The sequence below is a fragment of the Balaenoptera ricei genome, chromosome 9 (genome assembly GCF_028023285.1).
Source record: "Balaenoptera ricei isolate mBalRic1 chromosome 9, mBalRic1.hap2, whole genome shotgun sequence".
NCBI classification, from domain to species: domain Eukaryota; kingdom Metazoa; phylum Chordata; class Mammalia; order Artiodactyla; family Balaenopteridae; genus Balaenoptera; species Balaenoptera ricei.
In genome coordinates, this window is record NC_082647.1 from 102,678,538 (window position 1) to 102,750,626 (window position 72,089).

Genomic DNA, 72,089 nt, shown 5'->3' on the forward strand with positions numbered 1-72,089 from the left:
TTTTACTGTTTAATCTGTTTTTTGCATAACTTAAAATACGTGTCCCAGTATATCCAAACTCTTCCTCCCTGGCTATCAAAAATTTCAGGATACACGGATGCATTTTCTCAGTTCTGATCTCTTCCACTTTGCAGCATCACCTGAGTTCCAGGGAAGAGTTAGCAGGTACAAATAAGAGCTAAGAAAGTCAAGACGTGCCAGAAACTGTGCTTTTGCAAGACTAACATCTCCAGGTGTCCTGAGGGAGAGGTTCGCCATCCCTACTCAACCTTTCCTCTGTGCCAATTTTGTATCTGTACATGAACTACATTATTTATTGCCTTCTTCCATAGGTGTCACCTGTAATATCAGTCTCACAGTGATACATGTTTTTCTTTATTTGAACCAGACCCATCTTTCCAAATAGAATTCTAACCTGGACTTTCATCCACTCCTGTCCAGACCTCTAAAGAATGCTGCAAGGGAATTTCAAAGTTCGTGCATGTTGACCCAGACTTTGTAGAATCTCACTCCTGGATCTCTTATTTCTGAGTTCTGCCTGCTGTTGAGACACCCTTCAAGATAAGACATTTTCTTTCTCATCTGGATGAATATTTCTTATTAGGCAGGGCCACCCTTAGCCTCCTTTTCCAATTCCAACTAGTGTGAAATATTTATCTACCCCAAATGGAACTAATGGTCTCAGGAGAGAATGGATTCTCATCCTTAAACGTGTACAAGCATGGAATTATCTTCAGATATGTAAGATGGAACAAATGTATAAGCACATTCTGTATATTTCCAAAGAGATCCATTAATTTCCTCACTCACTTGTTCATTTGTTCATTCATCAACCAAATACTACTCTGCCAGAAATAAAAGAGGACATAATTTGGGGGAAAACTTACAGGAAGGAATATCGAGTTCAAAGGCAGTGACTGGCCAAATATGGGTGTTGAGGACAAAATGGAAGCCATGGGCTGAAGGGTAGATGTAATTTTTTTAGCTTCCTGCTCTTCTCTCTGTTTCTCTTGCATCTTTGATAGGGTTCGATTGCCCATAAAACAGAAAATCTGAAAACTTAAATCTTATTTTCCTTTTTGTTTTTTAAAGAACACAGCCCAAAAGGGATCATGACAATTAAAGTCCTAACATCATAGATTCTAAAAATTTAAAGGATCTTGAGGGTGATCTAGTCCATGCACAGTTATGGAATGCTCAGATTTTCAGCATGATGCCAATTTTTCTAGTATTCTTTTTGGGAGGTATTTAGAATGGGAGGCTGAAGTTTTGTGGTTATCTGTATCTTTCTCATTTTAAAAAATTAACGAATCCTGTTTTCTTTGAGTTTCTTATTTTCTTTTAACATGCAAAGATAGCTGAGTGGGAGGACGGACACTGTGTCTGAGGGCAGTGCTTCCTGTTGACTATATCAACCTCCCTCTTTTGAAAGGATCAAGGGAAGCTTTTCCTCTTAAAACACAGAATGATGTTGGATGTTCGGTCAGACGCAGCGGTGGCTGCCACCGGGGGTCTTCTCTGGGGACACGTGGTACCTGAGAGGCCAACACACAGGTGTGCCTGAAGGTTTGCAGAGGGGATGCCAACCCAGAGAGAGAGAGAGGGACCCATTGGTGGGGAAAAGAGAAGTGTCAAAGAAGAGCCAATCATCATCCAGCTGACAGAACCCATTCCCAGTCTTCAGTTAAATCGAAACCAGTTGTGCCTCGCTGAGAAAAATAACCAATTACCTGGTTCTTTATGAGGGCAGGCAGAAGAGGCTTCAGGTCACATTCTAATGTTCTTGTCTGAAGTGGGGGACCCTATGGAAATCATAAATCGACAGATTTCATGGGGAAAAGTATCTCATTTCATGCCTATTTACATTCATACAAATGTCATATTGAAACCAGGAAGTATGTGCTGCAGCTGGGACACCCAGAGGCTCCCCTTAAAATTCTTTGTGCTGTTGGCTTCGACGTGATTTCTCAGGCTGCTGAGTCACAGCCGTGGGAAAACACCGTTTAAACGTTCTTCTAGGTGTTTTCAACTTTCTGTTGCAGGTTTGGCTATTTTAAAATCAACGCCGATACTGCCCACGTTGTGACTCTGTGACAGGGGGACCAAATGGGCGCTGCTCAGTCTCTGCTGGACTTTCCCGGGCCCTGGAGTGCAGCACTAATGACCTGGTTAATGCAGCTCAGCGTCCTCCAGCAAAATTCCTTTAGGCCAAGGGCTCCGCGGGATTTCCTACACACCTTGATGGAGGTCCAGAATACTGCGGTCTATTTCTTCTACCCCTTGGTATCCACTCTTTTCTTCATTACCCTCCAGACACTGTCTCCCAGTAAAATGCACTGCTCCTGTCCCTTTGAGGTCTCAGGGTACTCCGGTGATGAACTTTCTTTCTTTTGTGTTGTTGGCACGGTGCTATTTCGTTCTGTTACAAATATTAAAATCGTGAACTCGGGGCTCACTTTACTTGCTAACACATACTCTAGTATGAGCACAAAAAGGTGGAGACTTTTGCCCCCTCCCATGTCCATTTCTTGCAGATACTTGATTTTTTTTTTTTTTTTTAACAAGGCAAAGCTAGAAGTCAGTCAGTTTCATGTGTCCTGTGACATCCAATTGTCCCTCCTCTCCAGTCATCAGTTGTTAAACCTCTCTCTCTTCAGGGTGAGAGTCTTCCCTTTTAGGAACTCTGCTGGGGAGATGAAGAGGCGGTAGTTTCCCCTAAGTCCTCTTAGAATAGGTTCTAGGGAGGAGCACATGGGCCTTTCCCAAGAGGCTGAATTATAGATCAGTATTGCAGATCAACTCCAGGCATAACCCAATCTTCCAGGTTCACCTGGATAGACCTGAATACAGAGGGTCAGAACTTGGAGAACTCTAATTGGCTCCCTGGTTGAGTTGTACCATCCCAACAAATCTTCTTAGGCATGGATGATGATTTTTGAATTAAACAAATTCAATTATATTTTAATAAGTTGGGGTATGTCTCACCAATTTGCCACAGTTCCCACTATTCCCTATTGTTTGTACCTTTTTGTTACCTGTCATGACTTGCCAACATTTTTCTGGTGCTTGAAGCCATTCCATTTCCAGCTCTGACTTAAGTCACTGCTCTGACCCCCTACTAATTCACCTAACAGATGTAGGCTAAGGAAAAAGCACAGTGTTTGGCACATACAAAGTATTTAATGCATATTAGTTGATTCACTGAATTCATGAATGAATAAGACTTTTCTTCTTTTGGGATATACATACAGATCATCAGAAAATAAAATGTCCTCATTTTCTATGCCTAGCAAGAGCCAGAAGAAAATATCATCAAATTCTCATGCAATTTCTGATGCTGCCTAATCCAGCAGAAAGAAGCCACACAACTACAGTATGGAAAGGATTCTGAATTAAAACAAAAACGAAAAGCATAGATTTCCTAATAGCAGAGAGCCAAAGACCTTTTCATAGATCACGAACACAAGGGCAGGGGCTGAGGAGCTGGGCAAACAGTGCCAAGGAGTGTGGCTGGGAGCTCCCCCACCCTTGTTGGCCCTGTGTTCTGCGGGTGCTACCCTTGGCAGTGTCCCCAGACCTGGACGCAGTAAGGTTCTGTGCTGTGTAAGAAACCAGTTCCCTGGGTTGGATGATGAATCTTCCCTGAGTCTAACACTTCGGTGGTGGTGATAGCAGTGACAGCTTCAGGACCACTATCTACACTTCTAAGTGTGCTACATGTTTGTTCTGACCCTCCAGTTAAGAACAGGGTGATGGGAGGGTGGGGCTGGCCAACAGAAAGAAGATCACAGGACAGGAACTGTTTTAGGAAAAGCCCTAGAATGATAGGAGAATTTCAAGGAAGATGGACATAATACTATGAAATAAGTTTAATTCTTTTGTACTTACTGATCAGATACTTATATAGTACTTAATACATGCCAGGCACTGTTCTAAGCCCTTAAAAATATCAGCCTTAATCATTACAACAACCCTGTGGGGTAGGTGTTATTATTATTATCCCCATTTTCCGGCTGAGGAGATTGAAGAACAGAGAGGTAAGGTAACTTGCCCAAGGTCACACAGCTCTGATTGATGGAGTCAGGAAAGGAATCAGTGCGGTCTCTGTGCTTAACCAATACTGTATGGCTTTTTCCCAGTGAAGTTCCAGGTCTGGATGGTAGGATGTGGGGTTCGGAGCAGCCATCCTTATACAATAGGACATTTTGACGTCTCATGTCACACCCTTGTCATGGTTCCCTACAAAAACAAGAGAAGAAAGTGAGAGAGGTATAGGGTTGCTCTCATCTTCTCCCCACTCTCCTTTACCTGACGCTTTACCCTGCCTCATTTCTTCCTCTTCCCTCCCTGGCTCGGGTGCGGCCGTTTCAGTACCAGTATTTACATTTATGCCAATATTACTAATGATATTTATACCAACATCAGAAGTATTTCAGGAGTTCTCTGGCAAAAAAAAAAAGACTGAATTAAGAATTATGAAAATTGGATTCTAGCATTTCCTCTGCCTCTAAGCAGCTGTGTGACCTTTGGAAAATGATAACCTCTCTGGACTTGTGGTTGGTTCTTCATCTGTGAAGAGAAGAGGCTGGGCTGAAATAATGCTAAGCTTCCATAGAGTTCAGATACTTCATGATTCCATGATATAAACAAACCAAATATTTTAGCAAATGTTCCTCAAATGTTGATAAAACAACTTAAATTGACTGTGTTCATTTCAACCCCATGCATTTCAAAACCATGCCCGTCCCTCGTTTTTGTTTTCAGCCTTGTTTTTTTGTTTATATCAATGTTCTCACTTGTTACCACAGGAGGTAAGGAGAGCTTCATTCTGCCTGATCAGGTTTTACTTTATTTTATTATTTTATATTATGTTACCTTATTCTCTTGCAGTTTGCATGTCATAATACAAATCAGAATAGTCCAAAATAGTGCAGAGCCTGTCAAGATTTTCTTGAGGAAATTCACAGGAACTTCCTGTATTTTCACAACCATTTAGCATATGCCAGATGGAGAAAATAATGCACTGCTTCCCGAGGAAGTGGGACATTTAGTAACGCGGGTTTTCACACATAAAAATACTATCTTTTATTTCTGAGCCGCCCATGGCTCTAGGAAGGGGAAATGGCCAGGGATCTGCAGGGCTTTGGGCAGGAGGAAGTCACTGTGTAAATTGGAGAAGACTCATTTCAGCTCTTTCATGTGTAAGTGCTTCTGTAGGTGCGGTGAAGACTTGAAGAAGAAACAGGCCCCCTGCCCGGCTTAAAGAGATTAGGCTTCTCGGAAAGGCAGAGCGAACGCTGCGGATGAAGCTCTGTGGTGACAGGCACGTGAGAGTGTCCAGGCCAGATCAGCAGCTTTGAGGACTCCTTCAGGGCCTGGGTCTGAAGCCACTGGCACCTTATAAAACTCGGGAACCAGACTGCTTGGCTCAGAGAATTCCTGTGGGGTCTGGCCACCATCTTCTGCTTTGGTTTCTGATTTTGTTATCACCCCAAGGCTTGGGGCCGGGATTCCACCTCCCTGCCCAGCCCTCTGCATGGGGCCGCTTGAAGGTTGCCAGGCCTCCATGTTGGACCCTGAGGTCCCCTGTGGAGATGCTCTGTCCTCAGCCCAATGCCAAGTGGTGCCTCCTGTCATCCTTAATTCCTCTTCCTCTTGCAGCCTCAGAAGATCCTCTGCCTCCAAGACACTGGGGGAATCCAACCACTTCTCCCCTCTCCACCGCTTCTGCTATGACCAAAGCCACCACCGTCCCCTGAACTGGTTTTCCTGCTGCTGCCCTTGCTGCCCGTTCCAGGGATCTGTGGCCCTGTAACAAGCCTCCCCGAAACTTCGTGGGTTACAACAACACCCATTTTATTATTGCTCGTGATTCTGAAGGGGTTGGCTGGGGTTCAGCTGGATGGTTTTCCTGTCGGTCCCCTTGCGGTCTGTCCCACATGGGCTCTCCAGCCTGGCAGCCCAACTCTTAACATGGAGTCTTAGGGCCCCTAAAGTTGCCGATGTAGAAGCTGCCAGCTTTTCATAAGCACATCAATACTTCGGTGAAAGTCAGTCACAAGGCCGGCCCACATTCAGTGTGGGAGGGGCTTACGAAAGGGTACGGTTGCTGGGGGCACGGTTCATGGGGGGCCACACCCCCCCGCAATCTGTTCTAGGCACAGCAGGAGAAAGACCTCGTTAAAAGTGTGTCAGAGAAGGATCTGGAGGGGCAAACCGAAAATACCCAGCTCACTGACCACCCCAACAAAGGAAAAGCTAGCTTCGGGAGTCTACCCTGCTGTGAATGTTCCAGAAGTAAACCAACTGATAAATGGACTCAAAAAGACAGATAATAACAAGTGTTGGCGAGAACGTAGGAAATCACAACACTCACACACTGCTGGTGGGAACTGCAGCGATTTTGGAAGACAGTCTGTCATTTCCTCTAAAGGTAAAACACAGAGGTACCGTTTGATCCAGCAATTTCACCCCTGGGTATATAGCCAAGAGGACTATAAACATATATCCACACAAAAAGTTGCATGCCAATGTTCATAGCAGCGTTATTTATACTAGCCAAAAAAAAGCAGAAATAGCTCAAATGTCCATCAATTTATGAATGGATAAATAAAATGTGGTAGATCTACACAGTGAAATATTATTTGGCGAGAAACAGGAATGAAGTACTGATGCATATTACAACATGGACAGGCCTGGAAGACCTTGTTAAATGGAAGCCAGACACCTAAGGATAAATATTACATGATGTCATTTATATGAAAAGTCCAGAACAGGCAGACGTATAGAGATGGAAAGTAGGTTAGTGGTGGCCTAGGGCTGGAGTGCAGGAGGACAGGAGGATTGGAGAGCCACTGCTTAAAGGGTTCAGTCTTTCTTTTGGGGATGATGAAACCGTTATAAAATCGGTTGTGGTGATGGTTGCACAACCCTGTGAATACACTAAAAACCACTGAACTGTACATTTTCAATGGGTGAATTGCAGGTTATATCAGTGGTAGCTCAATAAAGCTGTTACCAAAAAAAAAAAAAAAAAAAAAGTGTGTCAGACCACCCCTCTCTGCTCAGAATTCTCCAATGGCCTCTCGTATCTCTCAGAATGGAAGCCAAAATCTTGCCAGTGGCGTCCCAGGTGCACCCCCTCTACCCCTTTAGCTCTCTGACCTCGTGCCTTCCCGCTCAGCCCTCTTGCTCTGTTCCAGCCACCCTGGGCTCCTTGCCCTCTCCAGAATTTTCCAGGCTCTGCCTCAGGGAGTGCTTTTCCTCCATGTATCTCTGACTCCCTCCTTCCCATCCCTGAATCTTTACCCAGTCAACACCTTCTCCACGTTTTTCCTGGCTGCCCGTCTACAATTGCAGCTGCCACCCTTCCTGTTCCCTGCACCCTCTCCTACTTTTATTTTTCTCTCATGGACCCTAACCATTGAAGAAAATATATATTTTACTTTTTAATCTTATTCTTTTGTTGTTCTCCTCGTGGTAGCGTGGTAGGCAAAGAAAGTAATTCCATAACAGCAGGGGTTTTGCTGGTTTAATTCACTGCTGTATCCCAATGCCTAGAATAATGCCAGGCAAGCAGTAAGATTCCTCAAATACGTATTGAATGAATGAATGAATGAGTGAGTGAACAAATCCTGGCTCCCACCTCCATGTCAGACTTCTGCTTGGTGCCTCTTGAGATCCTTGGGCCCTGTTTGTCTAAGAGCGTATAGGTGGCCGCCCAGGCGAAACCTCCTGAAGTGGGCCTTGAAAGATGGGGGTGGGTTTCAGACAATGAGTTTGGAGGGTGGACGTCCCGGTGGGCTTTGGTGCTGTACTGTACAGCACATGAACAAAGGGCAGAGCACCATCTTGCAGTTTGGAGGGTGGACGTCCCGGTGGACTTTGGTGCTGTACTGTACAGCACATGAACAAAGGGCAGAGAACCATCTTGCAGTGGGGAGCCTCAGCGGTGGGAACCCGGGATTCAACGGGGAAAGCTGTAGAAAATCACACTGCCTACGTCAGGGATTTCCAGATTACAGAGGGCTATGAAAACCAGAGTCTCTCAAACAGGAAAAAAAAAAAGCACTAAAAGTGAGAGCATAAGGGATGGATTATCTATAGGAATGGGCCTCAATTTTTGGATGCCAATGAACTGGGCATCATGGTAGATGCTTTCTACAGAGTGTCACTGATCGTCACCACAAGGCTCCAGGAAGGTAGTATTCCTCCCACTTTCCGGATGGGGAAAATCTAAATCACATAACCAGGTCAAGATGCAGAGTAAAATAGAATTTAATTTATATCTGCCACTGTTCTGTATTTGACACAGTCTTCACCTCACTGCTTAGTGGTGAAGCATTGTACTCTTCAAAAGAGATACTCGATCCTAACTATTTGAGACTGAGGAAAGAGCATACAAGTGGTTTTTAGATGGAATAAAAAGAGAATCTATTATCCCTTAATTCATCTATGAGTGAGCTTCACAAAGTTATTAGTTGAAGGTAAATTAATAGTCTTAAGTTATCAGGAAAGTAGGATTTACTTTCTACAAAACACTTCACCCCCTTGCTGCTTTGCTGACTATGAAATTTTTTAGAGCTTTTAAAATCCTGACTTCCAGTTTGCAAATGTTGCATTTGGCAAGTAGGGAAATCAGTTCTTTCACACAATCGTGAGGCGCCAATATTTTATTCGCTTTGGTCTGCCTGCATTCTTGATCTTTACTAAGGTAGGCCCGCGGATTCCCTGAGAAGTGGTGGGCTTCATGTGACCAAACGTATTCACCAGCAAGCTGGGGGTGTTCATGGGGCCTGCCTTCCAATAGGCAGAGGAACTGACCTCCATGGTCATTTCCAGCTCGAAGATTCCACGTTGTTTACTAAGATCACGCTCAAGAGTGCAGGGCATGTAAAGGAAATTGTAAACAACTTAGTTTATTTAAGGCCTAAAATATATGAAGTGGGGCAGTGAAAGAAAAAGTTTAAAAAGTGAATGAAAGGCAGAGTAAAATGGTTTGTGTTATGTATTTAAGCAAGAAAAAGCTACTAAGGACTTTGAATAGGAAGCACAAGCAACAAATGAAAACAGCAAGGGGGACCACATCAAACTAAAAGCTTCTGCACAGCAAAAGAAACGATCGACAGAATCAAGAGGTAACCTGTGGAGTAGGAGAAAACATTTGCAAACCACATATCCAATAAAGGGTTATTATCTAAAATATATAAGGAATTCCGACAACTCAGTAGCAAAAATACCCTGAATAAACCAACTGAAAAGTGGGCAAAGGACCTAAATAAGTGTTTTTCCAAAGACACACAAATGGCCGACAGGTGTATGAAAAGGTGCTCAACATCACTAATCACCAGGAAAATGCAAATCAAAACTGCAATGAGATATCACCTCACATCTGTTAGAATGGCCGTTATCAAAAAGATAAGAACGCAGTAAGTGCTGGTGAGGGTGTGGAGGAAAGGGAACCCTTGTGCACTGTTGGGAATGGAAATTGGTGCAGCCGATGTGGGAAACAGTATGGAGGTGCCTCAAAAAATTCAAAATAGAACTTTACCATATGCTCCAGCAATTCCACTTCTTGGTATTTATCCAAAGAAAATGAAAACACTAACTCAAAAAGGTATATGCATCCCCACATTTCTTGCAGCATTTTTTTTTACAATAGTCAAGATATGGAAACAACCGAAGTGTCCATCAACGGATGAATGGTTAAAGAAAGTGTGGTATATATATTTATATACACAATGGAATATTATTCATGCATAAAAAAGAATGAAATCCTGTCGTTTGCAACAATGTGGATAGACCCTGAGGGTATTTTGCTAAGTGAAATAAGTCAGAGGAAGACAAATGCTGCATGATCTTACTTATATGTGGAATCTAAAAAGAACCAAACAAAAATCAGAATCCGTGTTTCCAGGGACTGGGGGGGTGGGCAAAATTGGGAGATGCTGGTCAAAGTCTACAAACTTCCAGTTATAAGATGAATAAGTTCCAGGGATCTAATATTCAGCATGGTGAGGACAGTTGACAATACTATATTAAACACTCGAAAGTTGCTAAGAGAATAGATCTTAAATGCTCTCACCACAAAAAAAAAAAAAAACCGACTTGTAATTATGTGAGGTGATGGAAGTGTTAACCAACCTTACTGTGGTAATCATTTCACAGTATATACATGTATCAAATCATCACGTTGTACACCTTAAACTTACACAGTTATAAGTCAATTATATCTCAATAAATTGGAAGAAATGTCCTGTTACACACCAAAATTGGAGTATTGCTATATATTTCATCAATTCCATTTTTTCAAAAGCTATATTGAGGTATAATTTATACAACATAAAACGCAACATAAAATTCACCCACATTAGATCTGCACTTCAATGGGTTTTAGTAAATTTGCATATATATGCAACTATTACCACATTCCAGTTTTAGAGTATTTCCATCAGCCCCCCCAAAATTCCCTCAGTTAATCCCAGCTCCAACCCACGGCCCCTGGCAACCACGCATCGGTTCTTAATATTATCACAAATGTACTCATAGAGAGCCTAGTAGTTCACAAACTATGAGATTTTTCTGTGTGTGTGTGAGAGAGTACGACTAAGAGATACACACACACACACTCAGCTGAAATATGAACCACCAAAATAATGCTGTATATTGAACTGTTTTCAGGATGTGTGTTTGCTAATAATTCAAAAAAGCTGAGATTTTTTTCAAAGGTAAAAAAAAAAGTGTTAAAAATTTTTTTAATGCTCGTACTGACTTACTGGTTAACGAACGAGTGAGTTTCAAAATTGTTTGTTTTTAATTAGCATTGAGACTTCACTCCAATATCTAATTGGACCCCAATATATAAAAGAGAGAAAACTAAGCAAGCAGCAGGAATAATAGAAGGAGATCTGGCTCACTGATCCCTCGGACTCTCCCCCCAAATCCTCTGTCCTCGTAGCTCCTCTCCTGCTTGCCAGATGGCACCTTCAAAAATATCAGTCACTCAGCCCTCCTCAAAGGTCCCTGTTCCCCCCGAGAGACAGAGACCTTCCACCTGACTGGGCCACATACTCAGATTTTTCAAAATAACGGGGAGATGTCCTGGGCATACCTACCCCCTCTAGAAAACACAAAATCCTCCACTGTTCTGATTGCGGGTGAGAGGTGTCATCACGACCTTTACTCACATATTTGCAGATATAATCCTTTTCTTTACTTCCTTAAAGGGTTAACCACATCCATTATTAGTGGCTTTGATTTAAGCTTATTTCTCTAATACACAAATTCTCAGTGAACTTCTCTTTGTCACTTTTAAGTACTACTAAAATGATGTTTCATCTATCTTGTGTATATATATATGTATATATATATATATATATATATATATATATATATATATATATACACACACACACACACATATGATTTTGATGGCCTTTTTAAACGTCATGATTTTAGGAGGTTTTTGTCCTTTGACTATTGATGTGATGTATTTTATTTATTTATTTATTTTAAAATTTATTTATTTATTTATTTTTGGCTGTGTTGGGTCTTCGTTTCTGTGCTAGGGCTTTCTCTAGTTGCGGCAAGCGGAGACCACTCTTCATCGTGGTGCGCGGGCCTCTCACTATCGTGGCCTCTCTTGTTGCGGAGCACAGGCTCCAGACGTGCAGGCTCAGTAGTTGTGGCTCACGGGCCTAGTTGTTCCGCGGCATGTGGGATCCTCCCAGACCAGGGCTCGAACCCGTGTCCCCTGCATCAGCAGGCAGATTCTCAACCACTGCGCCACCAGGGAAGCCCGTGATGTATTTTATTAATTGCTTAAGTAGTGCTCACTCATTCTTGGTTTCTGGCATAAATCCCACTTGGTCATAGGAAGCTGTTCGTTTAATTCATTATTAAATCTTATTTCTGATCATTTTCCTGACTGCTATGCATCTATATCCATGTTGATATTGTTCTGTTAATTTTCAGGGGCGTGTGTGTTCTCAGCTTTCAGTATAAGTTATGCTCACCAGGAATTAGAAATCTTTCTCCCATTTTTTCATGGAACAGTTAAAAAGTGTGGGAATTACCTCTTCCTTGTTAAGTCTGAAAGAATACCCCAGTAAAACGGTCTGAACCTGGAGGTGTTTTTTGGAGATAATTTCTTGGCAAGCTCTTTTTTTTCTTTTTTTTTTTCTCATCATTATTGGCCCCATTGATGTTCTGTTTCTTCATGTTCTGTCTGGTGACTTACATTTTCCAAGAAAATTATCCTTTCAATACAGTTTTCAAATGTATTATAATAAACTTCACATTGTATTCTTCTATTTTAAAAAATTTTACCCTTATTCATAGTATATGTTCTTTTTTTAATCCTATTATGGCTACTTGAGTGTCTTTCTCTCTTTTCCCCCAATGATTAAACTTGTTCAAAATGTGTCTTTTAGTTTGTTTGGCTTTCTTTTTTGAAGAACTAGTTCCTAGATTTACCAATTGACTATTACTCTATTACCTATTTCATCAGTTTTTTAATTTATTATTTTCTAGATGCATTTGCTTTAGGCTTATTTTGTTGTGTATTTTTAAATATCTTGAATTTAATGCTCAGCTTATTTATTTTATTCTTTTTGTATTAATGATACTATTAAGGGCATCAATTTGCCTCTGAAAAGTGCTTTGGCACATTAACATATGTTTTCATGTGCCGTGCCTCTATTTTCATTTTAATTGTTTTCTTTTTTATTAATTTTGTTAAGCATATCAATTTTAATTAAAAAAAATAAACACTTGTCCCCTCTTCCCTCTCACAATTCTATAGACCTTTCCTCCATCCTCCTGACAGTTGGCACTGTGGGCCATCCAAGGCAAACCTGATGTTTATTCCTTATTAAGCAGCCTATATTCTTTTTCTTTAATTTATTTTATTTATTTGTTTATTTATTCATTCATTTATTTATTTACGACTGTGTTGGGTGTTCGTTGCTGCACGCAGGCTTTCTCTAGTTGTGGCGAGCGGGCGCTACTCTTCGTTGTGGTGCGCAGGCTTCTCATTGTGGTGGCCTCTCTTGGTGCGGAGCTCGGGCTCTAGGCACATGGGCTTCAGTAGTTGTGACTCGTGGGCTCAGTAGTTGTGGCTCGCGGGCTCTAGAGTGCAGGCTTGGTAGTTGTGGCGCAGGGGCTTAATTGCTCCACGGCATATGGGATCTTCCCGGACCAGGGACCGAACCCGTATCCCCTGCACTGGCAGGCAGATTCTAAACCACTGCACCACCAGGGAAGTCCCCAAGGAGCCTATTTTCTACCAAGTCTTACTCCAATTTAAAAGCTGTAGAGTCATGGTCCACGTGGCTCTGCTAAAATAACAGTAGTCCTCTGCTCCCATAGCTTAGCCTTGTCATTTTGATTAAATAATTTATTCCTTCTTACCAGGGGGCAGTGAATGAATCTTTGCCATAAAAGTTAGATACAACTACAATCTCCCGACCATGCTTTTCTCTAGTTCTTCCTGTGTCCACCTGCACCTCAACGATCTTTTCACTCCATGAAGCAATGTGTCATTGCCTATGCCCTTCCTCATTCTGCCATTTTGCATGCATGGGGGTTGTACTCTCCAAATGGGTAATGGAAGGAATATACCTGTGACGTGGAACTGGGGACGGGGAGTTGTCACTGGCTGCCTCGGAGAGTGGCTGTCTCCCAGATTAGAGTGTTTTTGCAGGGCTCTTTGGTCTACTAACGTTTCATGTCTGTGGGATGCAGCGATGCAGGTGTGAGTGCCTTCCTGTCTGCTTCACATGATGCCCTCTTATGTCTTCTCTTTCAAAAGGAACATGTGGCAGCTTCAGAAAGGTTTTCAATCCCATCCATTACTCATGTAACTCTTTGAATTGCTTTCAGATGAGGGAAAATTATAAATAAGTTCTCTAAGGGTCTCTGCTTTGGCAACTTTATACTTCCCTGTAGATTCCGTGGACATTTTGATGAAGAGTTGAGGAAGAATAAATTAGAACAATTAGCTACCTGGCATCATAGCCCTCAAGTTATAGAATCAATAAATACCTTTATTTAACTTGATAAACCCATGAACTCACTTTACAGTTTTAGTGCCCTCACTGGTAACTCACATCACATGTTTGGAGGATCTAAAGGCCTAGATTAACAATGATTTTGCCAAAACCTTCTCCTTAGAAATTCTGGACTGGTGAGATTCTACCCCCATTGGCCTCTTCTCAAAGAACTGGTTCATTTATTATAGAGGAACGCTTGGCCTAATCTAATTAAATTGTAGTCCATGAAACAAAAATGCTTTTTAAAAATCTATCACTAATAGGGGCTTCCCTGGTGGCGCAGTGGTTGAGAATCTGCCTGCCAATGCAGGAGACACGGGTTCGAGCCCTGGTCTGGGAGGATCCCACATGCCGCGGAGCAGCTAGGCCCGTGTGCCACAATTACTGAGCCTGCGCGTCTGGAGCCTGTGCTCCGCAACAGGAGAGGTCGCGATAGTGAGAGGCCCGCGCACCGCGATCAGGAGTGGCCCCCACTTGCCGCAACTGGAGAAAGCCCTCGCACAGAAACGAAGACCCAACACAGCCATAGATAAATAAAATAAATAAATAAAGATACATGAAATCGCTAAAATTAAAAAAAAAAAAATCTATCACTAATAAAGTTAACAACGATCAATACATCAAATATCCAGTTATTTTGTAGTAATACCTCCCACCAAGTGCTGGGATAAAAATCATTCCTTCCTTTTCATTTTAAATGTTAATCTTCAACATACTCATTCCCAAATTTACATCTGAAAGTGGAATGTTGACATCAGAAGTTTGATGAAACTGAGATACATAATATTTAGACTCTGTACCCCCAACTGTCTATAACCAACCACAGAATGACATTTTGAGATGGATAGAGGAGAATGCTCATTTGTAAGATTAAAGTGTGTAAGACACAAGTTATTGACTACTCTTTCTATTTATTCCTCAATCCCTTACACTAGGTCTTCCAGCCCAAACCCCTTACCTCAACTGCTTTACCCAGTGTAGTCCTTAAAATTTGAAATCTTAATTTTTTAATTTAATTTTTATTTAACATTCTGAATACAGTAACCAGACAATTGCTGTTGATAAACCCAATTATCTTTCCTCTACCAAAAATCCTCTAGTGGGTTATCAACTCTTTCAGGTGAAAGCTGAAGACCTTACAGTGGCTTAGGAGGCTCTACACCTTCTGGTCCTTCTAACTTTATGTTTCCTTCCATATTGGTGGTCTCTCTGTCACTACTTCCACCCCAGCCATGCAGGTCTCATTGTGATTCTTTGCTTACGGTAGGCAGACACGTGCATCACAGTTTTTGCACTTATTTTGCCCTTCTACCAAAATGCTTGTTTCTCAGGGATTGACTGATTTTGCTTCTTCATCCATTTTGGACCTTCATTAAACATTACCTTCTCAATAGGGTCTTTCCCAAACATCTCCTTAAAACTGCAGCTGTCTTTCCTCAACATCATCCCCCTGCTTCTTGTCTATAGCGCTTACCACCATCAGCTGTGCTCTGCACTTTAATTATCTACCTTGTTTGTTGTGTAACTCCCCTCCCTAGAAGATAAACTCCATGAGAAAAGGGATTTGTCATGTGTCTCTTCACTATTCTACCCCCAAGTTCGTAGAAAACTGCATGGTACACATAAGTGCTTAATACATACCTGTTGAATATTGAGAGACTAAAGCCATCAAAGCTATTAAATAATAAATAACCACATTGAAAACAATACAGAATTTTATTTATATTATCCTTCCTTATTTTGATCTAGATGGTTTTACACATTGTGACAAATGTGCAGTCCCACAGGATTTATAGATATATTTATATATAGATATATATAGATATATATGTAAATATATCACTCTGTTCAACTCTATCACCTTTATTCTTATTTTTAAAAGCAGAGATATGGATGAATGATTTCTCCCAGATTCTGAAAGTCAAAAAAAAAAATGAAAAGAAAAAGTGAAAACAACAAAAAGCAAATAACAACAATAACAAAAAAAACAGAGTCAGGCTGTGCCAGCTTTAGCGCCATCAGACATTGCCTCAAAGACAATACGGCTCTTTCTCTCTCTTACAACAGGGTTCTCACTCAACCAGCATGTCCTTCTGGGGGAACATCAAAGGAAGCCTCAGCCTTCAAGGACCTTTGAGATGGTAGGTCTGGCACTGGTGAATCAACACTAAATTGCTACAAATTGGTGTATTGTTACTACCAAAATATGTGATACTAACATTTCCTGCCTGGGAAAGAAAATGTTCCTCTACCCTTCTACGTTCTTCTGGCTGGTCTAAGAATTAGATTGATATGAGACAGATTAACAGGAGAAAACCATATGAGAACCCCACATACATGAGAGATTCAAAGATAGAAAGGTAAAATGAAGTCTATATGCCATACTGAGCTAAGGAATGGGAAGGGGGCCTGGGACTTCCAAAGATAGGAGGGTCATTCACAGGATGATAAGAAAAGCAGATGGTTGGTAATTAGATGCTTGTCCTGCCATATAGATGGGGCCACTTAGATAAAATTTATCTCTGGTAATAGCTCTTTTTCTAGGAAAAATCCCCAATTTAAATTCTTCTAGGTAGTTAAGAGACGGGCATTGGTTCTCTTGAGTCCACAGAATCTCCATTGCTTTTAGCTCAAAATAATCCACATGCCAAAGCAGCACATCTTGGGGAGGACTGGTTTGAACCCACTTATAGTTCACAAAAGATCAGTAAAGTAACTAAACTCCTGGCCATGAAATCCTAGTGTGAAGTGAAGACAAAAGAGGTGGGGAGAGAGAAACCCCAATAACTGTCCTTAGGGCGAGAGATGGAGCTGTCAATTAATTTGAGTCTGTAAAGATTTGCCTTCTGGTATGCCAATCAACCATTGGAGTCCTGTAGGAATTCAGGAAGAGGAAAGATGAAAATGAGTCAGAATTGTTTAAATGTTTTCCAGGAAAAGGCAGACTTTTCTTGGGCATTACAGAATCAGTATAATTTGCAGAAAGAAGGGGAAAAAACGTGTATATTAGGAGCCACAACATTGAAAAACACTCCAAAAAGAATACTTAGGCATGGTCTAAGTGGGCAGCTATCAGGATACTGGTTTTGTGTAAATTAAAATTTGCTATTAGGAAGCATGTTGAAATAATTTTGGAAAAGAGGTTTGGGATTTCTGATTCGGGTGCAGATTCATTGAGACTTGAATTCACTGATAGAGCTCGACAAAGAAGCATCAGAATTTATATTGCAGAGAACTGAAAGAAAATTCTTAACCATTATGGTAACATCTAGCCTTGAGAAGGAGAATAAAGTGGAGAATGCCTTTGCTGTACACCTGAAACGAACACAACATTGTTAATCAGCTATGCTCCAATATAAAATAAAAATTAAAAAACATGTCTAACATGATAAGCTAGACATGAAATCATCAGACCTTAATGAAAGATTTAAAACTTTATAGAAATTTTGAAATTACACAAAGGTAAGAGGATATTAAAAAGTGAAATGAGGAGTTTTGTAAACTTGAACTCAATCCTTTATTTTAGGAAAACCAAGTGTATCTGACATGACTTAGTTCATAAACGGTCATTTGTTCTATGTAAAATCTGAAAGCGTTTTTTTTTGAAATTCAGAAGCTATTTTAAAATGTACTCATTGAATTTGCTTTTATACGTTTTAAACTGTTTTACCAATGGACATTCCTCCTGCTAAATTCATTTCTCCTAAGCCAATTTATGGGAAACAGACATACAATGAAGGGAATGAAACCATCCATATTATTCGTAACACAAGGAAAGTTACTTTGTTTTTCGGTTTTAGTGCGCTTTACTGCATCAAGCAGATACAGAAGGCAGCAGATTTCAGAAAGAATCTGAGGGGAAAGGAAAAGAAGCAAAGAATTAGCCTGGGTGAAGCTTAGGACAGGTGGAACTTTGAGTCTCACTTGCTAAGCCGTCATTGTTACCATTTTATTTGTAGAAACATCGTGAACTTCCATAAGCCAGAGTTCATTTAGATATCAATTCTCTTTGATATGTGTGATATTGTGAGTTATAATAAGAAATATATATTTGGTCTCCATTCCTATTTCTGACACAGAGCTCCTAAAACTCTTAGAATTTCCTCAGTGATGAGAGGGGTAAAGGCGTCTTTGGCTATGTTAATGAGGTGACTTTTGGACCCCCCTCGAGGATGGGGGCTAGTTGCCACTGGGGCCAAGCAGTGCGATTAGAGGGTTGGGATTTCATGGGGAGAGTGGGTGCCTGGAGAGGGCATAGAAGTTCCATGACCTTTCCCTATGCTTTGCCCTGTGCATCTCTTCTATCTGGCTGTTCCCGAATTACATCCTTTTATACTAAACTGATAATCTAGTGAGTCAAATGTTTCTCTGAGCTTTGTGAGCTGCTCTAGCAAATTAATCCAACCCAAGCGGGAGGTCGGGGGAACCTCCGATCCGTAGCTACTTGGCCAGAGGCACAGGCGACGACCTGGACGAGCAGCTGGTGTCTGAAGTAGATGGGGGGCAGTCTCGTAGGGCCAAGCCCTTAACCTGTGGAATCTGATGCTGTCTCTGGGTGAATAGTGTCAGAATTGAGTTGAATTCTTGGACACTCAGCTGGTGTCCAAGAGCTGCTTGGTGGAGTTGTGAGGAAACCACCCCCCATGTTGGAATTGGTACCAGAACCAATGCAATCTGTTAGCTTATTTTTAACTTAGGTGGAAATATTTGCAGATGAAGACAATGTGTTTTAATTTGTTGTGAGAAATCACCCTAAACTGGGAAGAAGCAGGAGTGCCCTGTGATGGGCGTCACTGGTTGATCAGGATGGGGAGTCTGGGCTCTGGCAGCTTGGGTGAGAATTCTGCTCCAATTTGCCTCTCGGTTCTGTGATTTAATCTCCCTAAGCTACAGCTTCCTCAACTATCAAGTATCACTCAACAGGACTATCTTGTAGGGCTGTTGTGAGAATCAATATCCAGGGACTTCCCTGGCGGTCCAGTGGTTAAGAATCCACGCTACCAATGCAGGGGGCATGGGTTCAATCCCTGGTCGGGGAACTAAGATCCCACATGCTACATGGTGTGGCCTAAAAAAATAAATAAATACAATTTTAAAAATAAAAAAAAGAATTAATATCCACATAAATATCCAGCAGTCATAAGACCAGGAAAACTCTAGACCAAGTTATATTCCACTCCTGGAGATGCTCTCCTTTTTGTAACATAGAAATGATTTCTCCTATGCAGGCTTTAACTGTACTTCATACTCTGCAATCAGCTTTTTTTCAAAAAGGAAAATGCTATCTTTCTTTATCTGCTTTTGAATCTATTTAGCAGCGTGTGATAACTCACAGCAAATTTCTTGCCAGTTATTAATATAATCTTCTGTTTCAGTGTCTTCTTCACTCAGAAATTAAAATATTGTTTAAGTCTAAAACAACCAAACACACAGGCAAAATGCTCCCTTTGTTTTATTAAGGTTATTCAAAAAGAATGTCTCCTACAGGGTGATAGATGCAGTTTTATCCATTTTTACTTTACACTATATTCTTCTTGCTTCAAAAAGGAAAGAGCTGTTACAAGAGTAAATTTCATTTATTTTGGAGAACTTTTTTCTTCTTCTGTAGATCTGTTGGGAAACAAGCCCTTTCAATATCCTGGAGAAGATTCCATTGCTTACTACAAAGTGAGTCTCTCTGTCCACTGCTAGGTGACTAATTCTATCCCACCATCAGTAAACAAATGCAGATTTTTTTTTTTTCTGCTCTCCATCTTCTGTTGATGGACTGATATTCCCTGTAATGGATTTTCCCTATCCTATTTCATTCTATTAAGAAATGAGTTAAGAATCCATTCTTGGGAAATAGTGTCATTCTGTTCCTCTGTCTAACCATCAATCTGGCATTTACAGTGGTGCTGTCTTTATTCTTCCCTTTACCCACATCACCACCCATTCATGTTCAAACACTCAAATAGACCCACTCCAAACCCTCCGTGGGGAATCCTTGCCTCAGAATGGAAATGTTCCCTGTCAGCCTTGACAAAGACAAGCCAAGGGCACGGAGACGCTCGCAAGAAGTTGTTTGTTTTGTCCTGATCTTCAGGTATTATCTTGTCTACGACTGTGTTCTTGCAGCCTTTTTTCTGGTATCCAGCTGCTTGCAACATGTGGTTATTTGAGGATAATTAAGCACCCCTTGATGATGAGGCTGAGGATACAGAAGCAGCCACTGAAGAGGGTCTTTCTCTCTGTCTGGAGCCATGACTAGGGGGACGAGCTTCTTGTACTTTTTCATCCTTCTCAGTGGCAGCCATGGAGGATTTGAACAAAAAAACAAAACAAAACATCTGCAGGACACTTCTGACATACAAGGATGTGTTTGAACATCGTAGTAGCATTTGGTAATGCCTCTTTCGTTTGACAGAATTTGCAGATCACGTTTTTCCCCCTCAGAATAACTTGCAGTGTGGAAATGCTTCCATATGCTCCAAGTTGTTCTCATCATTTTGCTGAAGGGGAAACAAAAAGGCCAGCAGCACAGCCCAGGCTGTGACTTGCAGGAAGTACGTAGCTATGGCGGGCGTGCATGACAAGGTGGCCTCCATCGCCTCTGACACCAAACACGCTGGATTCTCAAAAGTCATACTCCCTGTTGAGGCCAGGTAGATAGTACAAATTCATAGAGAATTCTGCAAGGTATTAGTCTATGTCAATGCTTCTCAGTTCATTCATCAGTGAAAAAAAGTGTTTATCTCTTGTGTTTCAAACAGTGTGGAGGGCCCACGTTCCAATGGTCTTGTTTTTCCAAAACCTGGCAGAGTCCATTCCACGAATGGACCAGGGTCCATTCCACGAATCATTAATAAGATACTAACAGCTGCTAGGTCCAGAGTCAGCAAGGATATCAGTTAAATGCCCCCTTCCCTTCACTTCAGAAAATGGCCCTGATCCACTGAGGCGAAAATGAAGACAGAGTTGTAACATGCCTATAAAAAGCCTTTAAAAATCATGATGTACAAGAGTATGTCAAAGCAGAGATGTAGTGTTGAAAGCATGATGAAGAGTTGATTCTGCCCTCCATAGTCAGGATTCCAAAAGACTGACGGTCATTCATTCCCTAGCCATTTCAACAAAGACTTATTGAGCACCTACTGTGTGCCAGGCCAGAGATACCAGGTGAGATCACGGTCCCCTAAATTGAAGAACTTATAGTCCAAAAGGAAAAAAAGTTAGAAAAGCAAACAGATAGCAAAAGTTTATGTTAAAAACAGTAACCTCTCTACAATCTAGAGGATGGAGTGGCTAAATCTGCTCGAGGAATCAAGAAAGGTTCATGAAGGAAATGACATTTGAGCTGAGTTTGAAGGAGAGAAGGCATATTTTCAGGTGCCGCATCAAGGATGGCTATTTTGGTCAGAGGGAAAAACACATGTAAAGGTGTACGCGGGACGGTGTTTTCAGGGAGCATGAAAGAATCCACATCTTTAGAGTAGAAGGCCAAGGAGAGCCATGGGGGCAGACCTGACCATGAACATGGCTGTCTGCTACACTAGGAACTGTTCATGGAGAAGGAATAGTGAGGATCACTATTCAGAAAGGCAATATCATTAGGATTTTTATTATAGAAAAGTGACTACAGATACAACATGAAGGATAAAACAGGAGGAAGAGTCAACAGACAACTGACCAACTAGGAGGCTGATATCAATCAGACTTAAGTCTCCCAGGGATCAGTATATACCAACCAGATGTGGTATTTATTTTTAAAGAACATGGTAACCCTGGCAGATAATCTAAACTCTTTATTACAAATCATCAAATTGAAAAATGAGAATACCCACATATTCTTGTGCCCAGAATGTCTTGAGTATCCATTTTCAACATTCAATTCTCTCCCACTGCAGTAAAACACAAATTAAGAAACTATATTTGAAAGTAGCTTCTTGTAGGTCTTGGAAGGAAAAAAAAAAAAAAAAGGACTTCTGCTGCTAAAAGTTTAGCAGATACACTTATTGGGAATATTTTATTTTATTTTTTATTTTTTAAGTACTGTGAACCAGCAGCTGGAAATTTAGAGCCACCTTCTTTTCCCCCAGAAAGTTGGAGATGCGGTTCTTGGATCCGACACTTTCCTCTGGAAACTCAGTTCACCAAGTGAGTCTGATAAGCATCACCGTGTCTCTTGGGCAGTTGAAAAGGTTTTCTTTTAGGTTCTGGCTTATCTTTGATTCCTTTACAGAACCTTACATCTTTCCCACATGTGTTGTTCTTTTTCATTTTGTGAGCTAGATCACAAAGTCAAGACGTTTTTTAGGGGAAAAAGAAAGAAGCAAGTGGATTTTTCGCCACTCCGCCGAATTTCATGCCTCCCATCTGAAGGGATGTTTTGAAACAAATCAAATAAGGTCTCTATCACTGAGCATGTTGGCATTTGAATAATGAGTTGCCTGATGATTGCCCTCACTTATGCACCAAACAAAACCAAGCCAAAGAAAAACCTTGGCTATAACTTCTGAAACTGAGGTGAACTTGATGGAGAAAAGAAAAGCTCTTCAGATCCTGAGAAGGCATTTTCTACTTTTTGAGCCAGGTTCCAGCGTTTGTGATGCGATTAAATTCTCTGAAACCTGGTGTGCTATTGAACAGGGCCTTTCCCATTGTTGCTGGGCTGGGTGTACCCATATGAGAAGTGCAACTTGAGGCATCAGAACGATGAGAGATACAGACTTCAAGGGCAGGAGAAAGAGCTAAATGGTGTTCTTTGTTTCCAAAGCACATGGTGCGAAGATAAACCATCTCATCGCACCATCCTATGGGCCTCTCTGGCCTGGCAGAGGAGGGCAAGGGGAGTGATTCAGTGCTTCATCCCTGGGGCGTAGACAGTGTGGTTTATCTAGTGTGTGAAATCACACCCTTGGACTCTCCTTAATACCTGCTTACGAGGAACTCTCCAACAGGGGCTATGTTCTCATGACAAATCTAGTTCACATGCTGAAAATGATAGCAATTTATATCTTTAATACCATAAAACCCCATTTAAATGGGTCTTCTCATGCAAGACAACATCATGCCAGGGGCAGTGGGTCTGATAAAGCTGATACTCATCATGAACTTATTTTCTTCGTCTGCCCTTTGCCCTTCCCACTTGTAGCCCAGAATAATCAGCAGGAAATAAAGCAAGATAGAAGGAAAGCTGCATGCTGCAATGAAATGGACGAAAAGGAAATGAACAAGCATATGGCACCCGGAAAAGAGCATGCCAACTCTAGCCACTGTTTGTGAACTCATCCAAGTTAGCATAATGAGAACACGTCGAGCTAAGTTCTCAGCAGATGTGGCAGGGCTTAGCCACATGATTCTCATTAATGGTCCTGGGAATCCTGCACTGGAAACCTCAGCCCTGTGCTGAGAATTCTCTCCATTGTTCTAGATCCCCCCAAATCGTAAACGGTTGTTATGTAAATGTCATGTTGCTTAATTCCCAATGTATCTTTTTTCTCTCGAATCCTCCGTTAGACATAGGCGTACACATCCAACTGGTCCAGATCTTGCTCACAAGGAAAGCACACAACTGGTGCGGAGAGAGATATGAAGGTTAATATCTTTGTACCTCGCCTGTGCTTAGGGAATGAGGAAGGCAAGTGGTGCCATCAGCACTTGGGCACACTGCTGAGTCTGGGGTGGCCCCACCCCGTTTTGAGATGTTGCTCAAAATTGCCTTTCTAATCAAATCACAATTGAAATGGCAGAGAGAGACATAAAAACAAGATCGCAAAACTCTTTTGATACAATGCCCCAAAGAAATGAATATGCCATTGCTAAACAAAGATATCAGACGAACCATGAAAGATGAACCGTGCCTGCTGCAAGCTATTCGATTCTTAAATTCTGTTTGGCCAGCAAAGAGCTAAGCATGGACCACTGTCTCCAGATCATAGCCCAGCCAAGTGTCTCAGCAGCCACCCATCTTCCCCAGACTTCTCCATGTGTGCAAAAGAGTGTTGCTGCAAAGAGGCAAAGACACATATCCCGGAAATGTCAGCTGAGAAACCTGGGAACCCAGACACCTGTTGATGGGGACAAATGAGCCCTCCGGTTAGAGCTCTCTACTTTCTTTAGAGAGTTTAAATTTGACCTTAGATTGTTGGAAGTGGTGGATTTGGGGAAGGATGTGAAAAATCTACCCTCTCTCCTGCAAAGATATCAACTAATAAACCAGGAATGGTAACCCTAACAAGATCCTGTCCCTTGTCACAGAATGTCAAAGCTGGAAGGGGTCCTAAGGCTTATGGAGTTCCGACCCTCATTTTACAGATGGGAAACAGGATTGCAGAGATGAGGAGTGACCTATAGGAAGTTGTACAGCGTTCAGGGTAGGGGCAGAAATGGGACCTTGGTCTCTTGGTTCCTACTTCAGTGTTCTTTCCAATAACCTGGACACACAGAAAAAATTTTAATTTTAATTCATTAACCCACAACTGATCAATTGAATTGTCAAGTTCAGATGTAAAGCCCCTTAGGTCCAACCATGATTTTGCTCTATTTTATTATTTTTTTGGATCATTAAATGGGTGGATTTCAGAAAGAATCTTTTGGGTTTCTTTTTCTCTTTGGCTTTTTATTTCTTTTATGAACAAATTTTAACCCTTACAAAAAGAAATAATATAGGTAAACTTTTGTGTAATGAATATGTTTCCCATTGTCAAAAAATAGTCTGAATAACTTTAAAAAGAAATTTAATTCCATTACTCTGAAATAATTTAAATTTCTTGCAGTGTGAGTTTTTGCAGAATTTGACCTGTATTGGGCTATGGAAAGTAGTACTTATATTTGAAAGCCAAGGCTCTGGAGTCAGGTGACCTTGGGTTCAAGTGTCTCTTGTCAATTTCAATATGTGATCTTGATTGAGTTATTTAGTTGCTTGGAGTTTCTGTGATTTTCACTGTAAAATGAGAATGTTAATATTACCTGACTCTCAGGCTATTATGAAGAATAATTGGGATGACATAAATAAAAGGCCTAGGAAAATACTAGGGTATTTATGTCCTCAATAAATGTTGGTGACTTTCCATTACTGGTAGAAATGACCTATGTAATTATGCTTGCAAAAAAGGCAAGATTTATCACAAGAGATTTTTAGCTATGATCAATTTATCTTGTGTTAGCCATCCTCATGCCCTTCTATATTCAGACACACACACACACACACACACACACACACACACACCCCTCACCTTTAGAATGAACACAGTTTTCCCCAAGGTCTACAAGTAGGTCCCATAGCAACGCTTGTCTCAGGAACAGGGTAAGGACAAGGGAGAGGGGACCAGGATGATTCAGCCTGAGGCCTTTTTCCTCTGCTTTTTTATATTTTCCCATGTGCCACCCAAGAAATGAATAATCATCTTTTGTTCTGAAGCTAAAAACTAGAGCAACATCATTACTTTGTTGTAGGAGTGATAGCATGGGGGTGAACTTTGGGGGATTTTCAGTCAGGAGAGCAAATATAGCACCTGTCACATGCCTTGTAGTAGTTAATATTAATCAATTCATATTGGCTTATTTTGCTTGTTGGTTAGTTTTAGCCAAGCTGTGGCTCTGTCTTCATGCCAGGTTCCAAGAGCCATGGGAAAGGTGGTGTCCAAATGGTAGGCAGGAGAGGGATTGTCTTGCCTGGTAAGGAACCTCTTATTGGTTCCCAACAGTCTCTTTTGTTCTTTCAAATCTCACCTTCTGCAAGCCTGAATCAGTCCCTTTGATGGTGACTCAGCAGCCAAAGCTACAAGTACAATCATCAAGGGATGACTTGTCCCAGACTTTGGATACTCTCACTCCCCGACACAGCCCTTTCTTTTTCTTTCTTTTTTCTTCTTTTGGTATAACCTATCCTCCCAGAATTTCCATGGCTTCATTTGTTGCCCACTCTCTGATTCAATGGGAGCCAACACTTCTCTGAGTTGCTGAATTGTTCATCATTGCTATTACTTGTCCTTGACTTACTTTACAAATTATATCCAATTAATTAAAAAACTCATAAATCCCAAAGCCACTTCAAAAGCATATACATTAGGTAGATTCAGTGGAAGAAAGCAACACTACATGTGATTTTACCATTCTGAGCATCACGTAGATTACTTCCTCTTTTGTTTTCAACCTTATCACAATATGGCTAAAATTCTCTCTCTCTTTTTTTTTTTTTTTCTGACTATATATCTCTTCATTCATCTGGTTAACTCTACCTGCTTATAGATATCCATATTAAAAAAAACTTCAATCCCCCCCACCCATAACATACAACAATATACTCAAACTGGATTATAGACACAAATGTAAAACACAAAACCATAAAACTTCTAGAAGAAACAGGAGAAAATCTCTATGACCTTGGGTTTCTTAGATACAGTGCCCAAATCACTATTCATTAAAGAACAAACTGACAAATTAGACTTCATCAAAATTAAAATTTTTTGCTCTGCCAAATGCATTGTAAAGCAAGTGAAAAGGCAAGCCACAGACTAGGAGAAAATATTTACAAATCATTTATCTGATAAAGGACTTATATCCAGAATATATTTTTAAAAAACTTTCAAAACTCACTGCTGAGAAAACAAATAATCCCCCTCCAAAAAAGTGAGCAAAAATTTTGATATTTTAGATATTTCATCAAAGAAGATATGTGGATGCAAATAAACACATAAAAAATGTTCAACATCATTAAACCCTGGGGAAATGCAAATGAAATCAAAATGACTATTATTTTAAAACTGATTATACCAAAGTGTGAAGATATGGAGCAACTGGAACTTTCGTATCCTGCAGGTGGGAATGTAAAATAGTACAAGCACATTAGAAAACAGTTCAGCAATTTCTTAAAAAAAGTTAAACATATACCCACCATATGATCAAGCCATTCCACTCTTAGGTATTTACCCAAGAGAAATGAAGCACTTGTACCTGAATGCTTATAGAAGCTTTCTTTGAAATAGAACAAACTTGGAAACCCAAATGTTAATTAACAAGTGAATGGATAAACAAAGTGTGGTCTATCCATACAATGGAATACGACGGCACTACAAAGGAACGAACTACTGACACACAACAGCATGGATGAATCTCAGAATAATTATGCCTGCTGAAAGATGCCATACCAAAAAAAATAAGTAGGCTATACCGTATAATTCCAATTCTATACAATTCTAGAAAATGCAAACTAATCTATAGTGATGGAAACCAGATCAGTAGCCTGGGGGAAGAGGTGATGAGAAGGGGCAGGAAGAAGAGATTACTAAAGGAGCATGAGACATTTTGGGGGTGATTGATGTGTTCATTTTCTTAATAGCGTGAAGTTTTCATAGGTGTATACAAATGTCAAAACTTACCGAATTAATACTTTAAATGTGAGTAATTTATTACATGTCAATTATACCACCATAAAGTTGTTGAAAATAAAAGTAAAAATAAGGCAAAAATATTCTATCAGTTTAGCGGGCAAATACAATAAAAGGCTGTGTGAACAAATCTTATCCAAAAGCAGGTGGCTCTCCTGCCACTTAGTGAGCTGTGAATGACTCTCAAATAAGTGGCAATCAGAGAAGGTAGGAGACTTGTCCCTCAGACCTCCAGTAGAATCCTCTAACTCCAAATCCAGTGACCGGTTGTCACTCTAAAAAATTGTTTAGAAGTGGTGGATAAATTATAAAACTATAAAGTAGGCTCTTTTTCTCTCACTGTTCTTTGTGTCTCACCCTTTGGCTTAAGCCCATCGTCTTTTCTGGGGATTGCACTAACACTTTCTCTCTGCTGGAGTTTCTTTCATCACTTTTCCAGCCCTGGATTGGCTATCAGTACATCAGTCCATATCAGGTTAACGAGCAAAAAGCCACCCCATTGGCTCCCCGGTGCTTGCTGGCCTTCCTTATCTTTAAAAGCCCTTTAAACCTCATGTAGACACACAATCCTAAGGCAGGAGGGAAACGTTTTGGATTAAACAATCCAGCACAGTTTGTAAACACTTACTAGTCCCTGGTATTATGCATGAGGTACAGGTTACTTTGTCCTGTAAAAGGCACGCACAATACCCCCGAGAGTAGAATAGATTTAAAAGTTCATCCGTTTCTCAGGTTTTTTTAAGCAAAAAAAGTTTCTTTAGATTAAGTTTGATTTTTACCCCATTAACTCAGAAAAGTATGTTTTCTTCTTTTCATGTAATTTTCACTCTCCTTACCATCTTCTCTGATGAGATATATTTTACAATGAAAACCTCTTCTATGATCATGAAAGGAAAATGATACCCTGAATGGTACCTGAGTATTAAGATTACTATCAGAAGGTGTGAAAACATTTTTTTTTTTTCCTGCTGGGAACAAAGCAGTCAGCAGCCTCTGTCGTGGCTTCTGTAGTGGATTAGTAGGTGCCAGAAGGTTCAAGAGGGACAGAGAAATTTTGGAATCAGAGCGGAGATCAGGCTGTCCCTTGCACGTTCCAGCAGTGCTACAGGCTTGAGATTAAAGCAAACATACGAGGAACGGCTTTGCCAGAAGAGCAACAGGAAGAACATGGCTCCTCGGGACCGGTGACCCCATTTGGGGGTGTGACCCCATCCTGAGCGTGACCTGTGGGGTTCTGGAGAGCTAATGGGCCTGCAGTGAATCAGATCTCTGACCTGAGCTTCATTCACCAGCAAGGTGGTTTCACCATTGAAGTGGACCATCCGTAGACTGACTGATGAGATTGGCTACCATTCAGCCTTTCACGTCACAACAGCACATTAGGAACTAATTGTGTAGCACTTAGGAGAGACTTCTGGCTGCAACTCTTTCTTTGGTTTGTGCTTGATGCAATCAGAAATGCATTCTTTTTACACAGGCAGATGCAAATGGGTAGTAATCAAAAGGTGCAATGAACATAGCCATTTTTTCTTTTTTCACTTTCTAAAGCATTGCAAGAGGCCTCCAGAGAATTTGATTAGCCTGCTTCTGGCATTTAGCTGCAGTCCTGTGTGTGGCTCTAGACGGGTCTCAGATTTTCCTGTGTGCAGATTTCCAGAGAGCTATGGCTTTACACTGAGTCTTTCTTTTGAAACAGTAGGATTTGGGCTCTGTTCCAGGTATATGTGAGTATTTATTATTAGTTCTCTTAATCATAATCACTATAAACATTAATGCATTTTAACAGTCTGGCAGCCAGTATCTTAAATCCCCAGGAATCTTAGTTAAATCTCAAAGAAAACTTTGTAACAGTTGTTTAGGGGCATTAAGGGTAGCATTTACAAGCGGGGTAAGACCAGTTTTCCAATTTTCAAAAAGGCCTGACTGATGGTTCAGGATCGAACCAACATTTGGGTTCCCTTGGCCTTTGGATTGTTGCATCATATGAGCACACAAAGAAGATGTAATTGGGGCACGTATAATCAGATAGCTCCCGGCAGGAGTTTTGATGAAGGGACATAACCTGGGAAAGAAACCCGTGATTGCCCCAGAGTCACCATGTTTGAGTTTGGGCAAGACCTGCCAAGCTCACAGGCCATTTGAATTTCATGGATTCATACTATTGGGCCTTCACTGACTTCCTTGCTATCGGAGGTCATTTTCTCTTAGTTCAATCAACTTCCTGTTGACAAAACGCCCCAAAGCCTTCTTGGACCTTAACAGCTCTTACAAAACGAATTATGATGATTTAAGTATGAATGATTCAGAAACATATGGATTAAATTTCCTTTCACATACATGTGGGCTCATAGAGTAAAGGAGAAAATGCTTTGGAAACCTGTGTTTGGGGTTTTATCCAGTCTCATATATTTGAATTGTAGTTTTAAATACCCTGGGAAGGAAGAGTAGGCTTGAAACCAGCAGGTAGAGACAAGCAGACACCCTTCTCAGCTTCCATTACATATGGAGATGCTGCATTATGACCATTACCTATCACTTAGAGTTGACTTTTTCTCCATGAGACACAGACTTCTCAAGGACAAGGACTCTTGACTTTTTTCTCTTTGACTTCCTAGAACACAATACAGTACTTGCTGCCTATTAGGAGAGAAAAAAAAAAAAAATCCTTGTGGTATGGAGGAATAGATCCATGGATGAATTAATTAATCAACTTGCACTCAGTTAGCTTGGCCTTTCCCTGCCTGAGCTTTGCTGCAGGTTGCTTCCATCTCAATAAGTTGTAGGTGGTCAGAGGCACCAGCTCACCAGGGACCATCCCACAGGGTTTCAAAACTTCCAACAAACCACACTTAGGATTGAATTCCCGATGGGTGACTCTCACTATGTTTTTTGGTTGTCAATTGTCGGAGGCTATTTTTTCCCCAAAACCTTTGGGTTTGGTAAAACTCAGAACATGTTTTCCCAAGAACATCCCCCGCCCACAGTCTAAACCCATGTATACTTTAGGGGTAATTTAATACATGTGCCCCTCGGTTCATTCGCACAGATCATCCCAGATCGTCAATGTGCTTTCCAGTACGAGCTCTTGAGAGATTTTTGTGTAAATATTTTTTGTCATGTAACTATAAAGTCGCATTTCCCCAGTGATATCTGAGGCAGGCTATGCTGATTGCCGACCCAGTAGCCCACATTCTTCCTTCCTCATTGAATCTCAGTTCTGTTCTGAAATTGGGCAGCCATCTGTTCCAGGGGTCTCCTTCCCAGGCTGGGCAGAGGTGGGAGTGGGGTGAGGAGTTGGTATTTATTAGGCTAAACAGTGATGTCAATTTCTTCCCTCTTACTGGTGACCAGTGTGTTTTGCTGGACAGACGTCTAGCAGCATTCTCTTCGCTCTTCAACAGCGACCTGGTACAGGAACTGGGCTCTTCCTGCCTTTGGATGCTAAGAGGACATGGTTTCTGGACCTGCTATAGCCATCATGAAACCAAGAGAGGAAGAATCAGGGACCTGCCTTGAAGCCAACCTGGAACCCTGACATTCTCAAGCTTCTGAATTTACCAACTCTGGAACCAAATTTCCTCCAAGTGTCTTGCCCTGTGAAATAACAACTCCCGTATCTCTGATGCCATGATGAATTGAATATCCTATTGCTCACTGCCAAATGCATTCCAAATGTATAAGTACAACTAAACTGTGGTTTTAGAATTTCTGGATTGGTAGAAAAAACTTGAGAACCCACTTGATATGAAATCGTTCACTCAGTGGCAAAACTTGAGCTTTTACCTTTTATAGTTAACCACCTTGTGAGATTTGTTGGGGATTAAACATGAATCTTAAATAATTATAAACAGTAGAAAATTGTGTGTGTGTTAACCCTTTCCTCATCTGCGTGTTCAACTGCCTTTTCAATTTTTTTTTAACAAAGAAAAATTGGAAAATGGTGTAACAAAGAAAACCGAAAGTACCAAATTCCTTGATCCTTCATCTCTACCCTTTCTTGAACTTGAATTTGGTTGCTGTAATTCATAAACAAGCAACTGGTGAAATAAGTTGAAGTGTCTAAAGTATATTAAATTACTTAAAATGATAAAAAATGATAAACATAGTTGAATCTCTCCTGTCTTCTACTCCCTTCCTTTATTTTTTTTATGAGAAGGACAGTGTATTGTAGATATCCATATTTTTGCTCTTCCAATGTTCTTTTTTTAAAAAATATTTTATTAGAGTATAGTTGATTTACAGTGTTGTGCTGTTAGTTTCAGGTGTACAGCAAAGCACATCAGTTATATATATACATATACACATTTCCAGATGTTCTGATTTTTCAAGATCTGCTTCTACTTGCTTGTTGACCCTCAGTTATGACCTATTCACTTGAAATAGTGCCAAAGATTTGGGGAAAACAAAAATCAAAATTTATTTAGTTAAGTCTTTTCTCTGTTTAATTCATCAACTGCATAAAACACACATCTGATTTGATGGCTTTCTACAACACACTAGGCACAGGGCATTACAGGATAGCCATCAATACAAAAACAGGCAAATAGTTCTAGGGCGACTGGTTTTCGAATGTAAAATCCTAGGGGTAAGGATTTCAAAGGTAAAATCCTAGGTAATTCTCCTGACTGTAAATAGTAGAAGGACAAATGGAGATAAATTCATCCGGTGGTTTTCAACGTGTGCTTCTCTGTGCTTTAGGCCTTAAGTGTTCTGGTCTTGGGGACTGGCAATTTTATTTGTGATGCAAAGTTTGCAAAAGGGAGGCCACTTGTGAATAAGAACAAACAAAAGCCACCATATATAGTGTAGACAACACATGTCAGAAAAAATGCAGTGTTGGGATTCCTTTTAAATCATGAAGCAAGCAGTCCTTGAAGAGCAGGATTTGATGAGGTGACAAAGAGGAGCAGGGAACAGCGGGCAGGGTGGAACAGCAAGAATAAAGCCACTTAGGCAAAAGCAGTCTGACGCATAAGCATTGGCTTAATCCACTGACGGCATGAGTTGATGCTGGGAAATAGTAAAGATTGAAAGATCAGATTAAATGACTAGATTCTGAATCAGGTTAACCTTGAGGAACGCTACTAAATGTCAGCCTTTGGGGGAACCAATCAAACCTTGGATTTTTTGAATTATCATAGTGCATGTGAATTATCTGGAGATCTTGTTAAAGGGCAGAGTACATTTCTAATAAGCCCCCAGGTAAGGCCTAATGCTACTGGTCCAAGGACACACTGAACGACTGAAATGAGACCATTGTTGCAGAATCTGGTCAGGAGTTAGGAATGCTCTTAAATCAACAGTGGCAGTGGGAAGGGAGAAAAAAGTTGAGAGGATCAGAGAATGAAAATCTCAGTACTAACCAAAAAAAGTGATAGCAGTTTGTTTTCCTAAATTATCAGTTTGTTACGTGTTCCTGGAGTGAATTTGTGTTGTATGTTATGTGGTTGAAGCCATATAGTCCTGGGGTTGAATCCTGTTACTGCCATTTCCAGTGTAGTGATTCTCATTCTTTTCATCTACTGATGCTAAATTATTCACCATTTTATCATTGTATGGCTTTTGGGATCATGGTATCGATTTATATGTCCACCAGGCACCTGCCAAATAGTGCTGTTATTGTTCTATTGTTGTTATTGTTATTTATTCATCCTATAAATCATATGAAAAGAATTTCTAAATGTCCCCAAGGAGAGTGGGTGTCTGCATTTCTATGGGGAATAAAGATACCTTTGTTTCCCATAGAAAGCAGATTAGCCTCTGCTGACCATCTTGGGGACAACATTAGGTGATGACATCAAACAGGATTTCCTTGTAATTGGAAGCATCTAATTACTACCATGTGTAGGTCTGATGAGGTGAAAACAAACCATTTCTGTATCTGAACCACTTGTGAATGGTTGGGGGGTGTAATACCTAATCCCCATCAGTAACTACAGGACATAAAACTTCCAAGTGATGAAGTTTGAGTCAGTTGTGAAGGCCCCACTGCTGGCCAGAGACATCAATGTGCTTTCACGGTCGTTTTAATAAGTTATTTAATTCTCTTTCTTCCTTCTTTGAAAACTATATTCTTCTTCACACACCCCCTTAATCCCATGCCCACCTGCCTCATCCATCACTCACTCACAACCACACATGAACATACTCAGGTCCCTTTTACAGCAAAGAAATGGAATCACAGAGCTGGAAGGGACCATAGAAATGATGATTGCAATGACTTCATAAAAGAGAAGATAGAGACATTTAGATTTAAAGTGCTCACCCAGCTCCCACAGAGGGTTACCAGTGTCATCAAGTTTCCAAGGTAAGAAATCTAAGGAAGCCTATAGGAAAGGAAAGCACACCATCTTTTATGATTCCTCTTAGGAAACTGGTTTTCTGACGTAAATTTTTAGTCATATGATCAAGCAGGTGGTATGGGACAGTGGTCATGTTACCAAGTCCAAGCTCACTCTGCTTGCTGCACAACAGGCCAATAAATCGGGAGACGAGGTGCTGAGGCAAGAAATAGCAACTTTATTCAGAAAGCCAGGCGTCCGATAAGATGGCAGACTACAGTCCTAGAGTACCATCTTGTTGGGGTCTGGATGCCCGTTTCTTTTATAGAACAGAGAGGGGGAGGAGGTGAGGAAGTAAAGTAAAATGGCCATAAGTCTTGCAAAATATCTCCTGGTTTTGGCCAGCCTCAGGGAGGGGATGTGTTCATTTCTTCTTTTCTGCAGCCATTCACAGGTGGGCAGGGTCAGATTGTCTCCCTGTGAGCTGAACAAAGGCACTTTAGTTTAACATTCAAGCAGAGGGGACGGGGTTCCCTGAGGCAGGCCATTGTGTATGCCTATAGCTATAGACAGAAAAAAAAACAATGGAAAGCAAAGGTCAAAGTAAAAGAAACAAATCCAACATGGAGTCAGATTTTGTTCTTCCCTTTTACAGTCAGGGATATGAACTCTGGCTGAGGCTACCTGATTCAAATCCAGCTCTACCTCCTGGTGGCCATATAACCCAAGATGAGTTACTTAACCCTTGGACCTCAGTTACCTCATCTCTAAAATGGGATTAATAATAATAGTCCCACTTCATAAGGTTGTTGCTCCAATTAAATTAGCTGGTAGATATAAAGTGCTTGGAGTAATACCTGGCCTGTCATGGTCTATCTTTCTGAATCTGTGCATTTCTTTGGTTTAAGCAAACTGAAGACACTTTTCCATTGTGGTCTGGCTATCATTGCAGTGATTCTTGTTCGTTTGTTCCAATATGTGGTTGAAATAACAAAGATCACCTCATGATGGATGTCCATGGAGCATTCTTCCAATGACCAGAAAATCAAAATGCAACCATAATGTAAATAATGGGCAAACTTTTCACTGGGAAACATTTGGCAGAGGCCAGAACTTTAAAAGGCAAATATTATATTTAAGGAAATGGTTTGAAGTGAAAATGTTTTTAGATACTATCAACAAAACCAACTTGTATAATCCCACTTGCCTGCTTCATTATATTCCTATTGTTAGTCCTACATCAAAAGCTAGATCTGATCTAGATTTACAAAAAAAAAAAAAAAAGAAAGTGTTTCCCAAGTCTGCTTTCCATTATCCCCAGCAAAATCTGTTTCAATATTCAAAACTCATGAAAACAGTGAAAAAGGAAAATGTCAGCATAATTCACTCTAACTATAAGTGCTTGAGGAGTTTGTGGCAAATCCTTGCTGAGAAAATTGCATAGGCACCCCCACTCCTCTCTTTTGCATTTTTAACCACCTGAAAAGTATCCTGCACTTAACTTTGGAACCCGTCCTGGACTGGGCGCCTTTCCACAAAGGAGGGAGATTTCCAAAGCTGAGTTCACCAGCAACTCCCCTCTCACTCAAGACATCCGCCATGTTGTTCTAGGTGGGGAGGAAAAGCAAGACGTTGATTTGATAACTATGAAAGCTGGCGATCAAAAGGCTGCATGATTATTCACAAATACTTTCTTCTTCGTTTCTACCATCTGGCATTCAGTACAGTAGGATGAAAACTGTTTTTAGAACAAAAATTGAATAATTAGAAAAGAAAACGTCCTCCCCCACCCCAAGATCAGCAGTACATCCTCCAAAGGATTAAATCTAATTCTCATGCCAAGGGTACTCTGCTTTGCTTTGATTTCAGATCAGTTTCTGATACTAGTTCTTAAATCACATTTTTAAATATTGTTCAATAAAGTCCAAAGGGTTTGTAAAAATACAAGCAAGGACTCTTGTAATTATTTTGTTTCTTAATCCCCCAGAGAACAGCCGCCCAGGGCCGGGGGCTCTGTCTTGCAAAGTTATCTCCTTTTTCATCCAAGCAAGACCTAGCACATGGGAATCCAGCAATTTGGGGGGGAAAACGTGGAGGCAGAAAATTCTGCCGTTTCTCTCAGAAGCCAAGGATCTACTACTTCTCAGGCAGAAAGACCATTTTTAGATTTTACGTAATAACTGATTTTTTTCTGCCTTAAGGGTAAATTTCCCTGTCCCATTATTTATGGCTACTGGAAAAGAGGCACTCATTTATTTATTTACTGTCTCTGAGTGAAACAAACATGGTCCCCACCCCCTGATGTTTCTAACCTATTAGGAAAACAGATAATAACCTCAAAATAGCTAAAAATATTTTAAAATTATAAGTGTGATAAAAGCTGCAAAAAGGAAGAACAGCATAATACAAGAATTTTAAGCAGTGTGATTTAATTTAGGAAATGTGGCAGAGGAGCACTGAAGAAAATGTTTACTCCTACCCTCCCCCTCCTAAATCATTACTTATAAAACTTCTTGTAATGAATCCACCTGCTTTTCACGAATGCTGTAGAAATACTCATAAATCTGTATTGCTGGTGCATAGACTACAAAACAGGAAGTTTATTCAAGAAATATCATTCATTCAACAAATATTTTGAATATCTCCTATTTGCCAGGAATTATCCTAGGTGTTAGGATGAGACAATCACCAAAATAGATAAAACTCCTTACCCCGGTGGAGCTTACATTCAGGGAGGGGAGAGAGAAAATGATAAGATAAAAAAAATAAAAAAATAAATAAATAAATAAATAAAAAATAAATAAATAAAATGTAAAGTGTGTTAGAAGGTGAAACATACTAGGGAGAAGAACAAAGCAGTAGAAGAGAGAAGGACATGAGTATGTGATGGGAGTGGGTATGTGGCTACTTTAGGCGAGATGTCCAGGAAATGCCTCACTGGGTGGGTGGCATTTATTTTTTTTAATTTGTAAATTTTAAATTTTTAAAATGTTTTTATCTTTATTTTTTAATTGAAGTACATAGTTGGCTTACAATGTCGTGCTAGCTTCAGGTGTACAGCAAAGGGATTCATTTATATATATATTCAGTATATATATATTCAATTTTATATATATATATATATATGCTTTTTCAGATTCTTTTCCATTATAGATTATCACAAGATACTGAATATAGTTCCCCATGCTATACAGTAGGCCCTTGTTGGTTATCTGTGTTATATACAGTAGTCTGCATCTGTTAAATAAAAACCTGAAAACGAGAAGGCGGAGACTTGTTTGTATCTGGGATTGGAGCACCAGGTGAGGCTGGAGATTTGGCCAAGGCCATGGCAGAGAAAGCCCGCTGGGTCCTGTTCAGGTTTTTAGATCCATTGGGAAAGACATAATCATACTTTCATTTTCAAAATACTGCCCTGGCTATTGTGCAGGGAGCAAATAGGAGGGTGACACAAGGAAATTGAGAGCGATCAATAGAGAAAGCTCTAGAAAGATTTTAGACCAGATAAGGTAGTAAATTGGGCTAGGTTGCAGTAGTAGAGATGAACAGACGAGAATGAGCTTGAAATGATTTAGAGGGAGAATCCATCGGACGGGGTCGCTGTACTGATGTCGGGGGTGACGGGAAGAACACAGCGGCTTCCTGTGTTTGGTCCAGCCTCTTGCCAAGATGGCTCTGCTTGGCTGGCGTCTTGGTCCACATGGTGTGGTACTTACAGCTGGCCAAGGTATATATTTTTATACTTTAGCTAAAAGTTATTGCAAGTGGTTTGCAAGGTATATACTACACAGGGAGCCTGGCCTGGCTGTAATGGGAAGGTTTATAGGCACGCCTTTAGAAAGGTTAAACGCAAAGAGAGTCTCCGGACGGGCGTGCAAGGCGGTCGCATGTAGAATCTCTGGCTCACTGGATGAGGTGGGGAGGCACGAACGTATATGCGGAAGAGTCTGCCAGCGGTTTATTGGCATTAAAAAAACCTCAACTTTCCCCTGCTCCAAATGGAACTGTTCATTCAGAGGTTTCTTCCTGCAGTTTCAAATATCTGCGAGTAAGGCTCACCATAACTAAAAGTAAGGTTTAAGCTGCTTGGTTTGGACAAAACCTCTGTACTCCTAGGAGCCCGGAGAACTGCTGTAGCCCATATATCCTGGGATTGCATAGTGTCAGAGAGGCCATTTCTGTTGGGACAGTGGCAGTTTGAATAAAGCTATAGCTCACATTGTTAAGCTCAGCTGGCATGATTCTTGCTTAGTTCCCAAGGAAAAAGGCATACGTGATTCCGGGGTCCAAAGTGAGGCATGAATACACACGGTCCCTATGCTGAAAGGGGCCATTGGAAGGATGGAGTGGCAAGATCCCACTTAAGACTCTTTCTAACCCTGAAATGGTTTTGTATCCAGATTATAATGCATGAGACTGTAGAATCAGAGAGGGGTTCATAAAACTGGTCTAGTTAGATCTTCTCATTTTAAAGATGATAAAAACCAAGTGAGGTTAGGTCACTTTTTCATGGTTCCAACACTACCAGTGGCGGCAGCAGCAAAGTCAGTCTTACACGTTATCCATTTTAAAATGGACTGAACTCATCGTACATGGAGATTAAAGAGTTCCTACAGCCAACATTCTTACAGAGAGAGTGTTCAAAGGAATAAAAGCTCCCAAAGTTAATAAACAAATGGAATGCAAGGAAAGGATGGTTTAAATATGGTTTCAACAGAGAACGAAGATTAGCATGAGTCAGAGAATTCTCTGGCTATCCATGGTGGGAAATTTTTCACTTCTCTTGGGAAGATTTGTGGCCACATCAGAATACACAATACACCCTGTGATTACCTGAAGTTCTATGTATGTGTAGGGTTCTATTTATGGTGGATAATCCAGTGTTTCTCAAGGTTTCTTTTTCTGAGCACTTAATCCATAATCATTGGATATAGGTCAGAACATTATTGATTCCTGGGACCCACTCAGGACCTACTGAATTAGAATCTTTAGGAGATGTTTTTGAGTGTTTGGAATTTCCACCAACTCCTTGGGAGACCCTCATCAGCGTAGAGCTTGAGAACCAGTGATGTAATCCACATATAATGTTTGATTCTTCTCATTTTACTCATTCATCTTCAAAAATGGTGTATCAGGTTTCCTGAAGATGAAATGATTTGAATCCTTTGACTCATCTTGTCATCACCATATTTATTCCTGGACAGGGGCTGTCACAGATTGAATCTTCTAGACAGGTGTTAGATCTCAAGTTCCTAGCCAAGGCCATTGCCAGAGCTCACATCATAGTGCCATATTTGTTCTCTGACTTAGAGTTCTCTATCAAATTTGAAACTTTGACTCTTTCCCCATAGCCAGGCAAGTGCCAGGACCACTGCAGTATCTTCAAGTCTGTTGCCTCCTTTCCATTCTCACTGTCACTAATCTCATTCAAGCCCTCAATCTCCCCATCTAAACAATGAATATCTTGTCACTGGGGTACCTTGCTCCATCTCTTTTCCAATGATGACACTTTCCAGGTTAGTCTTCCCAAAGGCCTACTCCCATCATGTTTTTCCCTTTCTCATAAGCTTTGGATAGCTCATTCCTACAAGAGCAGCCAACTGAATTAAGACTACAACCACTGACCTGACTTTCAGCCCTCTTTTGCCTGACCCCAACCTAAATGGGCAGCCTCGATTTTATTGTTCTCCTATTCGTATTCACACTGAACTTGTCCTTGCCAACTGATGTGCCTTTGCTTCTGCCATTAGAATAACAAGAACTTCTTCCCTCATTTCTACTAGTCAAAAGCTTAGCCATCATTTTTGACCTCCTTCAGAAGACACCTCATCTGTAAGATCTTTACTTTTTCCTCTGATTTAATATTCTCCAGCCATCCTCTGTACAGTCTCTGCTTTTTTGTACCTCTCCTAGGAGACTTTCACATTTATCCTCATGAAAGTTATTTCTATAACTGTCTCATCATTTGTAACAACTGAATCAGCATGTTTGCTACGAAAGTTTTTCTGAATAAATCTTTTTTTTAGAGTAATGTTTCTGGGTGACTTGTTCTCCAGCATGTCAGGGTATTTCTGAAACATGGGATAAATGTATCTTCCTCCAATACCATGAGAAGAGATTTGATGGACAAACACACGCATCAAACATTAGGGCACGCTGCACAAAGTAGCCAAGCCTCTAACATGTATTTGTCACACATATTTACAAAACCTTGAAATACCTGTAGCCTTGAAATTTAAGCAACTGTGTTCGGTGGGACTCCACTGCGGAACTGACTTTGCTCCACTCTAAGACCTCTTTTGGACACATACCCAGGTGGGTCGCTCACTCATTCCTAGAAGGAGCCCTAATATTCAGCATCCAGAAGGGCAGAAAACCTTGTTGGATCCAACCTAGCAGAGTGGAGGAGCTTGCCCACGATGTGTGGCGTGGCTATCTTCTGGAAATCTGGATGGCTTTTGACCTCAAGCCTGGCATCAGTGGAACCTGGTTTATTTTGTTGGCTATTAATAACTTTCTTTCTTTTCCTTTTTTGTTTTGTGGTTTTTTTTTCAGATGTCATTGACAAATTTTCTTTTCTTATTTATTTTATTTTATTTTCTTCTTAGAAAGCCACACTCCGGGATCCTTAAAGTTTCTTTATTCCCCACTGCCAGTTCTGGTTCTTCAAGGACTATCTCTAGTATAGGGGAAAGGCCCTTTGCACCCCTTCCAGACTATCAGCTAGATGAAGGTTGATGAAGGTGAAGAATGTCACCTTGTACTGAGGTTCATATCCACTCTAGCGCAGAGTGGAGTGTTGGGATATATTTCTTCTCAATATGTATTTCTTAAACGAAACATCTGAGGTTGAGGGATGATGTGAAAATTACATGGAATAACATATGTAAAGTGCTGTACCCAACAGAGAACAAGGGGTAAACAATAAATGGTATCTAACAAACAGACCGCGTTGGCCCTAGCCTGCCCTTTCTATCCCACACAGCACGCGTGGTGATCCAGCATCTGGGTCCTCTCTTTCTGGTGGCTTGAATTAAAAGCCTGCTGTTTGATTCCATGGGTTTCATATCCTAGGGATCCCAATGACACACTCACTGGCAGGCTTGTGGCTTGTGGGGAGGCGTGGCAGTTCTGTAGGTGAACACACTAATAGGACACAGCTGTGAACAGCGATACAAGGCTCCTTACAGCTTTTGCTGTGCTGAATACACAAGGGCCAGCAGACAGAGTAGAATGCCATCAGACAATATGTGAAGAAGTTGCCTCAGGAAAGCCAAAGTGTTTATATTCACTATTGTCAGACATGCTGTTGGATAAAGCTTTTAAGAAAAGCTTACTTCTTTCCAAGAAATAAATCCTGTAAGTACTAGTGTCAAGAATGCTGGCTCTTTTGTATGCAGTTTTGATTTTAACTAACTATGAGAGAATATATTTTGCCCTTAAAAACTTTTCTTTCTACATAAGCTTAGAAAATTAGGTAGCTGCTGCCAGAAGGATTTTGAACATCCATCCCCAAGAGTTTTCATGAGGCAGTATTCAGAATTCAAGATTTAAATACTTATTTCTTAATCAAAACATGTCGGCAGAGTATACATTTATTCAATGACCTTACAATAGAGTATTAACAACACAGTTCTTGCTTTGAAATAGAACGGTATCAAAGCACATTAAAATCTCATGGCTCCAACCGCCTCCAGGGAACGAATGTAATACTCACCATTTCAAAAGAAATGCAAAAGAAGAATCCCAAATTCATTAGTGCTGTATTTAGCCTCATACCATAACATAATACTCACTATATGTTATACATAATCTGCATTATATATGAATTATAGATTCAGCCAGGTCAGTCTTCCTCTGTTGCAACGATGTCACCTTTATTTGACCCGAAACAAAAGAGTTAGCATGACCTGATGATTAAGAGCATGAACTGTGGACCCGATCTGTTGCCATTCAGTTCCCAACTTTGACCTTTAACTACTCTACTCGTAGGAACCCATCAAGTTACTCAATGTCTGTGTCCCTCCTCTTTGTTGTTCATTAAGATGATGGTGGTGATAATGCTGCTGCTGCTGCTGATACCTCCCTTATAAGGTTGTTATATGATAAATGTTAAGATGGAACAATCATTAAATTACACAAGGGAACAAGGGACACCTAACCCATTGGAGGTTTTCTAGAGAAGTGTCCCTATGCAAGCAGTGTAGGAACTAGATCTTGAAGGAGATGTAGCTGAGGGCAAGGGTGATCCAAGTACCAAAGCAGCAGCTCTTGGGGAAACTGCTGGGAAAAAAGTATGAGAAGGTGAGTACTGACAGGTCATGTGCTGAAGGAGATTGCCCCAGCAAGGTCTTAACGACCCTGGTCAGTCATATTATGAACTGTTCATAGTTTTCCAAAGACAATGGATTCATTGGAGTGTGCTAAGCCACACACAGCACCATGGTAACCTATTTGTAATCCATGACCATGAACCTCAAGGGGGAAGCCTTAATTCTCTATGACTGTCGTACCCTGTTCCCAAGTACACTTACTCTCCCACTTACTGGATTATTACTCTATATTTTCTCCTCACTCCAAAGTTCCACGCCTTCCTCCTCCATCCTCACTCTCTACTGACAACCTTGCTTTCTGCTTTACTGGGAAAATGGAAGCAACGGGAAGAGGACTTTTACAAACCCCTCTGCATCCACTCACCTCCGCTATTTGTATTCCTGTTCTTCATTTCCACTTCCCTTCTGTTTCCAGAGATGAACTGTCCATGCTCCATCCATGTGTAACCTCTCCATATGTGCACTAGATACTACCCTCTCTCATTCACTCAAAGACATTCCTCCAACCTTTTCTCCTTTCTCTCCTCCATCAGCAATCTTTCCCTCGGATACAAGCAAGCTGCTATTCCTTTATATCTTAAAGAAAACGCTCTCTTGACTCTGCCTCTCACTCCATCTGCTGCCGATTTCTTTCCTTCCTTTCACAGAGACGCTCCTGTGATAGTTGTCTCTTGCTGGGTCCAACTTCTCTCCCATTTTCTTTTGAACCTGGTCCACTTGGGCTCTCACCACAGCCACTCCTCTGAAACGTCTCTTGTCTGGGTGACCAATAAGTTCCACTTTGTTAAATTCAATCACTTGTCCTCTACCATCCTCATCTTAGGTGACCTATAAGCAGAATTTGACACAGTTGATGACTGTCTCATCCTTAAAGCTCTGTCTCTGCTTGGCTTCCAGAATGCTCTATTTGCCTGGTTTTCTTCTCCCCTCTCCAGCCCCTTCTTCCCATTCTCTTTTGTCAGTTCCTCCTTATCTTCTGACATCTTCATGTTGAGTTCCCAGAGTTTTGAACTTCTCTGTGTATAACTCCACTCTTGTGGCGAGTACTCGAAACTTGATATCTTCAGTCCACACTTCTGTCCTGAATTCTGGGCTCACGTATGCAACCACCTCCTTGATATCTTCTTGGGTTATTTAATGACATTTCAAATTCACCATGCCCCAAAGGGAACTCCTGACCCATTCCCAAACCAGTTTTTTCCTGAGACCTCTCCATCTCAAGAAAAGACAACTCCATTCTCCAGCAGCTTAGTCCAAAAAGTTTAGTCATCTCTCATGCCTCTCTTCTTTCACACCCTACATCAGAAGCATCAGCACATCCCTTTGATTCTACTTTTAAAAGAATTCCCAGAATCTGACCTCTTTGGACCCTGCCCTTTCTTTTATTCCTTTCCCTTTCCTTGCTTTATTTTTCTGCTAAGCACTTATTACCTTATCATAGACCTTACAACCTACAGTTGGCCCTCTGTATCCACGGGTTCCACATCCGCAGATTCAACAAACCAACGATCAAAAATATTTGAAAAAAAAAATCCAGAAAGTTCCAAGAGGAAAACTTGAATTTGCCACCCACTGGCAACTATATACTAGAATTTGCATTGTATTAGTTTTTTTTTTTTTTTTTTTTTAGGATTTAGTGGAGGTATTTATTCCTTCTTTTCTTTTCTTAAAAAAATTAATTTAATTTTTTAAATTGGAGTATAGTTGCTTTACAATGTTGTGTTAGTTTCTGATGTACAGCAAAGTGAATCAGTTATATGTATACATATATCCACTCATTTTAGCTTTCCTTCCCATTTAGGTCACCACAGATCATCGAGTAGAGTTCCCTGTGCTATACCGTAGGTTCTCAACAGTTATCTATTTTATATATAGTAGTGTATATATGTCAATCCCAATCTCCCAATTCATCCCAACCCCTCTTTCCCCCCTTGGTAACCATAAGTTTGTTCTCTACATCTGTCTAGAGATGACTTAAAGTATACAAGAGGACGTGCATAGGTTATACGCAGATGCCCTGCCATTTTATATAAGGGACTTGAGCATCCTTGGATTTTGCTATCTGTGGAGGTCCCACACTGAGGAACCACAGTACTTGTTTTATGTACTGACTTTCTCCCTAACTAGTCCTAACTTGTTACAGTCTCTCCTCGTATCCAAGGGTGTTCTTTTGCCTCTTTTATTACACTTGTTACTCCAGTGACCTGCCCTTGTTGAGGGCCACCTTGCACACTATAGTCAGTCACTAGATGTTTGCTGAATGTCCATGTGGCAAATGTGGAATTTCCACTGATTTTCTTGTGCCCTTCCCAGCAAAGCCCAGAATCATGCTGACTTTTGTGTGTGGCTTCAATACACAAGTCAGTGAATTTAGGGAAAATTTCATTTTTCTTAACATTCTTTCTCCAGTTTATAGCCGATAGTTTGGTATTCATTATCTTATGAGTCAAGTTTAGATGACTTTTCCCTAAATTCATTTCTTTCCATTTGCCCACAGTGAAGTATATCTAGCTCTCTCCTTACCACCCACATAGTTTTCTGGTGTGGCCCTTGTTGGCTTGGAACAATGAATGAGCTTAATATTGCTTTCAGAACTGGAAATTCCATTGTGCGTTCCATCGTCAAGATCTCATACCAAAAAGACAATGATTTCAACTCTGGAGAAAACACTTATATTGTGGTGTTCAGAAAATCTTCTGTATTTTCTTACCATTTGTTTTCTCCAAATAAGAGAGTTCCCTGTACGTACTAAAACATGTCTCTCTTTATTTACTAAAGTTTCAAACATATGTGTCCTTCATATATCTTAAGTTTAGGCCTTGGTGTTCTATATGCTTTGTTACAATTGCAAACAGCTGTGTCTTCTCCACTACATTGTTCATTGGTTCAGGAATTGGGGGGAAATTTATAGACTGGCCAGCAACCTATGAGGAGGCAACCATTGGAAGAGCCATTGAGTCACTAGAGTGGCTTTTGAACCACTAAACTATTGTTGTAGCTACTAAACAAAGTGACCATTGTGGTTAGGACTGACTAATCTTCAGTATACACCAATAGAGCTTCACAAAAAACCCTAGAGTTGAGGTACACTGAGGCTGTTTTTTTTCCTCAAAGAACCTACCAGATAAAATGACTGGCCTTTTCATCTACCTATCTTATTCATGCTAATGGTTTGTTTGTTTGTTTGTTTGTCACATTATTCTATTAGACTTCCTGTGTAGACAACCATACCATCTGTGATAAATAATACATTTATCTTCTTTCTAGGACTTACAATTTTATTTGGGTATGTTGTCAAAGCAAAGTGTAGTGAATGAATATATTTTCTCCCCTGACTTTGATGGTAACATCTTGAATATTTCATCACTAATTTTTTAAACTGGATATAGGTTTGAGGTATATATTCTTTTTTAAAAATTTTTTATACAATTTTTAAAGGTTAAGCTCCATTTACAGTTATTACAAAATATTGGCAATATTCCCCATGTTGTACACTACATCCTTGTAGCCTATCTTACACCCAGTAGTTTGTACCTCCCACTCTCCCCTCCCCCCTTCCAGCTCTCCACTGGTAACCAGTAGTTTGTTCTCTATATCTGTGAGTCTGGTTTTTTTTTTGTTATATTAACTAGTTTTGTTTAGTTTGTTGTGTTTTTAGATTCTACATATAAGTGATATTATACAGTATTTGTCTTTCTCTGTCTGACTTATTTCACTTAGCATAATGCCCTCCAAGTCCATCCATATTGCTGCCGATGGCAAAATTTCATTATTTTTTATCTTTTATCATGCTATAGATGTATTCTTATATTCCTAGTTGACAATTTACAAAAAAAATTGATGTTAAGTTTAACCAAATGCCTACTCAGTGTCAACTAAGATAATCCTATGATTTTTCTCCATTGACTAATATGATTAACTAAATTAATCAAATTCTCATTATTAAATTCCCTTGCCTTCTTGCTTAAATCCTACTTGATTTGGGGGTATTATTCTTTTAATAAATTAATGGGTTTGGATTTTTAATAATAAAGTTAATATCTGTTCATAAGTGAAATTATCTTCAGTTTTCTTTCTTTGTTCATGTTACATTTTTCATGTATTTTCATGTATTTGTATCATGTCTCTGCTACATTTGTATCATGTCATGTATTTGTATCATGTCTCTGCTACTATAGAGCATGAGTTGTGGTGTGAATTCTTCCTCAAATTTTGTGCTCTTACACAATTGATAGAGCATTAGAATAATTTTTTCCCTTGAACATTTAAAAGGACTTGCTTATGGCTCTGTCCAATATAGGTAAACAGAGTACTTTTTGAGAGCAGAAGGGAAAATGGAATAGTTAAAAGAATTTAAAACTTGTATTTATGTGGTTGGTCTCTTAGGCTTTCTACTTCTTTTTGCATGACATTTGTTCTCATATATATTGTGATTTTCAACTTCACTAATAATAAATGAATTGAATATTATAGCACACATCTATAAAATTAGCAACTTTTTAATATGATAATGCCTTTTGTAGATGAAGAATATATGAAAGGGATACCTATGAAAGGTTGTATGCAGTGCTGTAGCAGTGTTAATTTTTACAATTTTTCTGGAAAAAATTTTTTTGCAATTTTATCAAAAAACTTAAAACATATTCTCTGGCCAAGTAATTTTATTTTTAGAAAAATACCAAGGAAATTATTCACAAATAGCAGACGAAGATCAATGTATGATTATTTTCATCACAGTGTCATTACATTAATGACTGAAAACAACTCAAATGCCTAATGCAGGAATAATGAAGTGAATTATGGATTATCCACATAACACAATATTACGGTGGTTTTAAATTATGTTTATGAAGAGTATTCAGTGACATGAGGAAAGGAGAACAATATATTGTTAAGTGTCAAAATAGGACAGAAAATTGCATACACAATATGATCTTAACTTAAAAAAAATATGCATAGCATAAGAGTGGAATTTCCACTGATTTTCTTGTGCCCTTCCCAGCGAAGCCCAGAATCATGCTGACCTTTGTGTGTGGCTTCAATACACGAGTCAGTGAATTTAGGAAAAATTTCATTTTTCTTAACGTAAGTCCCTTCCAGAGATCCTCTATGATTGGTCAAATGGACTCCAATATCCCACTCACTTTACTCATTACCCACGGACCAGGCTGTGCATGCACTGTCCCCCACTTTTGGCCATCATTAGATAGATGCAATTCTTGTCCTTTCCTTGGGCCTCAGACAGCTCATTTGCAAAATGAGCATGCTGACCTCTAAGGTGTTCTCCTGCTACTTATAACTTTCCCTGAGGCTCTCAACGTTGCTTCTGAAACCCACACCCTCTATTTCCCTGGATACACCTGGGGCATCACATCAGCCTCTAGATTCATCTTCCCTTCCAGTCTGTGTGATCTCTGCTGCTTCCATGGAGGAGACCATTGTTCTACTGGTGCAAGCTTTATTCCTGGTGACTTCAGAAAGCAGAACTGGGATTTGTCATTTTTCACATTAACAGAAGGGAGAACTTTCTAAAAATTAAAGCTGTGGAAAATGAAAAGAAGGATTCAGCATACAGGAGTTGGGAGGGAGGAGAAGGAGAGGAGAGAATTTCTGCAACGGATGGGAAGATGGAATTAACACATCCTGAAGGTCATTCTCCAAGTGTATTCCCTCCCCTGCCTACCTCAGAGACTCAAAGGGGATCAGGTTAGGGGATCTATAAGGAAAGGGCTTTGTCAGCGTGTGGTCAATCGTTGTTGTTACCAAGTAGGGGAGGAAAGCCTGAGGGGATCCTGCAGAGATGGAGGAGGTGGAGAGAGTGAATTCTTATTTGCACGGTCAATCCAGAAGGACAGGACGAACAATGAGGTTCTGAGGAGAGAGGATTTGCAAAGGGAATCCAGCGGCCAGAAGCACAGATGTTCATCAGACTTTCTAAGGTTACAAAGAAGAGAGAGTCAGGCTTTTCTAATTAGCAGGATCCTATTGTAAGAAGTGGGGAGAAATGAGGAAGATCAGAATCCACCAAACAAGGGATTTTCAGTGGTAAAACCGGGAATACCCTGGGAAACTAGGATGGTTGATCATCTACTCGGGACTTGGGTAGGTATAGTAGCTACTACCCAGACTCTGAGACATGACTGAGGAACCTGCAGAGTGTTCTGGATCTACTGACTGAGATAATCTGGTCACTTAATCTCCAGCCAGTTTCCACTGACGATACATCAATATCAACATATGCATATACATTCACACACATATACACACATACGTATGCATGTATTCCATTGCAGGGCAGTGGGGTGTAATGGTAAGAGCTTGGACTCTAAAACCAGACTCTTTGTGCTTATAGCTCAGCTATGCCACTTTCCATCAGTGTTACCTTGGGCAAGTAAATTCACCTCTTTCTTCCTCCATTTCCTCATCTGGAAAATAGAGAAAATAATTCTACCCCTGAGAGATGCTGTGAGTTTTAAGTGAGCTAATCGATGTGAAGTGCACTTAGCATAGTGCTTGACATATAATACTCAGTACATTTCAGCTACCATTATGCTTAGTCTTGATTCCTTTCTCATGTTCTCCCATCTTACTGACCCAGCTAATCTCTGCCTTCTGCTTCTCCCTTTCTGTCAACAGACAGCCCTCTCTACAGGTTAAATTCCTATCTAGATAATCATCACCTTCTCTGCTGGCCAGAGCTTGGACACCAGACCACCTTACAGGGCAACTGCCTAGTCCATAGATGGGGCACACTTTCTGCCCAATCAGCACTGTTACTAATAATTGAAAAAACTCATAAAGCATGCTCACAAGAGTAGCAGGGTCAGGCAGTACCAGCTGGGTGACCTCAAGTTTCCTACAATGAACCTGTATGTCATTCCATTTGTAATTAAGGGAAAAGTTATTTTAAAAATAGGTTATTTTAAAAATAGGTTATTTTAAAAATAGTGTGAGTATACCATGACCCTGCCTATTTTGAAAGCTCTGGGTTCGGGAGCTTCACAAGTCATGTCCTCTGTCCCTAGAAAAGGCCGGTGATCAGAAGTGAGTCTGTTGATGGAGGACAACCCCCTTGTGGCTGAACTGCTCGGTGCTGAGCTGGGGCCTTGGGAGCTGCTCTGGAGCTCTCTCTCTCTCTTCCATTATGGCCCCCAACATCCAGCACTGGAGCCACCGATGTGTCTTTTGCCCTCCAGCAGTGAGTTAGATGAATCAAAGACAGCTCCTGTATTTATATCCACAGTGCTCAGAACAAAGCCTGGCATGCAGGAGGTATGGTGATAGTAGATACCCACGTGCTCAGTAAAGCGTCAAATGCAAGGTCCCAGGAGGCTTTTCTCAAGGTGGGCTTTCTAATCCTTTGACTCATCCATTCTTTGTTATTCATTCAAACGCCATTGCTTGGTGCCCATTCCTGGGCGTACAAAAGATTCTTGGACTTTGTTCTCAAGGGGTTTATTGTCTATATGCCTGGAAATCTAATGCAAAAGGAAAACAAAAAGATCAAAGTCCAACGAACTGCCCTCACTAACCAACCACCCCTAAGTACTCATGTCTAAATAACCATCATAAGTTGTAGACTTGATAGCAAATCTACAATGCTGAGACCTCGAAGTAAAATAAGCAAAATGAGTCTGCTTATCCTTCCTTAACTGAAACCTAGAAAAAAATTCCGACTGAAACTCAGAGGCTGCTGGAGAAAGGAGCTGGGGTGAGTGGGCGATGGGCAGTGTCAGGACCCAGAGTCTCCATTAGAGGTTTAGCCTAGTAATAACCCACAGCCCATCAGAACCCAGTAGGAGTTTAACCAGTGCTAACATCTGATTGGCTAAGGCAAAGTCTCAACTCTACCATTTAATTAGAGCAGAGTCTCCTTAATAAGTTAGAGTAATTGTCACTTTCTGTAGTGACTGCTTGGCCATTGAAACAACTGTGCTAAGAAGAGCGAGAAACTATTAATAAAAAGGAGGGGGGGGAGTGTCACTGCCCTTATCAAGGCTTTGACACAAATATTTACACTACATTTTACACTTTTTTTTAACTTCCATTATCCTGAAAGGGATTTTATAGTTTTTCTGACATATGCCAAAGCAGGTTTTTACATTTTGCAAGTATGCAAATAGCAAATGGAATAAGAAATTCATGCAGATACTTTCCCAGATTTTCAAATGCAGAACATCGTGTTATGCTGGTTCCAGAAGTTATAATTGCACTTAAAAGTCCTGCCTTGGTGTGGCATTTAGGACTTGGGGGACTCTGTACACTAATTCATGTCTGGCTTTTACAGCTTTGTAATCAGCCCTATTCATGAGAACTGGCTTATGGAAAACACATTTCCACTTCGGAAAGAGAAGCAATGATTAATGATGATTTCGACAGTGCCTTCTGGGTCCTGGAGAAGCCCAGTAAATAGATGACACTTTAGCCATTCTCTGGAATCTTTGCCTCAGTCCCCAGTTCCCCCTCTTTCTGAGAACTCTGTCCTGTGTTGATGTGCAGAAGACAACATCCCCTCTGGACCAGCATCTATTGTCCTTGCCTCTGCGCCTCCTCTCCCTGGAATCTCTTAGTAATCTATCCGAAGTGGCAAACTTTCAGGAATGCCCCCTTTAGGAGTCTGACAAAATGTGTAAGCTTGTATAATTCCTTTCTTCTTAGGAATAAAGGCAAGCTCTTTATAGAACTGGAAACATTTCCTTTCAAACAAAGGCAATCAAGTACTCCCCGGGGCTGGCCCAGAGAGATTCATTCCTCATCCTCCTGGGACCAAAATGGTGAAAGGCATGAGTGTCTCCCCTTCAAAGAGTTCCAAGATCCTTGCTCTGAAGGACACTCCCTCCTGAATGTCTGCACACAACCAGGCAGACAGTAGCTCCGGCTCCTGTGTCATTCTGGTTAATCCAGGACATCTGGTCACCCATGTGGGAACCGGATTCTGCGTGTTAGCAGGAGGGCATGTCCTGTGCGTGGTAGATCTGGCTGCCGTGGAAAGAACGCCAATTAGAAAATACCAGGGTGATAAATCTCCTTCACGGGCTGTGTTTGCCTTAGAAAAGAATGGCTGGCAAACAATCTTCAGTCTCTATACAATAATTTTCAAGACAGAAGAGCATTAACCTGAACTTTTAGATGTTTCTGGCTTGCTTTCTTATTATGGATTTAACGTAGCAGTTTTTCATCTAGCCATTCTGGACAACTTGCTGTGCTGATTTACAATTACTGTAGCAATATTTTGGAGAGGCAAGACATGTTCCCTTGAAGCCACAGAGAGAGCAGTGGGCCCCCAGAATCATCACTGGGGCTTTGGCCCAAGGGCAGTGAGGGTGTTGTCAACCTGTAGCCTCATGTGGTAGTTTTTAAGCACCTGTAACCTTAACCCTAGAGACAGGAGACCTGGATTTTCATTCTTCTTCACACTAACTGGCTGTAAAAGTTTAAGTCAGCTACTTACCTTCTCCATTTTCTTACCCTTAACATAAAATCATAGAATTTTAGAAGCTAGAAGGAACCTTTTTGGGGGGTCCGGGTGGTAACCTAGTTCAGCTTTTGCTACTCCATTTCACAGATGAAAAAACGAATACCCGCCTTACCTAACTCCAAAACTGGCTGAGAAGGTCAACCGAAATTCCAGCATGCTTTGAAAATATTGAGGTTGTGCAAACGGTTCTACAACTGAAAGAAATCATAATTATGACTCACAATTTCAATGAGAAAATCCTTCAAGCTTCAGTCCAAATACTATTATTTTATTATCGTTAATAATACCCATGTTTAGCTACAGGTGGATATTTTTATTGCTCCCAAATTGCCAAAGGTTTGGCAAAAAAATTAAAAAAGAAGATTTTCTTTTCTCTCTGTCCAGTAAATCTGTTACATGTCTTCTCAAATCAACAGTGGATTTCATAAACAATGCTCTAAACTTGTACACAGAATTACTTGTAAAGTTTTCAAACCACTTAAGTAAGAGGATACCAACCATGTAGTTTAGGGACAAGCAGTCATATCTATCTCTATCCACATGTCTCTACAGTTTGGCTTTGCAATGCACATGGGTCTTCCAGACCTATGGAAGCAAAACCCTCACCTCTCAATACAACTTTTTGCCTTGAGCTATAACTTAGCCTGGGTTCCCCCAAAAGCTGAGACAGGTAGTTTATTTAATGGTATTTGATTTGAGAATGTGATCCCAGGGAGCAAGAGTGAGGGTCTAGAGAGTGTGATGGGGGAAGAGAAACCCAACTCAGGGATGCATGATCAAGTCAGCCTCCAGAGGCTGGCGCGCAGGTTCAGGGAACCTTCTAAGGAGTCTTACAAAGGTGTGTGCAAGGACGAAAGGAGAAAGCATTTATCTGTTGATCTCTGAACTTCAGAGTAGTAAAGGCATGAGTACAGAATAAGATCTTGCAGGTCCCCCTTCCATGGTGTCAGCAAAGCACGAGGGCAAGGGGGACCTGGTCTGGTCAGATTGGACCTAACAAAGCTGGTTGAAGCTTGCACCAAATTGGTTACTGCAGCAGTGGCTGGATTAAGAAGTGGGCCTGAGAGGCTTTAAGGTGCGTCCATGAGGTATCTGATACAGATTCATTCCCATGTAAAGCTGTGCACACTCATTTATTCACTGAGACTAGTCTTCGGATGTCTCAGGTTCATATGTTGACCCAGCTCCCTTAACAACTCAAATAACACATAGTTAGCACTGGGTACCTCTTAGCACAACCTGAGAGGTAGGGAAAGTGTGTGTTTAATCAGGCTTGGCCAAAGGAGTGTTTCAATGCCATTTTACATGGAGGAGGTTTAGGGAGCTTTTGCGTAAAGTAGGTAACTGTCACTTAGGCGTATATCTTAGGCAAGAGAAGAGCCTCGTCATATGGGTATCTGGTGTCACACTGTAGGATCAAGCCACCTTTGCACAGCTTCATTTAGTTCAAATCCGAAACATCTCCAAGTTTTAAGGCTGACTTAATAGGCATAAGGCCGAGGTGAATGGAGAATGAGAATGATTTACCAAAGAAAGTTCCTAGGGCAACGGGTAGTCCTCGGACCAGCAGCCTCAGCACTACCTGAGAGGTTGTTAAAAATGCAGAGTCTTAGTTCCCACCCTAGACCCACTGAATCAGAAACTCTAGTGGTGACGTACAGCTTTCTGCCTTTTAACAAGCCTTCCAGGTAACTCTGATGCATGCTAACATTTGAGAACCATAGGATCCTCAACATGGGACCAGTTGACTCTCTTCCAGAGCATTTGATGGCTCCAGGGAAAAAAACAAACAAACAAACAAAAAACCAATGGTCAGATATGCACCATACTGGAGCATGTTTTTCAAACACTTACTAGGAGCTAGTTACCATTATGGATCCTGGGGATACAAAGGTGAACAAGTCAGAGCCCCTGATCCCAAAGATTGTTTACAATCCAGACAGGTAGACTGACGCATTGGCCAGAGGAACACCTAAGTGGGACCCAATCCAAACCTGGGGAGGGAGTCAGAAAAAGGAGTGACTTCTAAATTAACCTGTGAAAAAACCAAGGGTGTCCTGGAGAGGAATGGAAGGACATGTACAGCAGACCGGACAGGTCAGTCAGAGTCCTAGGGGAAAACTGAGCCAACTTAGTCAAGGGCTTGCCGGGAGTCAAAGTGTCGAGAATTCAAGTTCCAGGAAGGAAGGAGGAGAAGAGAGGTTGGAAAGACACCAGAGACAGATCGTGAACTGTTTACTATGTAAAGAAGCTTGGATTTTATTCTGAGAGCCAGGAGGCACCATTAAAGTATTTCAGCAGGAACCACATCTTAATCTGTCTGTCAGATCCTCCTTCACACCCTGGACACAAATGTGGGTGTGCATCGAGAACTCAGCCTAGTTATCTCATCCAACTATCCGACTCAAAGGCTTGAAATGCTGACCTAGTGCTGATGAGCTCCAAATCCATCTGTTCAAACCTGCCTCTTCCCTGGATTTCCAAATTGGCATCTCCACTGGAATGTCTAAAAGACATTGCTAACTTAATTTGACAAGAGCAGAACACTTGATTTCCCCCCAACCACTTGATCTTGTGTCTCTTTCAGTCTTTCCTCAGCTCAGTAAATGGCAACACCATTTACCCAGTTTTTCAGCAAAAAAATCTAACATTCAGGAGTATTCCCTTCTCTCGTCACCTATCCAAGTCATAAGAATATCCTGTCAACTCAGCAAGTTTTGTTGGCTCTGCCTCTGAAAAATACCCAGAAACTTTCTGCTTCTTTCGAGTCCTTCTGCTTTCTTCTTGATGGCAAGATGGTTTCTTGGCAGCTCAAAGCCCGTAATAGGGTCGATGCTCTCAACATCTCTTAGTCTTTCCCACAGAAGCCCTGTGCTGGGTTTGATTTGCTTGGACTGAGTTTCATGTTCATCCATGAACCAATGGCTATGGCCAGTGAGATAAACACTCTTTTTGCTCAATGCTGGGTCACAAGCTCATCTTGGCAGGCAGAGCTGGAGACAGTTTCCCTCAAACCACATGGTGACGAGGGGTGGAAGGAGCACTGGGGAGAGCAGTGAGGCAGAGATCATGGTGGTAGAGAGTCCCCTAAGGAGGTTATGAGGTGTTATGCAAAGAAGGGTAACGGATGCTGGGCAAGAGGACAAGAGATTTCCACTCGAGTGGCAAACCAAGAAACCACTGAATGATGAAAAGTAGAGGAGTCTCTTTTTGAAATGTACTTGAATATCGCTTTTCCTTTAAGTACTGGCATTTCATTTCTAAGAGTCTAAATTTAAATCAAAATTATTTTACATGCCCTCAGCACTCATTCACTAGCATTATAATTAGTGCCTGGCTGCTTGTGACATTGGGTTTGCTAGCGCTACACCAATCGCTGCAATCTCCATCTTCTAGTAAAATCTAAGGCTCATACCAAGTGTGTAAATATCTGAACTCATACTGATCCAGTTCATACACTAAAGGATTTATTTGCTATTCCACATAGGACCATACACGGCATATAATGACTGTAAGGGCATATATAATGATAATAATTAGAAGCAGTTTTGGAGGGTTGTGTCCATGGCACAAAGGCAAAGCCAAAGACTTAAAAGTATAGTGCAGACAGAGGTGGACATAAACAGTATAGAAAAAGAGAATTCCATTTTTTTCTCTTTAAAGTTTTTGAAGGTCCTCAGGGAAAGACAAATATAGTGCTGACATGGAGTAAGAATGTCAGCGGGCCATTTGTGTTGTCCTGTGGCATATGCAGCCACATGGACTAAGTGGAAGAATCTGGCATATCTCCTTTTCTTAGAAGCAGAAAAAAAAGTTCTTTCCCTGAAGGACTCCCTTCTTTCTTCATAACCCTCAACCTTGTCCCCAAATAAGAACTTTTGATTTGGAGGTCTCTCCTTACCCTAGTTGTTGGTGTCATGGGATTTGATCCCTGCCATTCTGAGCTGGCATCTTGTTCCATTTTGGTGTGCCAGCTGCAAGTCGTAGGCAAACATGTTCTACCTGTGTGGTGGGATTTAAGTTGGCCTGAGGGGAGATAGTTTATTTTAAGAAGTATCCATTGCTGTTCACACACACACACACACACACACACACACACACACACACACACACACAAAGACTGGTTGCTGTGTTCCCAACTTGAAATACTTTTGGGGGGAAATTGAAAAGATACAGACTGAGGAGACAGTTAAAGGAAGATAATGGGTATTCTCTTCCTTGCCGATCTTATCTGTTGAAATGTGTATAAACTATAACTATTTCCTTTGCTTAAATAATGGGAAAATGGCTATATTTATGGGGAAAAAGCTAGATTCTCACAGCTAAAAAGGGTACCTTAAAAACTGAAGGCACAAATTAATCTAAAAGCAAACAAATTGACATCTCCTCAACCACAAAGCACTTCATACTGAAGCCATTTGATGGCTTTATTGGATTTTCCTACAAAGATCACAATAGTTACCTTGCAGTTAGCTTTTGAAATTAACTTGGAGGGCCCTACAGTTAGAAGTTGGCTTAGTAAGCAAGTATCATGTTTTTCTTTTTGTTACCCCACTCTCTTTGCCTCTCCCTTGTTTGGATTTCTACTTTTTTTCTCTCCTTCTTTTTTTCTTTTTGAAGATTTCAAATGCACTGCTTTATCATATCTCAGGGTCTCAGAATCCAAAACACTGTGGAAGATTCTACTGACAACGGAGCTCACTAATGTGACAAAGGCACCAATAGAAGTATGTTGTCGAGGATGCAAAAGAATTCCACTAGATAAATGCTAAGCTCCTTTTGTTCTGTTTTGTTACTTTTCCAAGGCAAGATGCCTGGGCTCTTCTTTCACAAAAAGTGCAAGGAAAGCAGACTTGACCTTTGCAGACTGTCTTAAATTTTAGGCTGTTTGTCAGCTGCTAGGGACCTCACCAAAGCAGTGAACTGAGAAACAAAGAGAGTGAAACTACTCATGCCGCCGGAGAAGGAAGCATTTATCCTATCACAATAGTTCTTTGTTTTTCCCAAATTTGGATTGGGTATCTGGGTTAGGGTCCAGATACACTAACCATGGACACCTGATTTTCTCAAGGACAAAATGGGGGGAAAAATGCAAAGGTGTTTTAGCCTCCAAGCATGGTCGGATGGAATTGCTATGAGGAATTTTTGCCATGGAAATCTGGGCAAGCAGGGACTGCAATTCTTCATCCAGAAAGCTTCAGGCTTCCACTCATAGGATGACTTGATCTCCCCTTTCCATCCCGCACGAATGATTCTTTAACCTACATACATACAGCAATAGGCGTTCCAAAAGAGACTTATAAAATGATGTATTGTTTCGGGCAAGGGACTTGAAAAAAAATGTTTGCATTCAAGATTTATAGTAAAAGCCATAGGAGTTGTTCTCATGTTTCTTTTTCATTTACCACCCCATGAAACTACAGAATTGGAACAATTGAAACAATGAGTTGCCTCCTGTTTATCATTAGACGAGCAGCATCAGAATCCTTTGGCCACGCCATGACTGTTTTCTAGAGCAGTCTATCCCTGAGTGAGGACCAACTATCGTACAGAAGGACTGAAATCTGAAAACGACTTAGAATAACATTTCAGGGCTTCACTGCTGCTTGATCTGTTTCTTTTTAGCTTGTCCTAGAAACAGCGAGGCTCTGCCACATTTTTAAGGTGGGGTGGGGTGGAGTATAACATCTAAATTCCTCGTGTATCTCAGAAATCTAAATTAAAACATTGAGGAAGCAGTTACTAGGTTGTTCTGACAAAGATAACAAGGCTGTGAGGATTGGATTTAGAAATGAACATTGCAGGGCTCTCTCGGTTGTATCCAATCTGGAATGTCACACTCCGACTTACAAGTAGTTAGGACGAACTTAAATAGCCCGACCCCATAAAAGAAAAAAGTAGCGTTGCACATGATTATGAGCTGTAGGGCTTGGGACCATTATTATAGAACGCTGTACCATTTTGTTTCAATTAAGGAACACAAATAAATCACAATAAAAAAATTGTTCAGTAGGCTTGGCATCACTCTGTATAGTCATAACAAAGCTACCACACTGCTTAAATCGCCCGTTGAGAACCATTTGGTAATGACTAACAGAGCAAGGGGACTGAGGGCCTCTTTCCCACTGTTCTGAAAATCACTGGGAGTCCCATTCTCTTCTGGTCCCCCCCTAACAGTTATGAGGATGGATGAGAAGAAACAGAAAGATCCCAGGATCACAGAGAGAGAGACTTGCAGCAGATAGCAGGAGACCAAGGCCATGACATCCAACCCATTGCTACTTGGGAGAGCCAGTGTCGAGATAAGGCAGGTTCCGTCCCCCTGTCCTTGTGGCTCAAGTCTACCTCCCTATCTTACTGTGATATCCCTCTTTCACTGTCTGAGCAGGGGGAGAGTGTCTACAGGGGCCTGTCATCCCAGCAGGTGGATTAGCACAAGGAGACCTTGAGGGCTGAGAGATCCCTTGGTTTGGGAGACACTAGTCAGGGTGTCCCCCACCAAAGCCATCCAACTCTGTTTGGGCAGCGCTGATCAGGCCTATCCTGAAATTTCCATTACATCAATACTGTAGTTGTCAGAACAAAGCATGGCGCTCTCATCTGCTTTACAGAATTTATTTGCACTGCTCATTCTGACTTTGTTAAGCCGGCTGCATGGAACTGGTGAGCATATTCCCAGGAAATAGTTCCCTGATAACTTCGGAGCCTGCAAGTCTGCAGGGTGTTGTTCTAGTTTCCTTAACAAAGAAGTGAGTGTTGGTGCTTCAAATAAAAGTTATTTTTTGCCCTTCTATGGTTGAGGTTGGGTGAATTTCCAATATCTATCTCCCCCCTTTTTTAAAAAGAAGGTGTTTATTCATTTTCTTCTCTCGATTTTGCCTGTAGATCATTTTTTTGTGGGATTCCTCTCGCTCGCTTTTCTTTCTGCCTTCCCAGGCTCAGGATTATACCATCCCTCAAATTTGTTTTACTACTGTGAGCATAAAAAGCAGCACGTTTGCATTTTGAACAGAGCAGAGATTAAGGCACTGGCAGCCTTGAAATAGTTCTTTCTCAACTTCCATTCCCATGAGGTTATCCACAGCAAGTCGCTGTTAGTACAGGGTCAGTGTGATGAAATGTGTTTGTTGAGTGTCTTTGGTGCCAGAGTTTTTGCCAACAATCTGATCTACCTGATAGTGGTACTATTTCAGAAATGTCCAGTCAGTAGAGCAAATACAGTGCCTGTAGACCTTCAAGCACAGCAGTGATAACTGAAACTCCAGCAAGCAAGAACTTTAATGTTCTCTTTAGTGATAGGCAGGCAGGAATGGGGAAGTAAACAGAGTTTATAAAGTGAGAATTTTAATTTTAGTACAAAGCTCTAGTTAAACCTCAATTGAAAATCCCACTAGGGTTATGATATTCCTGTCACAATCCTTTAGCATTCTCTCAGCTCCATATATCAGGGCTTGCTTGAAGGGACCTTTAACATGAATATAATATGCAAAAAGGTATCAAAAGGGGCTGCTTTAGGAAATGGGTCTTTGGTATATTTTGAATTTATATGTGAATCTTTTAATCAGCGAATTTTAAGCTGGGGAAAGGAAAGGTAAGAAAAACCCAATTTCTCCGTTTCCTAAAGCAGCGAAGATTATTCAGGTAAATTATGATTACCTTCCTCATGTTTGCACTTTGGCCACTTTATCATTGCTGTTTTTCTTTTTTATCCATGCTCTAACATGGTACATTTTTTCTGAAGCCCTGTTTTAAAAAACTTTAAAAATACAATAACCCCTTTTTATACCTTTCTGCATATTATAATTATATACATTATATCATGTTATAATTATATTATATTATATCATGTTAGAGGCCCATTCAAGCAAGCCCTGATATAAGAAGCTTGTGGCAGGCAGGTTGAAAAGCTGATGATGGCACTTCTTGACCTTAGAGATTAGAAGTCAGAGAGAGCAGAAAATATAGGGTCCTGAGGGGTGTGTGTGTGTGTGTGTGTGTGTGTGTAAGGGAGTGGGGGCAGGAGGAGGGGATTGCAATAGGGAGGGGAGGACAAGTGGACCGGGTCTCAGTAGTGGCTACATCACTTTGCCCAGCTAGAAACTATGAATTCCAATGTAAAGTCTTAAAAGAATTCATAGACGCCGATACAAACCATGTCCCTCTATGATTTTTCCTCCTGTCTCAAATATAAAATCAGTCTTAAAATAATTCACAGAAGCCTCTAGATTCTGGAACAAAGAAAAGTCTTGGCCTTGATCATGACTTCTGCTTACCAGTCTGAAATTTGGGGCCAACAAATTACAGAGCGCAGAATTCCACCCAACTGCATGGAACCCTGGGGGAGTCCCATGGTGTTTTGGTCTGTCAGCTCATCTCCCATCCTACTGAGCATGGGGAAAAATATCAATGGGTTGAAGGAAAGGCTTGCTAAGAAGGATAATATGGAGAAACAGGTGTAGAAGATGGAAAAAGCCATTCAGGTCACAGAGGAAATAAGCAGTCAGTTACCAGGTAGCTCTAAAGAGGGCAATAATAATAACAATAATAACAATGTCTACAGAACATGTTTTTTTTTAAATTTATTTATTTAATTAATTTATTTATTTTTGGCTGCATTGGGTCTTCGTTGCTGCGCACGGGCTTTTCTCTGATTGTGGCGAGCGGGGGCTACTCTTTGTTGTCGTATGCGGGCTTCTCATTGCAGTGGCTTCTCTTGTTGCAGAGCACGGACTCTAGGTGTATGGGCTCAGTAGTTGTGGCTCGTGGGCTCTAGAGCGCAGGCTCAGTAGTTGTGGTTCACGGGCTTAGTTGCTCCACGGCATGTGACATCTTCCCGGACCAGGGCTCAAACCTGTGTCCCCTGCGTTGGCAGGCGGATTCCCAACCACTGAGCCAGCAGGGAAGCCCCTACAGAACGTGTTTATTTGCCAGGCACTGTTGAGAGTTTTACATGGAGTCTTAATTCTATTTTTAAGACTGGAAATTGAGGCTCAGAGAGCAACTTGCTTAAGTCCACAGACTTGTAGGTAAAAACTGTGGAACTCGGAACTTAAATTAGGTCTGAATGCAGTTCCGCCTGTCCTATTACCTACCGCGGTGAGAGCGACCCCGACGGGGGGTGCTGGTTTACACGATCTCGTGGCTGGTGGTAAAGGGAAAAAGAACTCTCAGGTATTGAATAGCCATGTCTTTCTGGTCACTTTACCGGCCATCTCATTTTATTTCCAACGCAACTCTATGGACCTAGGACTATCACCTGTATTCTAGAGATTGATTATTTGGGACTTTAAAAAGTTTCATTAAGAAGTGTAAGTGATCCAAGTAGTGTATGCAATAAGAAATAAAGTCCTGAATTTAAAAAAAAGTTTCATTAATTTATGTATTCATTCACTGAACAAAATGTTATTGAATACCTACAATTTTACACTGCCAGGTGGTAGACAGAGAATAAAGGGCAAAGAAGTTAATGTCTTATTCTCAAGGAGTTTGTATTTTGTAGGCAAATGGGGAACATTAATCTAATACTCTCACTGATGAGTGTTCAATTGCAAACTCAGGGGACTTTCTAAAGGAAAGAACATATTCCTGGAAGAGCAGGTAACAGATGAAGATGACCTCTGGTGGGCAGGGTGAGGGCTGGGTGGGTGGTAGTCAGGGGAGTCTTCCCTGAATCTAAGAGATGGGAAGGGCCTACCTAGGCTAAGGGATTTGCGTGTGTGCATTTGTGCGTGCGTACGTGTGTGGTACGGGGTGTTACAAAGAGGGTTTCAAGCAGAAGAAAACACAGGTGCAAAGGCCCATGCTCCCGGGTAGCTGGAATGTGGAAGTCAGAAGTCCTGGGGGATGACACTGGAAACACGTTGGCTTTGCGGACACCTTACAGATGTGTCTTGGTTGTGGTTTCTGTGCTGTATTTCATCATCTTCTCAGTCCAGGTTTCACATCCCTTTCTGAGAGTGGGTTTCTAAATCAGCTCCCCATCTCACCCAGCCCTATACACATTCTTCTCCTTGCTTCTCTGATGATGTAATCCAGGTAGAACACCACTTTCCCCAAGTTCACGGCGGTGGAGTACAGTGGCTAGTTGCTTTTGGAGTCAGACAACTTGAGAAAGAAATCGTGGCTTGGCTGTTTAATAGGTCTGTGAATTTGAGTATGTCTCTTGACCTTTTAAAGCTTTGGTTACTGGTATGTAAAAGGTTTGATGTGAAGAATGGAGATAATTTCTATAAAAGACTGAGCCCACTGCCTTGCACGTATTGGGGTGCTCAAGAAATGCCACCCTTACTGTGTGTGTCAGTGGGCAATCGGCACGTCCTGACCCAAGACCTGGGCTGGGGCTTCATAGACCTCTGCCCCACCAAGACTGAGGCCCCTCACAGTTCTCTCTCTGACTCAACTATAAAAGCAGCCTCCTTCCTCTCCTCGGCTTGCTAAGATATGTACTTGTTTTATACAAAATCCATTCATCCAGAAATGTAGTTGTTATATCCAAAATGCGTTAATCCAGAAATATACTTGTTTTGTCCAAAATCCTCTGGGACAAAGGCACTGGCAAACTCGCTAGGATTTAGCAATACTGAATCAATGAACCAATCAACTTACAAAAAAACAAACTGAGTTTCCAGCCCTGTGCCCAAAGGCCCGAAATGCAATACAAAAGGAACACAAACTCTGCTTGTGCCTCAGGGTATTCCCAGTCTCGACGAAGAGTTTTAAAAATCTGGAAATTTTGGACCATAAGGGAAATATTCAAGAAAATTCCAAACAGGTGATTTTCGATGATCAAAATGTGTAAATAAAACATGCTATAAAATTTCTCAGAGTCTAATATAGAGATGGCCCCTTGGAAAAGATGAGGTTTCCAAAGGTGGTTAAGATCCAATGTAGTGAACAGATACGTAGCATTATAATCAAGGCAGAGCTGGGGTTGTCTTAACTCTGCCACGCACTAGTTGTTTGACCTCACGTAAATTTATTAAATGATCTGAGTTTCCTTATTTGTAGAATGGAGGAAAGTAACCATTTAATAAAAAGAATGTAGGGGGCTTCCCTGGTGGCGCAGTGGTTGAGAATCTGCCTGCCAATGCAGGGGACACGGGTTCGAGCCCTGGTCTGGGAAGATCCCACATGCTGCGGAGCAACTAGGCCCGTGAGCCACAACTACTGAGCCTGCGTGTCTGGAGCCTGTGCTCCGCAGCAAGAGAGGCTACGATAGTGAGGGGCCCACGCACCGCGATGAAGAGTGGCCCCCGCTTGCCACAACTAGAGAAAGCCCTCGCACAGAAACGAAGACCCAACACAGCCAAAAATAAATAAATTTTAAAAAAAAGAATGTAGGAATATCTGGCACATTAATAAGTGGATGCTGTTATTTTATTTTATGAGACGCACAGGTTCAACATCTAGATTAAGATGATCTAGGGCAACAAATCTATGTTCAAATCCTAACTCTCCCACCAGGCGCTGCATGACATCAGCAAGTTACTTAGCCAACCTGAGCTTCAGATTCTTCACCTCCAAATCTGACAGAAAGTTCTGTCTCCGTTTCAAGGAGGAATTTCCTGTTGGGCTCCTGTGGTTGTCCGTCAACATCTCCTTTGAAGAGGGCTGCTGAAGGTGTGTACACAGGGATATAAACTCATTTACTTCGGATCTTTCTTCCTCTGGTCATTTTTGTTTCTCACTCTCCCTGATTATTAGTATTTCCTAGGTGCCTACCACATACTGGTCTCAATGAGACCCAACTAGACTTGAAGAAAAAAAAAAAAATCAGGATATTAATGGAACAAAGACTGAAATAATGAAATCAATCCGATTCCCAAATGCAGTGTATGCCATAGACTGTTAATTTGTAAGAAAATCTATCAACCATTTACACATATGTTCACATCAAAGTCCATTTTCAGGTTATGATTAAGAAGAAATAAAACAAATAGTTCTCAGTCTCCAAGAAGCTCTCCCATAAGGAGCAGAGTTTCTGCAAAATGCTAGGCAACTCTGCGCATCTAAGGAAAAGTCTGTGATGGGGCTGGAAGATGAAAAAGCCTGCAAAGACAGGTCACCAAAAGCAATGAGCAAAGCAGAGGGCACAATGCTTTAGACATCAGCAAACTCAACTCCACACATGGAACATACACTTCCTCTTCACTTCCACCCAGAAATGTGCTCTCACCTTTTTTTCTTGAAACATATTCTTGAGTCAGTTTTGGTTTCCTTTTTGACTTTTGCTAAAGACACGGCTACAGAGAATTATCTCTTGCCGTGCGGTAAACAGTTGATCAGAGAGTAGTGTGAGCTGGAATGAATGGGTGCACACACGTGATCCCCTGACTCCACCAAGAAGCTGCATCTGAGATTTCTATTTATACAAACCCAGAATAAAAGCGCTAGAGCAGAGGAAGGGTTGTAATGATGCTTTTTGTTCTCCTGCAACTCATCTTCTCTCTGTCCTGAACACCCTGACAAACATAATCCCAGCTCCAATCACACAGTTTCATTATGATCTTTCATCTAAAATATTTGCCTCCTTCCAGAAGAAGGCACTAGGGATACGTTGAAAAGAAGACCCAAGATGGCAGATAGAATGATCATTGGAACCTAAAGCTTCCAATACAAACAAACACAAATAACTGACTATGTTTTAAAAGAAATCCTATGGACCGGGACCAGAGATCAAACCCACAGAAGGAAGCAGGGAAACCAGAGCATTGCTCTCGGTGCTGGGTCTTCCATGGGAACCTGGCCTGAACAGCTGTATGTGACGGGCACTCTGCATGAAGCCAAGAGCTGGGACCAAGCTGCCTCTTACGAATGAGGGCTGGAGGAGTTCCCATAGCCAGGAATAGAAGCAGACTTACCACTTGAAGCTAAGACCCACCATGCATAATAAGACGCCTGAGTTTTGGTCATCTTTGTGGCAGGAGAGTGTAACATCCAGTTTAGAGCCAAAGACCTTAAAGGGCTAGGGTGAAAGCAGAATTAAAGCCTTCTTACAAGCTGGGGAAAATTCCCACAGATGAACAAGAATTACCAAGCAAGTGAAAAAGTCTAGCAACAAAGTTCAACAGATCCATTAAACAAAAATTCCCACACAAACATACATATCATAGAACAATTTTCATTCATAAAATGAATGTAACGTTCTCAAAGAAATGAAAGATGGACTACTATCCATGGAAAAAACAAAACAAAAAACAAGAGGTTACAAAAACAAGACAGATGCATATACCAAAAAAAAAAAAGTATCATTAGTTGAGTTAAACTGATCACTGGACAGAGGTGAAGATAGAATCTTTAAGACAGGAGACAAAACTAAGAAGATATCACAGAAAGCATTATAGAATGATAAACTATTAGCAAACATAGAAAAAAGGCAAGAAACAGAGAATAGATCAAGCAATTCCAACTTAACATCAGATTCAGAAAGAAAGAATAGAAAGAATGGTTGAGAGACAGTGTTCAAATAAATGATGGCTCAGAATTTTCCAGAACTGAAAACAGGCCCTGATGTTTTCCATTGATGGATAATTGGGAAGATTTAAAAAGAAAACAAACCCAAAACTAGAGTCATTGTAGTGAAAATACATAATCTTGAGATAAAGAGAAAATCCTAAAAGCTAGTAGAAAAACAGAAGACAGATTACTTACAAAAGAATGGCAATCATTTGATGATTCTCAAAAGTAATAACATGTAACCTAAGGCACTAGAATAAGGGCTTCAAGGTATTAAGTGAACATATAATTGTAAACCCATATTATGTAACACACAAACAAATCATCATTCATAAAAAAGTAAAAATTAAAAATATTTTAGACTTTAAAAGTTTACTATTGACAAGGAACAAAGAATTTAGAAGGAAAGTGGTAAATGGTAAAATCATAACTTCCAAACTGGGGGTGGGGAAATAGAAGGAACGAAGTAAAAAGAAAATAAATAAATCTATCAGAATTTAGACAAATAGAAAAAAATAAAGCAAGGGGAAAACCACACACACATATATATAGCATAAAATATGATCTAAACAATAACTAAATAATAAATAAGCAAGCATAGTAAGGATAAGTGGGTTCTCTCAGTTAAAAGAAAGAGACCTCAAATTAGATTTTTTTAAAATCCAGTTGTAAGTATTTACAGGATATAAATTTAAAACAAAACAATATTAAAACTTTGAATGTAAATACAGGGAAAATATTTCTAAGATAAATGCCTGTTCCCCTAAAAGGTGCTATAGCAATATTAATATAAGTCAAAAGAGAATTTAAGCTAAAATATAGGGCAGGTTAGATTTCAAATATTCAAGTGTTTTCTTTTTAACCTTCCATTAACCATTCCACTTTAGAGGAAATATCAGTAAGGAAGGAGCTTAATGAGCAAACAGTCATGCTTCACTTTCTGGATAACCACCTATTTTTTGGACAGGAATAGAAGAGACGCATCTTGAATTGAAAGCTGATCTCTTTCCAATGTATTTATTTTCTCTAAAAAAGGGATAACCCAGGATTTCTTTTTGTGATGGAAATGATGAGTAAATGATAGGCTGGTTTTTGAAGTACTGAATCTTCTGGGTTTTGTTTCTGGAAACCAGAGAAATAAAAACCTATAATAAACCACAAAAGCCATATAATATTAATAATTAATAGTCCCAGAATGCAGGCTGTGTGCCCATCACTGTACTGGGCACCTTACAGGCATGATGTCATTTAATCCACTGTGAGACAGGCTTTCTTTCAATCCCAGAGGAAAGTGGTGGGCTAGAAAAAGCAGAGCCGGGCTAGGAACCCAGATGAGGCTGACCTCTTAGTCCTGTACCTGCTTCCGGATCCACATTCACATCACCGACCCACACTTCTCCCTCCGGGATGGAGCTGAGAAGCAACTTAAAGCTTCTTCACATTGGAGAGCTACTCTCGTCCTCTGTCTCTTGAGATCCAACCTAGGGAATCAGAGAATAACTTTTTAAAAAAATCCAGAAAGCCTAAGTAAGCTTAAGGTTCTTCTCTTCGGAAAAGCCATAAGAAGAAAAACAAATCTGGAATCAGAGCATCTCTATGGCTTCAGGGAGGGCACTGGCTGTGCCCATGGTAGGTCCCGGCTCCTGGCCAAGAAGTAACCAGTTGCAGCTGCAGGGGACTTTGGGAGTGGGCAGGGCGGGGCAGACACTCAGACCCACAGCTGCTCGGCAAGGGGTGAGAGGGAGCTCCCACCCTGCCAGGGGACCCGCCTGGCCAGAGGCAACCAGAGCCCTGTGTGGTTCCTAAGAGGCCAGGTGCCCTGCTCAGCCTCCAGAGAGGAGTGGTGACAGAAGTGCCTTAAAATAAAGCAGGGACAAAATGATGAGTCTCCAGGAGAATGTCACAGCTTTATTCTCTGCCTGCCTCCTTTTCTGAAGAGCATTGTCCTGCGAGCTGGTTCTCAGGCACAGAATTGAAAGCTCAGTGAATCGTGATGAAACAAGAGGCTTGGGACCACAAAAGAAAACTCCACACACCACGTGTGTGAGCTGGTCCTCATTCCACATTCCTCCCAGCCTTGTTCTTTCTCACACACGGGCCTCCTGGAAGGCAGGAGGGGAAGCAGACTCCCAGTTGATGTTTGAAGAAACACCAATCAAGTGACTTCCCTCTAACAGATGGTCTCCAATGTACAGGGATCAAGGCCATTTAGATGAGGGAAGTCTTGTGACTTTCAGAAAATGGGATTGGTTTTCCTCGATAGCCAATGGAAAATTGGGAGCAGCAGAGCCAAGGATAATGGCCAAAGAGTACATGAAAAGATGCTCAACATCACTAATCATCAGGGAAATGCAAATCAAAACCACAATGTGATATCACCTCACATCTGTGAGAATGGGTCTCATCAATATGACAAGAGATAACAAGCGTTGGCAAGGATATTGAGAAATTGGAACCCTTGTGCCGTTGGTGGGAATGTAAATTGGGCAGCCACTATGGAAAACAGTATGGAAGTTCCTCAAAAAATTAAAAATAGAATTACCATATGATCCAGGAATGCAGCTTCTGGGTATATAACCGAAACAAATGAAATCCTTATCTCAACAAGATATTTGCACCCCTGTGTTCATTGCAAAATTATTCACAAGAGCCAAGACATGGAAACAATCTAAGTATCTATGGATGAATGAATGGATAAAGAATATATATATATATATATATATACATATATATCAGCCTTAAAAGAAAAGGAAATCTTGACCTGTATGACAATGTGGATGAACCCAGAGGACATTATGCTAAATGAAATAAACCAGTCACAGAAGGACAAATACTGCATGATTCCACTTACATGAGGTAGTCAAATTCATAGAAACAGAGAGTAGAATGGTGGTTTCCCAGGACTGGGGGGAGAGGAAAATGGGGGGTTGCCTTTCAACTGGTATGAAGTTCCAGTTATACAAGATGAATAAGTTCTAGAGATCTGCTGTATAACATGGTACCCATAGTTAACACTACTGTATTGTACATCTAAAAATTTCTTTAAAGGGTAGATCTCATTTTAAGTGTTCTTACCACAATTAAAAAAAAAAAGAGAGAGAGAGAGAGAGACAGCTAGGTGGGAAATGTACAGGTCATCACTCTATGCTATTATGCACCCTGAGATACATGATTGTAGAAAAATGTGCATTTTCAAGTTTTAAATCTTGGGATAGCTTCAAATTGAAGAGGTCTCTCACCAAAAAGGTGATAGTTAAAAGTGGCCCCGTATCTGTGTTTGGCATCTGATGGACTCACTTTGTTTTGTACTAATGCTTTATATGTGTTTATAAATTAATATATCCGTTGTTGCAGGAGGTCATATAATATTGCATTGTGGAGGCCATGTGATTTCATTAATTTATTCAACAAATATGGATTGAATACTCACTGGGTTCCATGCGCTGGGCACGCGTACAGGAGCTGGGGACATGGTGATGGATAGGCCGTATCATGAGGCATGGTTCTAGCAGGGGAGACAGACAGACAGAATGCCTGTGTGAAGGAGGGCCCTGCAGCACAGCCCTGATGAAGTCACATAGTGGAAGTCATGAAGCTCTGGGGGAAAATCATTCTGGGCAGAAGGCCTGACACCCACAAAGATTCTGAACTGGGAATGTACTTGGCCTATGACAAAGGGCAGGTAAGGATCCCGAAGGTAGGCCGTGGTGAAGCATTTTCATTTTACACCAAGAATAATGAGAAGCCGTTGAATGGTTGTGAGCGGAAGGAGATGTTTCCTGGTTTATATTTCAGAACGCGGTCGATGCAGGCAGTGGGCAGCCATGGATTTATCACCCATCTATTCTTTCATTTATTCATTCAATTAATGTGTATTGAGCATTTACTATGTACTCAGCTATCAACCAGCTAATGATGGGGCAAATTAATGGCTTCTGTGGCTCTGTTTCCTTACCTATAAAATGGGCTCCCCTTTATAGGCCCTTCCTACTGTGAAATTTCTGTCTCTGGGAAGGGGCAGGCTCTCTGGCCTTAGTTATCCACGTCTGAGACGGGTCCACCCTGGACGTCTATCGGAGCAACACAATTTCTGGAAACCTGCCCATTGTTCATTTGGAGGTACATGAAACACATTGGGTCCTGGGTTTGTATTTGAAGAATAAAGTATAAACACAGAAAACCATAATTCAAAAAGAGTCAGGTACCACAACGTTCATTGCAGCTCTATTTACGATAGCCAGGACATGGAAGCAACCTAAGTGTCCATCGACAGATGAATGGATAAAGAAGATGTGGCACATATATACAATGGAATATTGCTCAGCCATGAAAAAGACACGAAATTGAGTTATTTGTAGTGAGGTGGATGGACCTAGAGTCTGTCATACAAAGTGAAGTAAGTCAGAAAGAGAAAAACAAATACCGTATGCTAACACATATCTATGGAATCTAAAAACGAAAAATGGTTCTGAAGAGCCCAGGGGCAGGACAGGAATAAAGACGCAGATGCAGAGAATGGACTTGAGGACACGGTGAGGGGGAAGGGTAAGCTGGGACGAAGTGAGAGAGTGGCATGGACATATATACACTACCAAATGTAAAATAGATAGCTAGTGGGAAGCAGCTGCATAGCACAGGGAAATCAGCTCTGTGCTTTGTGACCACCTAGAGGGATGGGATAGGGAGGGTGGGAGGGAGACGCAAGAGGGAGGAGATATGGGGATGTATGTATATGTATGGCTGATTCACTTTGTTATACAGCAGAAGCTAACACACCATTGTAAAGAAATTATACTCCAATAAAGATGTTAAAAACATTTTTAAAAATTAAAAAAAAATAAAAAAGTATAAACGCAAAGGTCTAGGCCAACGTGGCTCTCTAAAAAAAGAACGTAGCAGAGTTTTGAGGCATATGAAGATGAGATTGACTGTCTCTAAGGGCAGTAGAGTAGGGTTGGGGAGAATTTTAAGTGAAGATACATTTAACCTCTGTGAAAAATAACGAGCAGCAAAGTCAGAAATTCCACAGGGGAACAGCTAGGTTCAAAGCAGAGGTAAAAACTTCCGATGGCAATGAAATTCTGGGCTAAAACTGAGGTAAAAGTGGCAGACATGTGGCCCCTCATACAAAGTGATAGTCCTGTTTTCCTCCTACCCCGCATGTAAAGTGTACATCAATCATGGCAGCCGCGTCCTATTTTATAGGCACATCCTCTCAGCCCCAGCGAGCCGTAAGGGGTGCTGGGAGCTAAAATGCAGCTACAACCAAGGATCCGGAGCAGAGTGCCCCTCGATGTGGAGGGGTTTAGCCAGTTAGGTTGACCGCAAGCCACTGACTTCAATGGTACCGTTCTGTAACAAAAGACATTTTTTACGAAGAAACCAGTCATTGGAACAAGGGAGTCCGTGAGCACATCGGCTCTGGAGAAAGACAACCTGGCTGCACCACTGTGGGACTCAGGGAGATCTCTCAACATGTCTGGGTCCCGGTGTTCTCATCTGTCAAATGGGGCCATGCCACAACCTTCCCTCATAGTTGTTATGAGGAAATAGATGAAATTATGTACATGAAGACTTTCGTGCTATGTTTGGCACGTGACAAATGCTCTCAGGTATAAGCCACCGACATATATAATTAGTCATAATGTTAGAGAAGAATAGATGCTTTTCTCCTGAGCCCAAGGACCGTGCTTATATGGTGTCCCAGACACTTACAGGAGTCAGGTTCCCTCATGGAGTTACAGGAAAGTACCTTAGCTCTTCTGCAGGCACAGTTTAACTCTCTGCTTTCAGAGTTTGAGATGTCATCAGCCGGCGTCCAAAGAAATCTAGCAGGGAGAACTTTATTATCTCAGGGAATTTTCCATGGTTCCAGGTGTAGCTCAAACCTTCTTGGCAGACGCACCTGATTTTGTAAATACTGTGATGAGGTACCCACTTCTCCTGGGCAGAATCACCTGAAACAAGATGACAAGACTGACCTATATATCAGAATGTCATGGAGAGAGGTATTCTTAGAATCTGTCAGACTCCATACATGGATTATTTATCTCACTGTAATAACATAGCAATACGAAGAGAACGCCAACACAGTGATCTGTCATGCAGAAACATTTCCATGTTCAAAGTCCATAGGGTCAGTGCACAGTGGCTCTGTGGGCTGAGTTTCACAGGAAGGAAGGGCATAATCAGAGAGAGATTTGGGGTGAACATGGAACTAAACAAAGAAGAGTAATTTGAATGGAATGTTTGAAAGGATCAGCTAATCCTTTTCACCACAGGGTTGGGCTTGCCCAAGGCATAACGATTTTTGAACCCCATCGGTTACGATACTCTGCTTCTATCCCCACATGGAGGGTCATTTTGCCAGTGGGTCTGAAGTCTTTGAAGTCCTTTGGTTACTATTCCATGTCCCCATTCATTCCTCCCATGGGCACTGGATATGTTTTCTAGTAACTCATTCTTGCTTTGCTAGTCTATTCCCTCATCACCCCCTCTGGATGGACTTGTTTTCTCTTTAGTCACGTTAATAGCATGAGTCAGGTAAAGAGTTAGGATGACAACAAAGCAACATCTTTTTCTTTAAGATACTCATATAATCTCTGAATCATTCTATGTTCTTTTTTTTCTGATGACAATTTAATTCCAGTGACTTCCAAGTTATTACAAGAAGATGTATAGAACCCTTCCAGTACTGACAATAAAAACGAATCCCTGTGGAGTCTCCCTACATTTTATTTTTCCTCATTCATTCTCTTCTCATATCCTGTTGATATCCTCCTTATTCTTTTTCCCAATCTCATGTGGCACAAGGTCACATTTCTCAACAGGGCACCTTTGGGCTAGAAATGGGAAAGAAATCTTTGCCCCTCTCCAGCCCTTTCTCACATATGGGCTGCAGTGACCTCCCCAAGGGGATCTGACATAGAAAAGAGCCAATAATGTTCCTCAAAGCAGCAAGTGTCATTTAGAGTCTTGTTTTAGACAAAAAAAAAGTTAATTTAGGTTGAGACTCCAGCCTTATGCTGACAAACTTTGCATTTTATCAAGTTAATAAATGAATTAGTCATGCAAGAATGGAGGAGTGTAACAAAGATATCTGTCCATGCCAGTAAAGGTTC